The sequence below is a fragment of the Salvelinus sp. IW2-2015 genome, linkage group LG36 (assembly GCF_002910315.2).
Source record: "Salvelinus sp. IW2-2015 linkage group LG36, ASM291031v2, whole genome shotgun sequence".
Lineage (NCBI taxonomy): Eukaryota > Metazoa > Chordata > Actinopteri > Salmoniformes > Salmonidae > Salvelinus > Salvelinus sp. IW2-2015.
This window is the reverse complement of record NC_036875.1, coordinates 7,869,121-7,928,122: the sequence shown is the minus strand read 5'-3', so window position 1 is coordinate 7,928,122 and position 59,002 is coordinate 7,869,121. Positions and strand designations below refer to the sequence as shown.

Genomic DNA, 59,002 nt, shown 5'->3' with positions numbered 1-59,002 from the left:
GGAAGTCTTCGTGGGCTAATTACTCGGCCTTGTCTCAGGATGGTAAGTGGTGGTTGAAGATATCCCTACTTTAGTGTGTTGGGGGCTGTGCTTTGGCAAAGTGGGTGGGGTTATATCCTGCCTGTTTGGCCCTGTCCGGGGTATCGGCAGGAGTGGGTAGGAGCAAGCCACAGTGTCTCCTTGACCCTTCCTGCTCAGCCTCCGGATTTATGCTGCAGTAGTTGTGTCGGGGGCTGGTCGTCTGTATATCTTGGGAGTATTTCTCCTTGTCTTATCCGGTGTCCTGTGTTGATTTAAGTATGCTCTCTCTAATTCTGCTCTTTCAGTGGACCTGAGGCCCAAGACCATGCCTCGGACTACCTGGGCCTGATTGACTCACTTGCTGTCCCCAGGGTTCAACTGTTTCTGCTGCGGCTATTGGACCTGACTGTTCACCGGGATGTGCTACCGTGTGCCCAGACCTGCTGTATTTCAACAAATCGAAGACAGCAGGAAGGGGTAGAGATACTCTGAATGATCAGCTATGAATGCCAACTGACATTTACTACCTTTGGGGAGACAGGAAGCTGACCTGCTTTGCCCTCGACAACCACGGAACCTATTTTTATTATTACCCTGCTGGTCATCTTCATGAACATTTGAACATCTTGGCCATGTTCGTTATTATCTACACCCGGCCACCACTAGAAGAGGATGGCCACCTCTCATAGCCTGTTTCTCGCTAGGTGGTCTTCCTAGATTTGGCCTTTCTAGAGGAGTTTTCTAGCCACCGTGCTGCTTCTACACCTGCCTTGCTTGCTGTTTAGGGTTTTAGGCTGGGTTTTTGTCAGCTGTTGACACTCTGCTGATGTTAAGAAGGGCTTTATAAATCGAACATTTGAATGATTGTTTACAGACAAATGTAAATTGAAAACAACATATTGCCTGAAAACTAGTTATTTCAAACTATATTTTGATATCATGGGTGGCCCCGGTCTATGAATTTGTGAGTGAGTCCATCTCTCCAGCCCCATCTAGAAGCTATATTACATTTGAAAAAAGGCGGGCGAAGTAGGGGCTTTGTTGTTTGTTTCACCTGCAGATTACCTCTAATCTCTCATTAGAAAGTTACAAATTCCGGCACGTTCAACGTTGTAGAGCGGTCTAGCCTGAATTGTACAGGTTGGTTGGGGAGGGCAAGCAGTAAGGCTGCTCGCGCCGAAGGAACTGGCCTCCAGTGGCTTTAAAAGTAATTTCTGCTATTTTGCCTTTAATCAGCTAACTATACTGACCCTATGTACACGTAAGTTGCCAGCCAGAGAGAAGCTATTACATACGGCCGTAGAAAATTGACCGTTAAATACAAATCTACGTTCCTACGTGCCCTCGTGCTGCGTTCGATGAGCTTCCATTCAACCTTCATCCCCTCGCACGAAGGAACAAGCTAGCACAAATCAAGATATCATTAGCTAAGTACATATTTTAGTTACCTATTCTCTCTAGTAACACTTAGCTAGTCAATTGTTTGGATATAAACTAGACGAGAGGATAGCTTACTTACATCTCAAATATTGAAGCGCAGTAGCTAAGTTAGCTAGGAGAAAAAACATTTGCGTGCTTCAAGCAGCCAGCTAACGTTAGGACACAACACTCAGAGAAACACAAAAAATATCCTAAACACAACTAACGCTCAGTTGTTGTTAGGTGACGTATTTGTTATTAATTCTTACCTTGAATCCTTACGTAACTCCGTGTATCTAAATTCCTTGAATTTTGCCGGTAGGCTATGCCTAAAAAAATGTCTTCAAATGTCTGGTCACTTTTCTCTCCAACTATCGAACAAAAAAGGCTTCACTTTATTTACCCGCATTCGAGAATACGGGGGAGACAGACAAAGAACATCCCTAAATCCCAATTTTCTTACCTCCGCCACGCGCGCATGCACCCCACCCCTTCTCCAGGACCTTCTCATGAAATCTGAGACACAAGGATCTACGTCGACACTCTTCATCCTTCAGAACCTGAAGTTATTTTTTTTTTTCATTACAATGCGAACACACAGCTTGTCAGCCACCAAACAGAATTTAATCCGTGTAATTGCAAATGAAGACCGGCAGGTACAATTTCATCAAAAAAGTATGTCCCTCTCTCTCCTGGAGTTCATAAGACAGAACTATGGCTGGGCGTAATGCAATGTTATTTGTTCTCACAATAAATGTTTACGATTATTAATAAGAACATTCAGATAACTATATCATGTCCACAATGTAGTAATGTGACGCACATCGTGTCATAAAGAAATGTCTGTATGCAACCCCTATAATAGAAGATTTAAGAATAATTCAATGTATTTATTTACTTTAAGATTTCAGTTAGCACAACTAGGCAACGGTCGCTAGTTGATGTACCTGCAAATTTGGTGCTCAGCCAGTATTTTCCTGCATGTTTGTGTGGGGGAATTTGAAAATGGTGTACAATCGCTTCATTGTTGGGATGTGCCACCAGCCTGTTATGTGACACTAGCCGCCGCGCCCCCCCCCCTTTCCTGTCGGGAGGCGGCGCGTTCGGAGTTAGTTATTTTTGAAACCTATCCTCACTTCTCGACCTTTCTTTGTGCAAGATGGTAGGGGAATGCCTTCCTCCCAAAACTAGCTTCCCCCCCCCCCTTTTTTTATTCTTTCTTCTTCAAACGGTGTACGATCATAGTTATTATTCAAAGCAATCTGTGGCATGAGGAACCAAATACTGTATAAACTTCACTATGGACCTGGCTACTGACAAATGTGTACCATAACGATGAAAAAAATGAAGGGAGAAAAAAGTTATATATTAAAAAAGTCGTAGTCAAATCAAGTTAGGGCAGTTGACCAATTCAATGATACAAAATAATTTTACCATAAACATTTATGAGTGAGGGGGGAGCACAAATTGCCACAAAACGTCCCAACCGGTGGTGTCACTATACAAAACATAGCTGCCGAGACCTAGTGCGGTGGGGTTGACAGACACACACGATTGAAATGGATGGGGGATATTTAACACGAACACCAAATAGAAAACGCGGATGTAAAGTCTAGCTCTCCATATACAGTACATTTTTATCCCCATTGTCATCAGTGTTGGCACCACGCAGGAAGTACATCAAAGGCAACTCCAGTCTTCTGTGAGGTGAGAGATGTGTGGATCGTGTTCATCCACACAACGATGCAGTCAACTAGACATCATTCCACTAGATTGGGTACATTCTGTATTGTTTCACGTTAAAATTAGTTCAGCCAATCTCAGAGGGTAGCCTTAGCCATTTGGTTGCAGGCCAGATCAGTCAATGATCGTGGTCATTGTCTTCCATGTATTCCAACAGAAATATCAAGCAACATCGCTTATGCAATTGGCAATAAGCAGATGTATTGTGTTCAACAAATTGCTTGCCGAAAAGACTTCGGATTGTGGTATGACGGTATTTATTGTACTGGCAAGCAGCTTTCCCACGCAAAGCACATCATACTGCTCTTCACTTGCAAAACAGGTCAGAGATGGGTAATGTGGCTTCCCCTTCCCTCTCTTGGGGAGAATTCACAAGTCGTGCTTTTCATTCATATTTCAATGTGTTGGTCTCCCCTCGTTAACTAGACTTACAAAGCTTCCTTTTCTCACCACAGAGGTAGAGAAACTTCTAAAACAGCAGGGAACCCAAAACTTGGTGGTTATTCAAGTTGCTTGACAATGTGTGCTGGTTATTGATTTGTTTGTGCCCTGGAGTTGCAGCTTGTTCTTTCCCATAGGTGCGGCGCACAATTGGCTCAGCGTCGCTTCGGCGTTTGGCCGGGGTGAATCATCCCTACGATGGTATGGTTTTGTCTTCCTCAATGCCACGTACTCCCTGCTTATTGAGAAAGGGTGCATAACTTGGCTTTGCCTGAATATGTTTCGTTCTGCGTGAGGTTACCATTAAGGAAGTTATAGACAGCTCTTTTGTGCAGTTGTTAATAGCAGAGGAAGAAGGAAGGGGGAGTGAGTGTGGCACAGAACATTCAGAAATGAGGACCTAGGGTTTCTACCCATACTTTGGAGCACCAGTAAGAAAAAAAAAAGGATATCCACAACGAGAAGAAGGTTAAATCACCCTGGAGAACTGCACCCTTTAAAATCATTGGTATTTCAGCTACATGTGCAAACTGATATTCCCCACCATTCACACCCTGGTCTGTACTTAAACATTTTCAAATACGATTGTCACGAAATTTGACTAAGCTTATTACACTAAGTATTCTGGTCAACAGAAGGAGAAAACCTCACAACCTAACATACAGTATGTGCCAACGAGCAAAATTAACTCAAAACCCCACCCCACCTCCTTCCCCGAGAAAAGGATGCTGGTGCCTGTTGTTATTCACTAGGCAACAAATCTGTGGATGTGGAAGTTTGCAACTTACACTTCCCTCAGCAACTCTATAGTCTTTCTCTGTCCAAGACCCTTAGTCATGCTGATGTGCTTTTGAGCAGTTGAATATGAAGAGCCTGGCTCACTCCCCCACTGGTTGTAATGTGTCCCCTCCATTCTGAGGGGATCTCCATACCATCACACTGGCTTCACAATAGACCATTTGCCATTGCAAGAGTTGATCAATTTGTTGTCTCATGTGTTTGCAAGACTCTTTCCACATTACAGGATTCAGTCGATAATGGGACATAACACGTTGACGCTACTGTGTCCTGTTTGGGAGTGGTGGCATATGCATGGTTCACGTTCGCGTCCAAAAACAAAAATTTATTTGCGGGCGTGAGTTCAGTTTGAAATAATTATAAGGAATATCATCTTAACACTTTTTATTAACACTCTTTTCTGGTTTACCTGCCTATAACTTAATTCTGAAGGTAGGTGGTTACATGCAGAGGCACAAGACAGGGACTGCTTGTTCACGTTTGCAAGATCAATCTACCTCTGCTATCCATGTGATTTTTGATATTGTCTATTTCTGTGTTGTTTTATATGGCTTTTGATGTTTGTAACTTTCGGTTGATGATTGTTTATATAACTGGATGGGGCTATTGAAACAATAAAATGTCATCTGTGGTTCCGTCAGACGGGTTTGCTCTGTCAATAACACAAATTTTTCCATCACATAAGTCATATTGTTTGGGGTCGTGACATACATTCATACATTCACAGCCACCCCAATGCTTCAGCCAAATGCAAAACAACTGTATTCATAAACATGCTCAATCCCACTTAATCCCATTCATGAAATTCGGCTGCATATCGAAGGCGTGTGGATTATTAGTTGGCACCTGTTCGTTTTTGTGCAATTCCATTACTGAGCATACAGTAATTAAGTTCAGCAAGTAAATTTTCTTCTGCTTTTTACTACTTCATTCACAGTTTGGGGAAGTGAAGCAGGTGCCAGCAAGCCTTATGCTTCCATCTGTGTTGTGGCAGTTGTAGCCTAATATAGTACCTTGGAGCTCAGTTTACAACTGATATTAAGGCTAAATTAATTCATAAAACAGTCACACTGGCTGTTGTAAAGCCTCAAGCCTCAAGGTCGCTTATAAGTGGAACATTTACATATTAAAGACAATAATTGCATTGACTGTTGGGAGGAACAGTGGCTAAGGCAGTGCCGGTAGGAATGCAAACGCCATCTTTGCACTGAAATTGTAATTTTGAGAGAGAAGTTATTGAACTTTGTGCATGCTGTACAGTATCTCCTTTTTGTTGACATTGAGGATTTTCTCTTTTTATGATTATATGAGTAAATAGTCTAGTTTGTTTGGTTGGATAGTGTCATTTGTGTTGGTGGATAGTGTAGTTGTTTGGTGGAATAGTGTAATTTGTTTGTGTGATAGTCTAGTTTGGTTGGTGGATAGTGTAGTTTGTTTGGTGGGCTCTTTTTAAGGTGAAACAACTTTAGAACGGCAATAGGATGCAAATGGGGCACTTGCCCTGCAGTCATGCACACCCCACTACTGGAGAGACAAGGCAATCGATTCCACTACTAGTAGCACTCAGCTCAGTGTATTGAGTAAGGGGGTGGGGACACAGGGTTGCCTGGTGAGCTTTTGAAGGTTTAGACATCAGCATGCTTCAGTTCGCTTGCGCTAGCCAACATGGCTAGCCGAACCGAACAAGTGTGCTGCATATTCCTTTAAAAGACCTTCGTTTGAAAAACTAGAAAAGCGGCAATAGTACTGTTTGTCCATTTTGAGACGCCGTAGCCTCAAATAGTAATTTATTTTTTTACGTTTTGCCGAGATCTTAGTCACGCAATTTTACATCTTATTTTCAAATAAAAAATGTGCATGAAAAACTCGTCGTCTCTCATTGAATGCCTACTGTTGACCAATCACCGACAACAGGGGGTAGACTTGACTCCGAACTTCGGCTTGCCTTCAGACATTTTTTTGTGTGCCGAACAGGCCCCAAAAACACACGAAGTCCAAAACGAACAAAACATCACAAAATGTTCGCATGAATTATGCACAAACTCTTTCGGTGGGAAGCATGCGGACACCTTTAGGGGATGGGTGGGCGCCTAGGCGGGCTTTGTGAGGGGGATGGGGGTGTTGGTGGTAGTGCAGGCGGGGGGGGGGGGAGGGGTGTGTTTCTCTATATTCAGTCAGCTCCTTGCATCGTCACCGGTGTGCACGCAGATGGCAAGCCACACCACAGCACACACACACACACACACACCACACACAACACACAAACACACCACACACACACACACCCACACACACACACACACAACCACACACACACACACACACCACACACACACACACGCACACCACACCATATGTTAGGGTTACACTCGGAATAGTGCATGGTGGGGCACACAAAAGAACCCACAACCCATATAGGAAAGAGGGGTACTGGGTTGCCATGGAAACAGACGGCTCTACCCCGGAACAGATGGTAGGAGGTGAGGGGGATCAGGTTGGTTAAAGTGGCGGCAGCTAAAGATGATTATTTTCCCCCTAAACTTGAGCTTCTAAGCTGGAATTTCTTTAAAGTGTGCCTGCCAAAAACATACGGTAGTCATACAGTAGTTCACTGAAATTACAAGAGGATCCTAATTTGCTGTTGTTAATACATGATAATCCTAATTGGCAGTAATATTGTTGATTGACCCAGGCAGCTTTTCAGTGCATATGTCACTCTGACCCAAACTAGACTGAGAATGAATTAAGAACTGGAACAAGAGACTTGAGAATGATTTGTCCTGACCCCAATATGAAAGTATTGCAGGCGACATGGACACTTGGCAATTGTATTTGTTATTTAACCTTTATTTAACTAGGCAAGTCAGTTAAGAACAAATTCTTATTTACAATGACGGCCTACCTCGGCCAAACCTTAACCCGGACGACGCTGTGCCAATTGTGCGCCGCCCTATGGGACTCCCAATCACGGCCGGTTMTGATACAGCKTGGAATCTAACCAGGTTCTGTAGTGACGCCTCTGACACTCATACCCTCTGCTCTGACATYTAGGCCCCCCTAATGAACTGTATGTTATTTATAGATTTAGTAACGGTTACTTGTTTTTTCTTGAACTTATTGTGTCTTTACTTCAGATCACCCTCACACAACACAAACATGGTTGTGAAGAACAAGGACAGCTACGACTGGAATGGAGTAGCCTACGCTTCAAGGATCAGAAAACTTGGGACACCCTCCCCCACTAGARCCCCCTCTAGATCCCATCTGGCCTCAGATGAGCTTTGTAGAATCACTGCTTTGCTTTGCAGACAGCACTACCCCAGTAGCTACTCCTACAGAAGCTAGTTTGTGTACTTTCTAATGTTTGCTAACTCCCTCAACACAGTCATTCCTTCATAGGGTGGAAACATAACTTTAAACCTGTGTTTAACTTATATATACACTTTATATACAAAAGTATGTGGACACCCATTCAAACGACTGGATTTGGCTATATCAACCACACCCGTTGCTGACAGGTACATAAAATCGAGCACACAGCCATGCAATCGCCATAGACAAACATTGGCAGTATAATGGCCTTACTGAAGAGCTCAGTGACTTTCAACGTGGCACCGTCATAGTYTGCCACCTTTCCAACAAGTCAGTTTGTCAAATTTCTGCCKTGCTAGAGCTGCCCCGGTCAACTGTAACTGCTGTTAATGTGAAGTGGAAACMTRTAGGAGCAACAATGGCTCAGCTGCTAAGTGGRAGGCCACACAAGCTCACAGAACGGGACCGCTGAGTGCTGAAGCGCGTGGTACGTAAAAATCGTCTGTCCTTGGTTGCAACACTCTCTACCGACTTCCAAACTGCCTCTGGAAGCAACGTCAGGACAAGAACTGTTAGTCGGGAGCTTCATGAAATGGGTGTCCATGGACAAGCAGCCGCACACAAGCCRATGGTCACCATGAGCAATGCCAAGCGTCGGCTGGAGTGCTGTAAAGCTCACCGCCATTGGTGAGTCTGGAGATGTGGAAACCCGTTCTCTGGAGTGATGAATCACGGCTCACCATCTGGCAGTTCGACGGACCAATCTGGGTTTGGCGCATGCCAGGAGATGAATTGGAATGCCGACTGCGAGCCAGGCCTAATTGCCCAACATCAGTGCCCGACCTCACTAATGCTCTTGTCGCTGAATGGAAGTAAGTCCCCGCAGCAATGTTTCAACATCTAGTGYAAAGCCTTCACAGAAGAGTGAAGGCTGTTATAGCAGCTAAGGGGMGGACCAACTCCATWWTAATGCCCATGARTTTYGAATGAGATGTTTGACGAGCAGGTGTCCACATACTTTTGATCATGTGGTGTATCTCCAATTTCAATTTGAGTAGAGATTAATATCAAAATGAGGTTGCTAATCCAACAWTTTTTTATAACCATGTACTCGGGCAGCTTATTAAATTCATGATTTAACATGTTCAGCAGATGACAAATATATACTTGTTTTTGTGACCTTGTATTCTACCTTTTCAGAGCCTTGCGGTATTTTTTGCTAAATAAATGTTTTGTTTTGCTGAACATGATTGAGGTTGGGTCAGTTTAAATAGTTTTGAAGAAGTGAGTAAAGTTTTGAGAAATGTGCTCGAGTGTTGGAGAAAAACGTCAGCATGACAGAGACATAAAAATAATGTGAGGCTTGGCCTGCCTTGGTGACTGGGACGGATAGTGGTGAATTGTGCCAAAGAGCTACATCAGCCCACGTATGTTGGGATTACATTTCACAATGAACAATGAGATAAAAAACTAAACTAAAAAACACTATTCGGAGAATAAGCGAGAACACATCACATCTGTTCTCAGAATAGTGAATACTGAGGAAACTCACAGATAGGCAATCACTCATTTTTTACATGCTGAGGAGAGGACAGGAGCCAGAAGTGAGAGTGTGAAATTAACTTTAAGCTTTGGTTATTTGGTTATTTATACACTACCAGTCAAAAGTTTTCGAACAACTACTCATTCAAGGGTTTTTCTTAATTTTTACTGTTCTCTACATTGTAGAATAATAGTGAAGACATCAAAACTATGAAAAAACACATGGAATCATGTAGTAACCAAAAAAGTATTAAACAAATAAAAATATATTTTATATTTGAGATTATTCAAATAGCCACCCTTTGCCTTGGTGACAGCTTTGCACACTCTTGGCATTCTCTCAACCAGCTTCATGAGGTAGTCACCTGGAAAGCATTTAAATTAACAGGTGTGTCTTCTTTAAAGTTAATTTGTGCACTTTCTTAATGCATTTGAGCCAATCAGTTGTGTTATGACAAGATAGAGGGGYTATACAGAAGATAGCCCTATTTGGTAAAAGACCAAGTGCATATCATGCATGGCAAGAACAGCTCAAATAAGCAAATAGAAATGACAGTCCATCATTACTTTAAGACATGAAAGTCAGTCAATATGGAACATTTCAAGAACTTTGAAAGTTTCTTCAAGTGCAGTCGCAAAAACTATCAAGCGTTATGATGAAACTGGCTCTCATGAGGACTGCCACAGGAATGGAAGACCCAGAGTTACCTCTGCTGCAGAGGATAAATTCATTTGATTAACATGCACATCTCAAAATCAACTGTTCAGAGGAGACTGTATGAATCAGTCKTTCATGMTCGAATTGCTGCAAAGAAACCACTACCAAAGGACACCAATATTAAGAAGAGACTTGCTTGGGCCAAGAAACACCAGTGGAAATTTGTCCTTTGGTCTGGAGTCCAAATTGGAGATTTTTGGTTCCAACCSGCCGTGTCTTTGTGAGACACGGTGTGGGTGAACGGATGATCTCCGCACGTGTATTTCCCACCGTAAAGGTTGCTTRGACATGTTGTCTCATGGTTGTAATGAAGTAATTAGACGTGCTCAGAGAAAATATGTGGTTGTGATTAGWTATAATAATCATAATATAGTCTGAATGTAATTTCTATTGCCACCTCAGGAATGCAGCGCAATATTCCTTTGTCAGAATGTTCCTGCTTCTGTCRGCTTCTCTGTCAATCATCATTTAGGAGCTTTGCATCMCCTGGCTTGGCAGAGATCTTTTCTCCAGACTCCTGGAGAGAAAACAACCACCACACATTCTAGTTCCTTCAGTAGTTCTTCCTTATGAATGTGACACACTTAGTCTGAGTCAAAAATGGCATCCTATCGCCCTATATGGTCAATACCTTTGGGAATAAGGTGTAATTTGGGATGCATACTTATTATTATTATTAGTGCCCTTTGCCTTGATGACAGCTTTGCATATGCTTGGCATTCTCTCAACCAGCTTCACCTGGAATGCTTTTCCAACAGTCTTGAAGGAGTTCCCACATATGAGGATCACTTGTTGGCTACTTTTCCTTCACTCTGCGATTCAACTCATCCCAAATCATCGCAATTGGGTTGTGGTCGGGTGATTGTGGAGGCCAGGTCATCTGATGCAGCACTCCATCACTCTRCTTCTTGGTCAAATAGCCTGGAGGTTTGTTGGGTCACTGTCCATTTGGCCACTTTGAACAATCTAAAACATAAATCTATTTTGATTTGTTTAACACTTTTTTGGTTACTACATGATTCCATACAGTTGAAGTCGGAAGTTTACATACACTTAGGTTGGAGTCATTAAAACTCGTTTTTCAACCACTCCACAAATTTCTTGTTAACAAACTCTAGTTTTGGCAAGTCGGTTAGGACATCTACTTTGTGCATGGCACAAGCAATTTTTCCAACAATTGTTGGAAAAATCACAATTCCAGTGGGTCAGAAGTTTACATACAATCACAATTCCAGTGGGTCAGAAGTTTACATACAATAAGTTGACGTGCCTTTAAACAGCTTGGAAAATTCCATAAAATGATGTCATGGCTTTAGAAGCTTCTGATAGGCTAATTGATATAATTTGAGTCAATTGGAAGTGTACCTGTGGATGTATTTCAAGGCCTACCTTCAAACTCAGTGCCTCTTTGCTTGACATCATGGGAAAATCAAACGAAAATAGGCCAAAGACTGTTCTGAAAGAAATGTAGACCTCCCACAAGTTCTGTTGCATCCTTGGAGCAATTTCCCAAAATGCCTGAAGGTACCTCGTTTCATTTGTAAACAACAATAGTACGCAATAAAACAGCCAACACCACGCAGCCCCGTCATAACGCTCAGGAAGGAGACGCGTTCTGTCTCCTAGAAGATTTAATGTACTTTGGTTACGAAAAAGTGCAACATCAATCCAGAACAACAGAAAGGACCTTGTTGAGGAATGCTCTAGGAGATTCAGGTTACAGTCTGATCCAACAAGTAAAACGAGTCCCCTATAATCGACAATAACCTGAAGGGCCGCTCAGCAAGCGAAGAAGCCCTGCTCAAACAAACTGCCATAAAGCCAGACCCGCTTTTTTCACGCACATCGGGGACAAAGGATCGTTAATTTTGGAGAAATTTTAATTCTAGGTGCCAAGTAGTTTCTTCCTATGAATTGGGTTTGTGGTCCTGATTGAAACAAATGAACTTGTTTGGCCATAGATGACATCATTATGTTGGAGGAAAGGGTTAGGGGCTTGCAAGCCGAAGAACAAGCAATCCCAACCGTGACGCAAGGGGGTGGCAGCATCAATGTTGTTGGGTTGCTTTGCTTGCAGGAAAGGACTGGTTGCACTTCAAAAAATAGATATGTATCATGAAGGCACGGCCCATTATGTGGATATATTGAAACAACATCTCAAGAACTTCAGTCAGGAAGTTAAGCTTGGTCGCAATCGGTCTTCCAATACACATGACCCAAAGCATACTTTCCAAAGTTGTGGGCAAAAATGGCTAAGGACAACAAGTCAAGTATTGGAAGGTGGCCAATCCACAAAGCCCTGACTCATCCTTAGAAGAGATTGTGGGCAGAAAAGTGGAAAAAAGCGTGTGTGGAGCAAGGAGGCCCTACAAACCTGAACTCAGTTTACACCACTCTGGTTCGGAGGAATGGGGCAAAATTCCACAATTTATTTGTGGGACAGCTTGTGGGGAGGCTTACCCGACGTTGACACAAGTTAAACATAACGCCATTGCTACCAAATACTAATTGAGTTTAATTTAACTTTTCTGACCACTGGGAAATGTTTGATGAAAGAAATAAAAGCTGAATCCTTCTTCTCTTACTATATTCTGGACATTTTCACATTTCTTAAACATAAGTGGTGATACTAACTGAAACCTAAAACAGGGAGTTTACTGTGTAATTTTGTCAGGAAATTGTGATAATCTGAGTTTTAAATGTATTTGGCTAAGGTGTATGTAAACTTCCGACTTCAACTGTATGTGTTATTTCATAGTTTTGATTCCTTCACTATTATTCTACAATGTAGAAAATAGTAAAAATAAAGGAAACCCCCTTGAATGAGTAGGTGTTCTAAAATGTTTGACTTGTAGTTTGTCTCTCTGTGTGTCTAAGTAATTTAGGGAATCATATCTCAACACCCCCCGATACACCTTCGGAGAGGGATGAGACATTTCTGACTGTGACCCTGGAGCAATAAAGGCTAAGTGCCTTGCTCAAGGTCAGATCAGCATATTTTTTACCTTGTCGGCCCAGGGATTTGAACTAGAAACCTTTCGGTTACTGGCCCAAAGCTCCATCCGCTAGGCTACCTGCCACCCCGGTGTGTGTGTTTAGAGGGGATGTTCTCTCCTGCATCTGGCGTGTGTCTATTCCATCCGGCTCTCCCCTCTTGCCTAGGCAGTGGTATCAACAATTTAACTTAGGGGCTCAGAGAAGCTTATAGTTACACCACAGTGCATACAGTAGGTCAGGTAAACCTTTTCCCCAGAAGCTCCAAAAGCACAATACTCATCAAATTAGTTTACAACCGTTTTGTTTGGTGTGAGTCAACTTACAGTGGTAGCAATGTCTTCCCTAACAAATGAGACAGCAGTCTTAGTCATGCGTTGTTGGTATGTAGCTCGGAGTAGCAACTGTCTCAGAATGCTAAAATGCCTTGGAAAGAGAGAGCATGACTAGCTGTGTTTGTGTGGAAACATTGCTGGTTTCTATCTGGCCCATGACAGGGGTGTGTGGGAGGGGGCGTTTGGGCTGGGGTCGAACACTACTAGTGCCATTTTAGAAGAGCAGTTTAGCAGCGTAAATACAAATGACGACGTAGACAGCAATTAGCAAGTGTATCAACTTCTGTTTTATATTTTATAACAAATAAAAACGGTTATATTTGACTTCAAATTATAAGTAAGTAAGAACTTTGACAATGAATCAAAATATACTGTCTATTGCGCATTCTTACAAGTTGCTTGATTTCTCACCTCATCAGCTAACACACCATTGTGGTGCATCAACTATATTTCCTGCYTATTGTTTTGCAATAAAATACGTTGGCCCCAAGTCAATCAATTGTTGATGAAGGTAACCCACACTGGTGTTAAAACCAGCCCTATCTAAACCCGCATGCTGTTTCTTTCACAAATATTGTAATTGGATATTGATGCGAAACCACACCTGTACTTCAAATACAGTGTTCATTAATATTATATGGGAACCTGTAGTGTGGTATAATTTGATCTGCTTGTTGTCACTCATATCATGAAAGATTGAACAAACAGATCTCACGATAGCTGKAAATCATCAACTGGTTTGAAAGTGAAAAGCACTCGTACATTCASAGGTTGCTTGTACACTGCCCTTGCAGAGTATCACTTGTTTATTGTGCTAAAGTTTCTGCCTTTTTCTGCCTTTGGTCACATTGTGCAAGACTCCCTTTTCACAGTGCTTATCTGACAGAAGGCAGCCATTCTGTCCATTCTTAGACCCCAAAGGCGCTCACTGACATTGGTCATGAGAAATCCATAAATAATGTCAGTGCAGTGCTTTTGTGTTCGAGGGTTTCTACTCAGGACCGCTACCCCCTATTCCATGCAGTGATGGAAAAAGTACTGAATTGCCATACTTGAGTAAAAGTAATGACACCGTAATAGAAAATCAAATCAAATGTACAGTATTTATAAAGCACTTTTTACATAAGCAGATGTCACAAAGTGCTTATACAGCAATCCAAAACCCCAAAGCAAGCCTAAAACCCCAAACAGCAAGCATTGCAGATGTAGAAGCACGGTAGCTAGGAAAAACTCCCTAGAAATGCAGGAACCTAGGAAGAAACATGGAGAAGAACCAGGCTCTGAGGCATGGCCATTCCTCTTCTGGCTGTGCCGGGTGGAGATTATAAGAGTACATGGCCATTAAGGCCAGATTTTTCTTCAATATGTTCAAAAGTTCATAGATGACCAGCAGGGTCAAATAATAATCACAGTGGTTGTAGACGGTTCAACAGGTCAGTACCGAAGGWGTAAATGTCAGTTGGCTTTTCATAGCCAAGCATTCAGAGGTTGAAAAAGTAGTTGCGGTAGAGACAGGGAGAGAGAAACAATCAAAACATTCCACTGTAATAGTGAAGGTGTAAACTTGACAGTAGAAAACCGAAACAGTATATTTGACCTCTCAGCTTCCCTATCATACAATAAAATTTGATTTGATTTCAAAAAATCAAACCACTTCTGGGAAAATTGAAAAACACTAAACAAACCACAACACGAAGAGTTATCTATACAAAACRGATATGTATGGGTAAACCACTTCTCCAATATATTTGGCCCTATAACATAGAACAAAAAGCAAAAACATATACATGATCAAATACAAATCTTAGAATCAACTATTAAAGACTACCAGAACCCACTGGATTCTCCAATTACATTGAATGAACTACAGGACAAAATAAAAACCCTCCAACTCAAAAAAAGCCTGTGGTGTTGTGTGAAATGATAAAATATACAGACAACAAATTCCAATTGGCTTAAACTCTTTAACATCATCCTTAGCTCTGGCATCTTCCCCAATATTTGGAASCAAGGACTTGTAAGGGGTGCGTAACTGGTGGCAGGGAAGTCAGACGCAGGAGAGCAGAACTAGGTAATAGCCAGTTTAATTCCAAAACCAACGGCATCAAGAAAATAACAACTTGGGTACAAAACCCGACGCGCACCAGTCAACATGTGCACAAGCACTTACAAACAAACAATACCARACAAAGACATGGGGGGAACAGAGGGTTAAATACACAACACGTAATGAGGGAAATGAAAACCAGGTGTGTGGGAAAACAAGACAAAACAAWTGGAAAATGAAAAATGGATCGGCGATGGCTAGAAGACCGGTGACGTCGACCGCCGAACACCGCCCGAACAAGGAGAGGAACCMACTTCGGGAGAAGTCGTGACAGGACTGATCAACCCAATCCACAAAAGTGAAGACACATTTGACCCCAATAACTACCGTTGGATAGGGCGCCAAAAGCAACCTTGGGAAAATACTCTGCATTATCATTAACAGCAGACTCATACATTTCCTCAGTGAAAACAATGTGCAAATGTCAAATTGGCTTTTTACCAAATTACCGTAAGACAGACCACGTATTCAACCTTGCACACCCGAATTGACAAACAAACAAACCAAAACAAAGGCAAAGTCTTCTCATGCTTTGTTCATTTCAAAAAAGCCTTTGACTCAATTTGGCATGAGGGTCAGCTATACAAATTGATGGAAAGTGGTGTTGGGAGAAAAACATACAACATTATATAAATTCGACATACCAAGTAGGATCTGGCTAAAAGTTATAGAACCCATTGCCCTTTATGGTTGTGAGGTCTGGGTTCCGCTCACCAACCAAGAATTCACAAAATGGGACAAACACCAAATTGAGACTCTGCATGCAGAATTCTGCAAACATATCCTCAGTGTACAACGTAAAACACCAAATAATGCATGCAGAGCAGAATTATGCCGATACCCTCTAATTATCAAAATCCTGAAAAGAGACGTTCAATTCTACAACCACCTAAAAGGAAGCGATTCCCAAACCTTCCATAACAAAGCCATCAACCTGGAGACTGTCTCTTATACACATCTAGATGTGTATAAGAGACAGAGCTTTGACTATGTACAGACTCAGTGAGCATAGCCTTGCTATTGAGAAAGGCCGCCGTCGGCAGACCTGGCTCTCAAGAGAAGACAGGCTATGTGCACACTGACCACAAAATGAGGTGGAAACTGAGCTTCACTTCCTAAGCTCCTGCCAAATGTATGACCATATTAGAGACACATATTTCCCTCAGATTACACAGACCCACAAAGAATTCAAAAACAAACCCAATTTTGATAAACTCCCATATCTACTGTGTGAAATACCACATTGTGCCATGACAGCAGCAATATTTGTGACCTGTTGTCACAAGAAAAGGGCAACCAGTGAAGAACAAACACCATTGTAAATYCAACCCATATTTATGTTTATTTATTTTCCCTTTTGTACTCTAACTATTTGCGCATCGTTACAACACTGTATATCTGTCTCTTATACACATCTAGATGTGTATAAGAGACAGAGAGTACACAGTGGCAGAATACCTGACCACTGTGACTGACCCAAACTTATGGAAAGCTTTGACTATGTACAGACTCAGTGAGCAAGGCCGCCGTCGGCAGACCTGGCTCTCAAGAGAAGACAGGCTKTGTGCACACTGACCACAAAATGAGGTGGAAACTGAGCTTCACTTCCTAAGCTCCTGCCAAATGTATGACCATATTAGAGACACATATTTCCCTCAGATTACACAGACCCACAAAGAATTCAAAAACAAACCCAWTTTTGATAAACTCCCATATCTACTGTGTGAAATACCACATTGTGCCATGACAGCAGCAATATTTGTGACCTGTTGTCACAAGAAAAGGGCAACCAGTGAAGAACAAACACCATTGTAAATACAACCCATATTTATGTTTATTTATTTTCCCTTTTGTACTCTAACTATTTGCGCATCGTTACAACACTGTATATAGAAATAATATGACATTTGAAATGTCTTTATTCTTTTGGAACTTCTGTGAGTGTAATGTTTACTGTTCAATTTGATTGTTTATTTCACATTTGTTTATTATCTAKTTCACTTGCTTTGGCAGTGTTAACATATGTTTCCCATGTCAATAAAGCCCTTAAATTTAATTGAAATTGAGTAGAAAACAACAGGTCRGGGACAAGGTAGCATGTCCGGTGAACAGGTCAGGGTTCCATAGCTGCAGGCAGAACAGTTGAAACTGGASCAACAGCACAACCAGCTGGACTAGGGACAGCCAGGAGTCATCGGGCCAGGTAGTCCTGAGGCATGGTCCTAGGATCCTCCGGGAGGGGAGGGAGGGAGAGAAGGAGAGAGAGAGAGAGAATTAGAGGTAGCATACTTAAATTCACACAGGACACCAGATAAGGTTAGAGCCTGTAAGTAAGCATTTCACTGTACCTGTTGTATTCGGCGTACGTGACAAATAAACTTTGATTTGATCACAGGATAATTACACCAGATATAACAGACTGACCCTAGTCCCCCAGCACAGGCTATTGCAGAAACAGGGGGGGGGGGACACTGTGACCCCGTCCAACGATACCCCCGGACAGGGCCAACCAGGCAGGATATAACCCCACCCACTTTGCCAAAGCACAGCCCCCACCACAAGAGGGATATCAACAGACCACCAACTTACTACCCTGAGACAAGGCTGAGTATAGCCCATGAAGATCTCCTCCACCGCAGGAGGAAAAAATCAGGAAGATCACGTCAGTGACTCAACCCACTCAAGTGACGCACCCCTCSTAGGGAATGCATGAAAGAGCACTAGTAAGCCAGTGACTCAGCCCCCGTAATACGGTCAGAGGCAGAGAATCCCAGTGGAGAGAGGGGAGCTGGCCAGAATCCCAGTGGAGAGAGGGGAGCTGGCCAGACAGAGACGGCAAGGGCGGTTCATCGCTCCAGTGCCTTGCCATTCATCGTCACACCCCTGGACCAGACTACACTTAAAATGACTCAAGTAAAAGGGAAAGTCACCCAGTAAAATACTACTTGAGTAAAAGTCTAAAAGTATTTGGTTTTAAATATACTTAAGTTTCAAAAGTAAATGGAATTGCTAAATATACTTAAGTATCTAAAGTAAAAGTATAAATAATTTCATTTTCCTTATATTAAGCAAACCAGACGTCACAATTTTCAAGTTTTTATTTATTTACGCATAGCCAGGGGCACACTCCAACACTCAGACATCATTTACAAACAAAGCATTTATGTTTAGTGAGTCTGTCAGATCAGAGGTAGTATGGATGACCAGGGATGTTCTCTTGATAAGTGTGCAAATTGGACCATTTTCCTGTCAAAATGTAACGAGTACTTATGGGTTTCRGGGAAAATGTATGGAGTAAGTACATTATTTTCTTTAGGAATGTAGTGAAGTAAAATGAAAAGTTGTCAAAAATATATATAGTAAAGTACAGATACCTCCCAAAACATACTTATGTACTTTACACCACTGATTCCATGTCACCCTATCCTATTAGAGAGGAGCGGGCTTTAACATAACAAGAAAGAGTGTGGTAGGGTTGACAAATAGGACCCAGAGTCCCCAGGGCAGGTCATCAAATCAAATTTGGGCGGTGAGAGGGGGGACTTGACCTAGGGCTGTGGCGGTCATGAAATGTTGTCAGAAGGTAACTGTCATGCAAAGGACTAKCGGTCTCAATGTAATTGACCGTTAATTAACATAAACACTTTAGCATCTCCAGGCCTCCACGCATAGGGCTACAAGCCACTGATGCGCGACTTTGGAACATCTACATTTAAAAAAAAGTATAAATAATGAAATTGAATATACTGTATATGGCCAATATACCACGACTAAGGGCTGTATCCAGGCACTCTGTGTTGCGTTGTGATAWAGAACAGCCCTTAGACGTGGTATATTGGTCATATACCACACCTCCCCTGGCCTTATTGTTTAATTATAGGATTTTACAGTAAGAAGAATATAATTGAACTTAGCTGAAAAAAATAGAAAGGATATTTTTCCCATTCCTAWGCAAGTGCGCATATGAGCTAAGTTGAGCGACCTATCCACTAGATTTAGAGTTATTTGGCAAGTTTAGRTGTGAATCATACAAACCTTAGAATGTCTTAGAAATAAAAACATATATGGGCTGCATGACTTTGCTATATTGATCATTTGGAAAAAGTCACAAAAAAAGCTATCACTCGGTTCCTTGCCTCAGGCTTCACATGCTGTGCTGTTCTCTCAAGTGATAATATTATCGCCCATCAGACTATTCTCAATTGAATCTCGTCTTTACAAATAAGTGAAATMAGTTTAAATTTAGAATGGGCCATTATCAAATGGGCAGGAACAGGGGCAGGGGAAAKAAGACATGTAATTCGTATGCACTTGAATAACAAATGGAGGCTGCGCTTTCCTGCGGTTCCTTTTTCAATCATGCTGGTAATCTACTCCGGTTTTACAGCAGAGCAATGTGCTGAATATTAGCAGCTGAGAAATAAATATAGTAGCAGTAGAAAGCTGYGATCATCCTCTTTTTAGTGGAAACCAGGTAATTGCCTATTAATTATGAAAATATTAAAAAAGCTATTCAAAATCAAATCAAAATACACCATAATTGTAGGCTAACTATACTCTGTAAGCCGCCCTGCACAATCAATGAACCAACAGCATCGCCTAGGCCTATACCAGGGTTCCCCAACTGCRGGCCTGCATGCTGAATTTTGCCCACGGGAGTTTTTATTTGGCCCCCCAAGTTTTCTGAGAACAAAACCAAAACATTTTGTTGGAAATAAAAAAGTGATTTTAATTTTGGAAATCTGTTCCTAAGTGTTCCCATGCATAATAGATAGACGTGATCATATACAAATGTAAGCCAGGTTTGAAATGATTCCGTTTAAGTCAAATATTATATCTGTTTGGCCTTTCTGTGGTCAATATGCAGTTTACAAATTATTTGTAATTTTGATCTACGGCTGAATCTAGTTAATGATCCCTGGCCTATACGTTCTCTCCCAGACTAATGTATATAAAGTTTGGAGCATAAGGTAACCAGTCCATCCAGTATGCATAATAATACAGTCCACCCTCAAAGGTGATTACTAGAGTTTGTTTAATTTTGGAGAAGCCTATAGGCTAGACCAATTAAATATGTTTTTAGTTTATTTTACCGTGCGGTAGGCTATTAGGCTACAGTATGTATTGTATAACAGCACAATAATTATTTTAATTCAGGCTTTTTTTCGGGCTTGAGATCATATATAGGCCTATGCATAAGCTCTAATATGCGTATGAGTCTTCCACTGTACATGCAACATCCRAAAGGCTTTGAATTAATCATCACCTTAATCTATTTCGTTGTGTTTGCCTTTGAAACAAGATGCACAACAACCATGTTTTCCACTCAGTTTCAACCTGTTGTTGAACTTCTTTCCTCAAATTGATCGACCGCAGTGAGGTCAAACATTGTAGCCTGATGGTGAGTTTTAAAAGCACAATACTGTTTTGATGATAAGTGTTTGATGTGATTTTCAATTGCATTGATGTCAGAGTGATTAGAGGGACAYTYGAGCGAGTTGGGTAGGCCTACTATCAACGCATCAGCTCCATGTACAGAGCGAATATAGGAGGAGATTACGGTGACTCAACTGTCACATGGAATTTGACTGTGGTCATGACTGCCGGAGTGGCGGTAATATGGTCACTGCAACAGCCCTAACTTTACACCCAACAAAGCCTTCCATGGAGGTCAACCTCTCCAAACAGCCCCAAACCCCTATCATAGCGGGCGACTTCACAGCACCATCTACAACAGCACAATGAGATCAGTGGCGGGATGCATGCCAGCAAAGCCACTACACAACACTAAACAATACATGAATTGCACTATAACAGTGACAAACGGTGCCCACAAACTGCGATTTCCAGTTGTTTTTAGCGCGGCAGAAGTCATGCTGGATTGACAGCATGGCCAATGTTGAATGTTTATCCTTTTAAGCTTGGAAAAGAAACCCTTAAACCCAGACTTGGACCACACACCCACTCCACTGAATAGCAGGCTTGTGATTGCTTTGAAATGCTTGCAGTTAGCCACTAATTCCTTCCAAACCACTCATTGTTGAATTTGTGATTTCCTTCTTGTTGTGTAATGTTTATAAGTTTTATCAAAAATGTATCTTATTTATTTATCTTCATATTACAAGGATTGAAAAGGATTTCCCAGTAGATTGTTGACTTGATTCATGATGATGACTGCTAGCTTGCTAGCTAAGATTGTGAAAGTATGATGTCCAATCAAAGCTACTGTAGATATAACGTGATTTGACGTAATTTTATCTCTGGCAAATTACCTWTTTAATTTTTTTATTTAACAAGGCAAGTCAGTTAAGAACAAATTCTTATTTCACAATGATGGCCTACCCGAACTTTAGCCTTCTTGGATAGGCACTTCTAATGTAATTGTATGGCAGCACACAAGGGGCTTGAATTTTTTAGCTCTACCCGTAGATTTTGTAGCGACGTAGTGTCCCCATGAGTGACAAAACACTGAGCCTGTCACGATCGTGTGGAGGAGAGACGGACCAAAACGCAGCATGTGGAAAATAAGCCATCTTCTTTTATTTTTACTACGAAGATGAACATGAAACGAAACACTATTACAAACTATACAAAAACAACAAACGACCGTGAAGCTATAAACGTAGTGCACACACACAMGCTACAAACGTTCAACATAGACAATTCCCCACAACCAGCTAAAGCCTATGGTTGCCTTAAATATGGCTCCCAATCAGAGACAACAATAACCAGCTGTCTCTAATTGAGACCCAATTCAGGCAACCATAGACTTTCCTAGATACCCACACTCAACCATAGACACAGCTAGACTACTATACTAAACATAAACCCAACTACTCTAATAAACCCCCTAAACCTTACAACCACCCTAGACACTACAAAAACCACATACATTCCCCATGTCACACCCTGACCTAACCAAAATAATTAAGAAAACAAAGAATACTAAGGCCAGGGCGTGACAGAGCCAATCACAGCACAACTAGAGAACATTACCAACCCCTACGCTCCGAATTTTGCGCTGGCTGCCCCACCACCACAGAATTGTTTAAAAAACTAGGCAAGTAAGTTAAGAACAAATTCTTATTTACAATGATGGCCTACCCTGGACAATGCTGGGCCAATTGTGTGCCGCCCTATGGGACTCCCAATCACGGCCGGATGTGACGCAGCCTGGATCACTGAGCTAGGCTGAAACACTTGCATTTAGGAGCTGCCTTACTCTGGAAAGCAAAAAAAGTTAATATGCAGCTTTATTAACTCAATGATTTATTTATTTGTTTTACCGCCCCAATAGATCCACAGGCGATGCCATTGCTCTGCACACTGGCCTATCCCATCTGGACAAGAGAAATACCTACGTAAAAATGCTGTTCATTGACTATAGCGCAGGCTTCAACAACATAGTAATCTCCAAGCTCATCATTAAGCTCAGGGCCCTGGGTCTGAACCCCGCCCTGTGCAACTTGGTCCTGGACTTCCTGACGGGCTGCCCCCAGGTGGTGGAGGTAAGAAACAACACCTCRACTTCACTGATCCTCAACACAGGGGCTCCACAAGGGTGTCTGCTCAGCCCCTTCCTGTGCTCCCTGTTCACCCATGACTGCGCGGCCACGCATGCCTCCAACTCGATCAACAAGTTTGCAGACGACACAACAGTGGTAGGCCTGATTACCAACAATGACGAGCCAGCCTATAGGGAGGAGGTYAGGGCCCTGGCGGTGTGGTGCCAGGAAAATAACCTCTCCATCAACGTCAACAAAACGAAGGAGCTGATCGTGGACTTCAGGAAACAGCAGAGGGATCACGGCCCCATCCACATCGACGGGACCGCAGTGGAGAAGGTGGAAATCTTCAAGTTCCTCGGCATACACATCACTGACAATCTGAAATGGTCCACCCACACAGGTAGTGTGGTGAAGAAGGCGCAACAGCAACTCTTCAACCTCAGGAGGCTGAAGAAATTCGGCTTGGCCCATAAGACCCTCACAAACTTTTACAGATGCACAATTGAGAGCATCCTGTCGGGCTATATCACGCCCTGGTACAGCAACTGCACTGCCCGCAACCGCAGAGCTCTCCAGCGGGTGGTGCGGACTGCACAACGCATCACCGGGGGAACACTGCCTCTAGGACACCTACAGCACCCGATGTCACAGGGAGGCCAAAAAGATCATCAAGGACATCAACTACCCGAGCCAACGCCTGTTCACCCCGCTATCATCCAGAAGGCGAGGTCAGTACAGGTGCATCAAAGCTGGGACTGAGAGACTGAAAAACAGCTTCTATCTAAGGCCATCAGACTGTTAAAAAGCCATCACTAGCTGGCTACCACCCAGTACTCAACCTTGCACCTTAGAGGCTGCTGCCCTATACACATAGACATGGAATATATCAATCAAAACAGGTGGGGCTTTGGCCCGCCTTCCCTCAATGAGGGGTTGCTACTTAAAGAGATACACCATTAGGTTGTCATGCAACCGGTCAAAGATTTGAAATGGTTAACTTTACAGTAGTTTTAACCTTCATTTAACAAGTCAGTTAAGAACAAATTCTTATTTACAATGACGGCCTACACCGGCCAAACCCGGACGATGCTGGGCCAATTGTGCGCCGCCCTATGGAACTCCCAATCACGGCCGGTTGTGATACAGCCTGGATCAGCCTGGATCTACAGTATCTTATCTCTTCCACTACGAGTCTGCCCCACTCACCTACCTGATAGGGTTCTTAACACTGTCTTAAATCACGTTAATGTGTGGTCACGTCAGGAGTGTGACACACAATGTAAGCAGATGTGTAAAGTGTCTACTGCCTTGTTTAGATGGCGGCTGCCATGGGTTTCAACTCATTGTCCCATATTGACATGGGAACCCCTCTAAYAACTACAGAGTGAATACATTCCTTCAGACCTACCTCATTATAAAGTTGTATTACTCAATCTGGGGACAACTGACTGGAACAGATGGATTGTGCTGATGGAGCTGAATGTCTGTGCCCTTATGGTTGTTCTCTATTGGCTGCCTCTGCAGAACTGGTGCAGCAACTGCAGAATTGTCTACGCCACCTGTTATAAAAACTGTCACAAAAGGAAGAGGAACTTTACTCTTCAGCTCTTTGTGGAACAGCTGATTACTTGAATTAGCCAAGAACATGATTTCACTTGGTGTTTGCACTTTCAGGACAAATGTACTGGTTGCAATGTGTCACCCCATATAAAAGTATTGTGGGGCGGCAGGTAGCCTAGTGGTTAGAGCGTTGGACTAGTAACTGAAAGGTTGCAAGATCAAATCCCAGAGCTCACAAGGCAAAAATCTGTCGTTCTGTCTCTGAACAAGGTAGTTAACCCACTGTTCCAAGGCCGTCGTTGAAAATAAGAATTTGTTCTTAACTGACTTGCCTGGTTAAATAAAGGTTAAAAAAATACAGTTATGTATTTGACCTGGTATAGTGTTGTACAATGACACCTGGTAAAAGGTTTTACTTGTAATACCACATTCCAARGCTTCCTTATATGAATTTCTCAGTGTTCAAATTACACAATGTTCTTCAATCTTTTGGGTTGACATGAACTGAACTTAAGTGGTGTCGCAATGGCTTAAGGTAGGTCCATGCATGTCTTTGCCAGTATGAGAGAATTACGACATGAAACAAAATCTGTGATTGTGACAGACTGGGCCTGAATGTATGTTCTTTTGAGATACAGTATCCACTTTAGCATGCATTTTGGGAAAGCCTTGTATGGCAGATACTGACAGGCTGAGCTTACATCTCATGATTGGGCTGGCAGCTGCATGGTGGAGAGTGAGCACTATCAGAAATATTATAAATGTTATGTTTCCTGCCCAACGGCATCCCTCGTGGTACTGTAATCTGAACTAACCAGACCGTTGGCAACCAACAGTAGTAGGTCTATTATGACGTCACCCTTATCGGTCCCACTTTAAACAAACTACAATTTATAAAGGCTTTACATCGCATAGTCTTCAAAAGCACTCCCCGATAAACATGTTATTTAAGCTTTTCCACTCACAGCAACATAGTGTTATTTAAAAAATGTTCTCTTCCAGCAAATACTCAGTCAATAGAAACTCATTCTGACTTGCAAGTAATTATGTTGTAGGTATAATGTTAAACATGTATGCCACAGGCCGGGGCCGTGCACAGACCTTTCAGAGGGCACGTGCTCCAACTGAAAAAAGGGCACCCCAGCCCACTTGAAAAAAATTGTTACAATGGTGATGGTTTTAAAATAAAGTCTTCAAGAAGTGTTAAATCAAATGTTATGTTGCTGTGACAGTACTGTTGATATTAAAACTAGGTAGCTAGCCACACTCACACACTTGACCAGTGACTGCATCTCAAGCCATGCATGTTTGGATAAAGGGCATGCYCAATTTCAGTACAGGGCATGCTGGGAAACAGTGGCAACCGGCGCGTACAACCTCCGTACAGGGCAGACCAACATATGCAACCAACGAATGGGGTGGGGGGTAGCAAACTTAACTTCAAGATGACTTGCGGGCAATGGGTTCAGCAGACCAAAAAATGATATACACTGAACAAAAATATAAACGCAACATGTAAAGTGTTTCATGAGCTGAAATAAAATATCCCAAAGTTTTACATACGCACAAAAAGGTTATTTCTCAAACATTTTTGAGGGAGCACACAATTGGCATGCTGACTGTAGGAATGTCCACCAGAGCTGTTGCCAGATTATGTTTATTTATCGACCATAAGCCGACTCCAATGTAATTTTAGACAATTTGGCAGTACGTCCAACCGGCCTCACAGCCGCGGACCACGTGTARGGCGTCCTGCGGTGAGGGGTTTGCTGTCAACGTTTTGAACAGATTGCCCCATGGTGGCGGTGGAGTTATGGTATGGGCAGGCATAAGCTACGAACAACGAACATAATTGCATTTTATCGATGGCAATTTGAATGCACAGAGATACCGTGACGAGATCCTGAGGCCCATTGTCGTGCCGTTCATCRGCCACCATCACCTCATGTTTCAGRATGATAATGCAKGGCCCKAMGTTGCAAGGATCTGTACACAATTCCTGGAAGCTGAAAATGTTCCAGTTCTGCCATGGTCTGCATACTCACCAGACCACCTCACCAGACTCATGTCACCCATTGAGCATGCTTCGGATGCTCTGAATCGACATGTACGACAGCGTGTTTCAGTTCCCACCAATATCCAGCAACTTCYRACAGCCATTGAAGAGGAGTGGGACAACATTCCACAGGCCACAATCAACAGCCTGATCAACTCTATGTGAAGGAGATGGGTCGCACAGCATGAGGCAAATGGTGGTCACACCAGATACTGACTGTATCTGTTTATTTTTTAAATTTGTGACCAACAGATGCATATCTGTATTCCCAGTAATACGAAATCCATAGATTAGGGCCTATGCAGCTCATGAAACATGGGACCAACACTTCACATGTTGTGTTRATATTTTTCTGAATCAAAATATAAACTGAACATGCAAGAATTTCGAAGATTTTACTGAGTTACAGTTCATATAAGGAAATCAGTCAATWTAAATAAATAAATACACTACATGACCAAAATTATGTGGACACCTGCTRGTCGAACATCTCATTCCAAAATCATGGGKATTAATATGGAGTTGATGCCCCCTTAGCTGCTATAACAGCCTCCACTTTCTGGGAAGGCTTTCCACTAGATGTTGGAACATTGCTGCAGGYACTTGCTTCCATTCAGCCACAAGAGCATTAGTGAGGTCGGGCACTGATGTTGGGCGATTAGGCCTGGCTCACAGTCGGCGTTCCAATTCATCCCAAAGGTGTTCGATGGGGTTGAGGTCAGAACTCTGTGTTGGCCAGTCAAGTTCTAAGACACCGATCTTGACAAACAATTTCTGTATGGACCTCGATTTGTGCACAGGGGCATTGTCATACTTAAACAGGAAAGGGTCTTACCCCAACTTGTGCCACAAAGTTGGAAGCACAGAATCGTCTAGAATGTCATTGTATGCTGTGGCATTAAGATTCCCTTCACTGGAACTAAGGGGCCTAGCCCGAACCACGAAAAACAGCCCCAGACCATTATTCCTCCTCCACCAAACTTTACAGTTGGCACTATGCATTCGGGCAGGTAGCGTTCTCCTGGCATCCGCCAAACCCATATTCTTCCGTCTGACTGCTAGATAGTGAAGTGCGATTAATCACTCCAGAGAATGCATTTCTACTGCTCCAGATTCCAGCTTTACACCACACCACTCCAGCCAATGCTTGGCATTGTGCATGGTGCTCGGCCACGGAATCCCATTTCATGAAGCTCCCAACGAACAGTTCTTGTGCTGATGTTGCTTCCAGAGGCAGTTTGGAACTCGGTAGTGAGTGTTGCAACCAAGGACTAACGATTTTTACGCGCTACGTGCTTTAGCGGTCCCGTTCTGTGAGCTTGTGTGGCCTACCACTTCCTCCTAGAAGTATCCATTTCACAATAACAGCACCTACAGTTGACCAGGGCAGAAATTTGACTGACTTGTTGAAAAAGGTGGCATACTATGACYGTGTCACGTTGAAAGTCACTGAGCTCTTCAGTAAAATGTGCATGTGTCTGCTCAAATGGTCAGAAACAGACTCCATGAGGGTGGTATGAGGGCCTGACGTCCACAGGTGGGGGTTGTGCTTACAGCCCAACACCGTGCAGGACGTTTGGCATTTGCCAGAGAACACCAAGATTGGCAAATTCGCCACTGGCGCCCTGTGCTCTTCACAGATGAAAGCCAAGAGTTCTCCACACTGAGCACATGAGCCATGTGACAGCGTGACAGAGTCTGGAGACGCCGTGGAGAACCTTCTGCTGCCTGCACATCCTCCAGCATGACCGTTTGGCGTGGGTCGATCATGGTGTGGTGTGGCATTTCTTTGTGGGGCCTGCACAGCCCCCATGTGCTCACCAGAGGTAGCCTGACTCCATTAGGTACCGAGATGAGATCCTCAGACCCCTTGTGAGACCATATGCTGACACATGCACATTTGTGGCCTGCTGGAGGTCATTTTGCAGGGCTCTGGCAGTGCTCCTCCTTGCACAAAGGCGGAGGTAGCGGTCCTGCTGCTGGGTTGTTGCCCTCCTACGGCCTCCTCCACGTCTCCTGATGTACTGGCCTGTCTCCTGGTAGCGCCTCCATGCTCTGGACACTACGCTGACAGACACAGCAAACCTCTTGCCACAGCTCGCATTGATGTGCCATCCTGGATGAGCTGCACTACCTGAGCCACTTGTGTTTTGTAGACTCCGTCTCATGCTACCACTAGAGTGAAAGCCCGCCAGCATTCAAAAGTGACCAAAACATCAGCCAGGAAGCATAGGAACTGAGAAAGTGGTCTGTGGTCACCACCTGCAGAACCACTCCTTTATTGGGGGTGTCTTGCTAATTGCCTTAATTTCCACCTTTTGTCTATTCCATTTGCACAACAGCATGTGAAATTTATTGTCAATCAGTGTTGCTTCCTAAGTGGACACGTTTGATTTCACAGAAGTGTGATTGACTTGGAGTTACATTGTTGTTGTTTAAGTGTTCCCTTTATTTTTTTGAGCAGTGTACTTGCGTACTATTGTTTGTACAGATGAACGTGGTACCTTCATGCGTTTGGAAATTGCTTCCAAGGATGAACCAGACTTGTGAGGTCTACAATTTTTTTCTGAGGCCTTCGCGTGATTTCTTTTGATTTTCCCATGATGTCAAGCAAAGATCACTGACTTTAAAGGTAGGCCTTGAAATACATCAACGGGTACACCTCCAATTGACTCAAATTATGTCAATTAGCCTATCAGAAGCTTCTAAAGCCATGACATAGTTTTCTGGAATTTTCCAAGATGTTTAAAGGCACAGTCAACTTAGTGTATGTAAACTTCTGATCAACTGGAATTGTGATACAGTGAATTATAAGTGAAATAATCTGTCTGTAAACAATTGRTGGAAAAATGACTTGTGTCYTGCACAAAGTAGATGTCCTAACCGACTTGCCAAAACTATAGTTTGTTAACAAGACATTTGTGGAGTGGTTGAAAAACGAGMTTCAATGACTCCAACCTAAGTGTATTTAAACCTCCGACTTCAACTGTACATATATACACACATATATATATATGTACATATACACACCACCCAAAACGGGGACTTGGCAAGTGAGAGGGCAAAGGGACATGTGCTGGCCACAGGTTTACTCCTATCTGTGCACGTGCATGCCACAGGCTCACTGTAACAAAGATGTGACAATTACTGATGTTCCATCAAACACGAATGATTTGACGGGTTATGACAAGTTCATGGCATTGATGAASATTGAGCTGCCCCGTGACAAGAGTACACTGTAGAGGGGGATGGGAGTGTAACCACCAGGGGAAAAGTCAGACCTAATGAAATGAAACTTCTGCCAAGAAACAGGAACAACCAGTTAGAGGCGAGGGCATCATAACATCTTCTATTACTCAGACACAGACMAAGCTTTGTCCTGGACTAGCAGGCTTGCACATTGGAAAATCTTCTTTGAATGTTTTTCAGACATTACCATGAATAGTGTAATATAACTTGTTGGTGGATATGACGTGTGGCACTGGCACCCCCATAAAAACTTGTTAGAGATCACGGCTCTGCTTGCTATTATGCTAGCATATACTATAATTATTTACCTATATCATGACCAGGTAATATTGTTTTAACACTTTGACACCCTGTGTCATAACCTGTCATAATATGGTCATAACACGGTCACAACCCATACATTTACACCTGTGTACATTTTATGMCTGGTTTTGACACCTACAGAAGTATCAAAACCCACATTTAGTCAAAAAAAAAATMTCCCTGGAAAGAAGTTCCCTTTTGTTWGAAAGMTTGTTTCTTTAATCCTTTGTTGTAAATAATTATTTATTCATGTTTTTTCCCCCATCACATTTGAAATAACTTGTAGAAAAAAACACTCCATGACACTGCCATGAAGCATTATTACCATCCTGTATCACTTTACTTGGATTAAGATAATACACTATGAAATGGTCAAACTTTATGACCATCATAATCATGTAAGTCAGATAGGTCTATCACGTACATGCCATTATATCAGTAAAAAAAAAGGGTGTCTTGTCCCGCACCTGAAATCTGCTCCCGTGCTCATGCCAGTATCAGCAACAGCATTTGGGTAGGTGCATGTCTGACATCAATGTGTGCACAATTACAATGATCATTTACAGTTGAAGTCAGAGGTTTACATACACCATAGCCAAATACATTTAAACTCAGTTTTTCACAATTCATGACATTTAATCATAGTAAAAATTCCCTGTCTTAGGTCAGTTAGGATCACCACTTTATTTTAAGAATGTGAAATGTCAGAATAATAAGAGAGAGAATTATTTATTTCAGCTTTTTTGTCTTTCATCACATTCCCAGTGGGTCAGAAGTTTACATACACTCAATTAGTATTTGGTAGCATTGCCTTTAAATTGTTTAACTTGGGTTAAACGTTACGCGTAGCTTCCACAATAAGTTTGGCCCATTCTCCTGACAGAGCTGGTGTAACTGAGTCAGGTTTGTAGCTCCGCTCACGCACGCTTTTTTAGTTCTGCCCACAAATTTTCTATGGGATTGAGGTCAGGGCTTTGTAATGGCCACTCCAATACCTTGACTTGTTGTCCTTAAGCCATTTTGCCACAACTTTGGAAGTATGCTTGGGGTCATTGTCCATTTGGAAGACTTATTTGCGACCAAGCTTTAACTTCTGACTGATGTCTTGAGATGTTGCTTCAATATATCCACATCATCTATTTTGTGAATTGCATAGTCCTCCTGTTAGCAAAGCACACTCACACATGATGCTCCCCCCCGTGCTTCACAGTTGGGATGGTGTTCTTCGGCTGCAAGCACCCCTTTTTTCCTCCAAACATAATGATGGTCATTATGGCCAAACATTTTATATTTTGGTTTCATCAGACCAGAGGACATTTCTCCAAAATTACAATCTTTGTTCCCTATGTGCAGTTGCAAACGGTAGTCTGGCTTTTATGGCGGTTAAGAGCAGTGGCTTCTTCCTTGCTGAGCTACCTTTCAGGTTATGTCGATATAGGACTAGTTTTACTGTGGATATAGATACTTTTGTACACTGTTTCCTCCAGCATCTTCACAGGGTCCTTTGCTGTTGTTCTGGGATTGATTTGCACTTTTCGCATCAGAGTACGTTCATCTCTTGTAGGAGACAGAACGCGTCTCCTTCCTGAGCGATATGATGGCTGCGTGGTCCCTGGTGTTTATAATTGCGTACTATTGTTTGTACAGATGAACGTGGTACCTTCAGGCGTTGGAAATTGCTCCCAAGGATGAACCAAACTCGTGTGAGGTCGACAATTGTTTCAGAGGTCTTGGCTGATTTCTTTTGATTTTCCCAGATACCAAGCAGAGGCACTGAGTTTGAAGGTAGGCCTTGAAATACATCCACAGGAACACCTCCAATTAACTCAAATTATGGAAGTTAGCCTATCAGAAGCTTCTAACGCCATGACATCATTTTCTGGAATTTTCCAAGATGTTTWAAGGCACAGTCAATTTAGTGTATGTAATCTTCTGACCCACTGGAATTGTGACAGTGAATTATGAGTGAAATAATCTGTCTGTAAATAATTATTGGAAAATGTATTTGTGTCATGCTCGAAGTAGATGTCCTAACAGACTTGCCAAAACTATAGTTTGTTATTAATAAATTTGTGGAGTGGTTGAAAAACAAGTTTTAATGACTCCAACCTAAGTGTATGTAAACTTCCGACATCAACTGTAACATGGCCAACTAAAAAACATTGTTGAATTTTAGGCTATGGTGTAATGCAATGTTTTACCTTGTGTGGTAGGTTTTGTGGATTGACACCTATGTAGGTGTCATAACCAACCATAACATGTAATACGTGTCATAACACGTCTAAATACATGCTTCATGACAGTATTACGACTATATAACAGGTTGACAAGTTTCTGTATGTCAGCAGTTATGAAATGTTATAACCATGTCATAACYTGTTGAGACGCTGGGTGTCAAGTGTTCGCAATATTATTTTGCACAACTGGACTACTGTCTTCAGACTGGTTCAGACCCATATCTTCACTACACCACCTATATTAAACCTGTGCTTGAATACACCGCCCCCATGTGGAACTTATGTCACTACATCCACTTGCTCAGGATCTCTTCAATGGTGCTCAGTTCCTCAAATTACACAAATGTTTTTTTGTTCTGGAAATTGGTTGCAATACCCTACCTATAATTATGAAGGACGCAAGTGCACTAACTCTTAGGCACAAAATGTATCAACAACTGAAAAGGCTTGTTTAAAYAAATATATAAATAAAAGTATACTATAAAATACGATGGTTGCAACGCTCTGAAATGCTGTGTGRCAACAACAGTGTGGGTGTATATAAACGTTTTAATTAGCCAGTAAAGTAGAAGGATGAAAATAATGGAAATACATTTATCAATGTACAGTTCTACATAAGTAAATCAAAGACAGTCCATGGTAAAATCCACATCTGCTGTGAGTAAAGGACTGCAGGGGCTGTCTCAACAGTTATTAGCCCACAGAGTCCTGTCACTACAGATACAAAGTACCTGTCCAGAAAGACAGGTGGAGGCATTGAAGCAGAAATTGGGCCTCCTACAGGTAGCAAGAGACTGTTCTAACACATACAAATAGGGAGCGAGACACGATGCCCATTACAMGGTCTCTAGATAAGATAGAGAGCGAGAGGGGAGTGCGTCCAGGTCAGGAAGCCATTTTGTAGTGGCCCCCCAAGGACCGCAGGTCAGCGTGAGAACTGCCTCTTGTCCCCATTTCCTCTGTTGACATGCTTGAAGATTTTAGCTTTGTGAGCGGGCTTGCCCTTCTGGTAGCCGAAGCCGCCGCCTCCACCCCTCTTCGTCATCTTCAGTCCTCCTTTGCTGTGAACGTCTGGAGAGGAGTGCTGGGTTAAGGGAAACACTGTACTGCACTGAATTGACCAATTGATATGACTTTTATCGTTACGACCTGGGGGGGGGGGGTCAGAGGGATGGAATAAAGGATGTTTGACAACAGACATTGACAAACAAAGTATGCAACCCTTCAGAAACGACATTGGTGAAAATATGCCCAGGCACTTGGACGTAGAAAAGGATACTGAGGTCGACGTAGGGAGGCACATTAAAGCCGAAAGACTGTGCCACCATGGGGAGGTTGAGCGTGTTGACACTGTAGATCGCTTTGAGGGAATGAGAGTCGTACGCCCGCACGTAGGACTTGTAGGCCTCCTGGGCTGACTTGTGCAGGTAGTAGTTCTTCTCAATCAGCTTATTCAGCTGCAAAAAAACAAATTGAGAAAACAGATTAAGGCTTGTCAGATAATTGCATACACTCCACTGCGTATTTATTTGGACAGTGAAGCTAAAACTTWATATTTGGTTCTATACCACAGCATTTTGGAATAGAGATCAAATGTTTATGTGAGGCGACAGTATAGAATGGCAACTTTTATTCGAGGGCATTTTCAAATAGTGCTTTCAGAAAGTATTCATACCCCTGAACTTATTCAACATTGTTGTGTTACAGTGCGGGTTCAAAATGGATTCAATATAAAAACAATTGTCCCCATCTACACACAAACTTTGAAAACTCTGCACACCTGGATTGTAAAATACTTGCTTTTTTTTTTTATTCTTCAAGCTCTGTGAAGTTGATTGTTGATAATTGCTAGACAGCCATTTTCAAGTCTTGCCATAGATTTAAACTGATTTAAGTCAACTGTAAAAATTCTATGTAGTCTTTGTAAGCAATTCCAGTGTAGATTTTGCCTTGTGTTCAAGGTTATTGTCTGCTGAAATGTGAATTTGTCTCGCAGTSGCTGTTGGAAAGCAGACTGAACATGGTTTTCCTCTAGGATTTTGCTTGTGCTTATAGCTGCATTCCGTTTATTTTTATCCTCACAAACTCCCTAGTACTTGCCGATTACGAGCATACCCATAACATGACGCAGCCACRACCATGCTTGAAAATATGAAGAGTGGTACTCAGTGATGTGCGGGATTCACCCCAAACATAACACTTTGTATTCAGGACAAAACGTGAATTTCTTTGCCACAGATTTTTGCAGTACTGTTTAAGTGCCTTGTTGCAAACAGGATGCATGTTTTGTAATAWTTTTTTTRTGTACAGGCTTCCRTTTCACTCTGTAATTTAGGTTAGTATTGTGGAGTAACTACAATATTGTTGATCCACCATCAGTTCTCATATCACAACCACTAAAACTCTGTTTTAAAATCACTATTGGCCCTGAGCAGTTTCCTTCCTCTCTGGCAACAGAGCTAAAGACACCTGTATCTTTGTAGTGACTGGCTGTATTGATACACCATCCAAAGTGTAATTAATAACTTCACCATGCTCAAAGGGATATTAAGTGCCTGTGCATTTATTTTATTTTTTTACACTACCAATTGGTGCCCTTGGTTTCTCKCCCCCCTGGTTTTTGTGATTGATTCTGTGCTTGACAATAACAACTCGATTGAGGGACCTTACAGATAATTCTGTGTGTGGGGTGCAGAGATGGGTAGTCATTCAAAAATCATGTTAACCACTCTTATTGAACACGGAATGAGTCCATGCAACTTGCAACAAATGAGATGTGTTAAGCACATTTTTAGTCCTGGAATTATTTTGCTTGCTATACCAAAGGGGTTGAATACTTATTGACTCAAGACATTTCAGCGGTAAATGTATTAATAAAAAAAATGTTCTACAAACAAATTTCCACTGACATTATGGGGTATTGRGAGTAGATCTGTGATAAAATCTAAATCATTTAAAATTCAGGCTGTAACAAAATYTGGAAAAAGTAAAGGGGTGTGAATAATATCTGAAGGCACTGTATATGTTCAACTGTTTAGAAATGAAAGCACAATGTATCTACCGTAATTTCCGGACTATAAGCCGCTACTTTTCCCCACGCTTTGAACCTCGCGGCTTATACAATGACGCGGCTAATTTATGGATTTTTTCCCGCTTTCACAAATTCATGCCGCCAAAAAACTGTGTGACGTAAATCGAGCGCGCTCAAACTTCCCATCATTCTGATTACGGTAGTCATTTTGTCACCCTCATCATGGCAAAGACACGGAGAAATGCATATMATGCAGCTTTCAAGTTGAAGGCGATCGTTCTGGCTGTTGGAAAAGGAAATAGAGCTGCTGCACGGGAGCTTGGCCTTAATGAGTCGATGATAAGATGTTGGAAACAGCAGTGTGAGGAACTGACTCGGTGCAGAAAGACAACAAAAGCTTTCAGAGGGAAGAAAAGCAGATGGCCCGACCTAGAAAATGAGCTTGAAGACTGGCTCAACACAGAGAGCAGACGGCCGAGGTGTTTCAACTGTGCAGATCCGACTGAAAGCCAAAACAATCGCCACCGCAATGAAGTTTGAGGATTTTAGAGGTGGACCATCGTGGTGTCTAAGATTTATGAGACGTAAAGGCCTGTCCATCAGGGTACGGACGAGTCTGTGTCAGCAGCTCCCTCCCGACTACGAGGAAAAKGTTTCAAACTTCCGCAAATTCACTGATGCAAAGATAGCGGAGCATTCCATCGGCCCGCACGACATCATAAATATGGATGAGGTTCCTCTGACGTTTGACCTGCCTCTCACTCGGACTGTCAACAGGAAAGGCGAATCATCCATCACGCTGAAAACAACTGGGCATGAAAAAACGCACTTCACCTGTGTTCTGAGCTGCACGGCATCGGGAGAAAAGCTTCCACCGATGTTGATTTTCAAACGCATGACGATGCCAAAAGAAAAATTCCCGAGAGGAATTGTTGTGAAAGTCAACAAGAAAGGATGGATGACGGAAAGCCTAATGCATGAATGGCATACAGAGTGTTACGGCAAGCGACCGGGAGGATTCTTTCACAAGAACAAGGCATTGCTCGTGTTGGACAGCATGAGGGCCCACATAACAGATTCTGTGAAAGAAGCCATCAAGAGGACAAACTCAATTCCAGCTGTGATTCCTGGGGGCACAACAAAGTATTTGCAGCCACTCGACATCAGTGTAAATCGTGCATTTAAGGTGGCGCTCCGTGTTCAGTGGGAGGCTTGGATGACAAGTGGGGAGAAATCCTTCACTAAAACGGGCCGCATGCGAAGAGCAACTTATGGTCAAGTCTGCCAGTGGGTCCTGACAGCGTGGAGCATTGTCAAAAGATCCACTATCATCAACGGGTTTCGAAAGGCTGGACTGCTGCGTGTTGAAGAGGGCAGCATGAGCTCAGCGGGGAATTTGCCTCCGGATGAAAGTGACGAGAGCGACAATGAAAACGATCCAACATCGGATGAAGCAATTCTGAGGCTATTCAACTCCGACACCGAAGGAGATGACTTCAGTGGTTTCAGTGCACAGGAGGAGGAAGATAGTGACCAATGACTTTCTTGGTAGGCTACTGTTTACTGCTATTAAAAAAATAAAAAATAAATTGTTACAAGCCGTGTTTCGTTAAAGCCTATTTATTTTTGTTACAAGCCGTGTTTCATTTAAAGGCTGTGTAAAGTTCATTTGTTTCAATGTACCGGTAAGCACCTGCGGCTTATAGACATGTACTCCCGCCCCCCTCCCGCTCAGCCCAGTCAAAACTGTTCGCTGCTCTGGCACCCCAATGGTGGAACAAACTCCCCCACGACGCCAGGTCAGCGGAATCAATCACCACCTTCCGGAGACACCTGAAACCCCACCTCTTTAAGGAATACCTAGGATAGGATAAAGTAATCCTTCTAACCCCCCCCCCCCTTAGAGTTAGATGCACTATTGTAAAGTGGTTGTTCCACTGGACATCATAAGGTGAATGCACCAACTTGTAAGTCGCTCTGGATAAGAGCGTCTGCTAAATGACTTAAATGTAATGTAAATGTAATGTGCGGCTTATTAATGTACAAAATACATATTTTTCTTTTTTAATTCAGTGGGTGCGGCTTATATTCAGGTGCGCTTAATAGTCCAGAAATTACGGTAGTCCCCTCATTTGTGTATAAAAAATTATATTCTTTACTGTCGCCTCAAAACATTTTATCTCCAATCCAAAATGCTTGAGTATAGAGCCAAATTAAAAGTTTTAGCTTCCTTGTCCAAATAAATACGTTGGGGAGTGTATYTAACAGAAGTTAACTCTGTTAACAGATCAATGAATTWGCCGTTGCAGTCCACGTGACAYATGTAATGTCAATTAGCTCTGATTCACATGCAGAAATAAAATGTGGATGAATATCTCACCTGACCCTGGATATCAGAGATCTTTGCCCAAGAGAATTCAAACTCACTCAAAGGAACCTGAGGCGAGATGAAAACACAATCTAAAATTTCAGTTTATAACATATCACTGCTGAAAGAATTAATCTTTTGCATGTTTTTCTTGGTTTTGCTGGGTTGAGGTAAGGTCAGAGATGGTTGGGTTAGGGTCCTACCTTGGCTTGTTTGAGGAAGCGCAGGAAGCCCAGCTCCTCTGGCCTGAGGATTAGGAGGGCGTGGCCTATGCCGTTGATCCCGCGAGCCGTTCTGCCCACCCTGTGGATGTATTCCTAGGAAAAGAGGGAAGAAATAAGGAAGAGGGAAAACAACGTGAATGCTTCGGCTAGAGATGCCTATAGGCTAGGCGTTATTTCTGGCTGCATGAAACAGTGTCTCGAACGTCACTAGGTACCTTGGGGTCATCTGGGGGGTCATATTGGACAATCCAGTCCACCTCAGGGATGTCCAGGCCTCTGGCCGCCACGTCTGTACACAGCAGGATGCCTGAGTCGGCGTTACAGAACTGGAAGAAGGTGGTGGTACGCTTGGTCTGCTTTTGCTTCCCCTGAGAGATCAAAGCAAAAGGAGATTAGACGTCAGCCACAGACAGCATTGACCACAGAGGATGCATGCTTCGGTTCGGTTGGCGAACTGAACGTGCATGCTAGCATACTCCCTTAAAAAGACCATCGCAATGCTAGCCGTGCCACTAGAGATTCTGGGTTCGAGTCCAGGCTTTGTCGCAGCCGGCCGCGACCGGGAGACCCATGGGACAATTGACCTAGTATCGTTAGGGGAGGGTTTGGCTGGCAGGGATGCCTTGCGCCATCACGCACTAGCGACTCCTGCGGCAGGCCGGGCGCACGCATGCTGACACAGTCACCAAGTGTACGGCGTTTCCTCCGACACATTTGTGCGGCTGGCTTCCAGGTTAAGTGGGCATTGCGTCAAGAAGCAGTGCAGCTTGGCTAGGTTGTGTTTCGGAAAATACATGGCTATCGACCTTTGCCTCTCCCGAGTCCGTACGGGAGTTGCAGCGATGAGACAAGACTAACTACCAATTGAATACCACGAAATCGGGGAGGAAAAAGGGTAAAAAAATAAAAGACCATCGCTTGAAAAATTAGATAAAGCAAAAATAGTAATGTTTGTCCATGAGACACCGTAGCCAAAACAGTCCGAATTAATCTAACTCAAGAAATCTGTCATCGATTGACATTTTTGCCAAGCATATTACAGCATATTACAGTACATGTTAATGTTTAATGCCACAGCACAATATTGTCATCGATTGACATTTTTGCCAAGCATATTACAGCATATTACAGTACATGTTAATGTTTAATGCCACAGCACAATATTTGGTCATATAATATTATAGCACATATCATTGTGCTAGAATGGTTTAAGGCCTTTAGACCCAATTGTGGAAATACCAGTCATCTCTGCAGCAGACAAATGAGAGAGAATGCCTTGTGGAGTCAGACTGGGGTTCACTGTAGCAAAGCTCAAATTGAGTCAGATAATAGCCCGAAAACTGCTGACAGAGTGTAGCCTGCAATATGTTGCTAGTCTTGGAACTAGCTTGCTGTTACTCAAGACACAGATTAATTACATTTTAGTTTGGTCGTAATTATCACCTGTGGTGTATATGGCTTGAGTGTCTTTTAGACTCAAAGGGCTCAGAATAACTTCCTGAGACAAGTGAATAAAGTGAGTTGGGTCATGTTCAGCAGGCACTAAACCGTCAGAAACGGGAAGGTACTATCTAAACTTGTCCTATAGAACACACATTTTTGGTTTCTTTTGCAAAACGCTTTGCTATGGTGTGCCCTAATGTTTACAACCCCGAGGGGTATACTACAAAGCAGGATTAAGGAGTTAGCCAGGTAACTTACCTAAATGTTATAAAATACATGTATATATATATTTTTTTAAAATATAAAGATAAGCATGAAATGAGCATGGTCTAATTGACTCAAGAACCCAACACACATAATAGTTGAGCTTTCTTAATGACAGAGGTGACAACTCACGTGGATGGCCATGACAGGCAGGTCAATGTAGTTGAGCAGCTCGTAGTGGAACTTGACCGACATGCAGGATGAGAAGAACACCATCAGCTTCTTGTTGCGGTTCTTCTTCAGGAAGGTGAAGAGCAGCATGAAGCGCTTCTCTGAGGGACACACCACATAGCCCTGAAAACCAAGACAACGTTTACATATCAGACCACGCATCCCTGAAGCACCAGAGACAACCGGAGAACCACATCCCTGTCTGATTCTAACTGATGTGAGGTTTACCTATAACCTTGCCGTGGATGAGACACGGTAAGGTCTCAAACGACCCAATACTCTAACCAAAAACATTAAAGCTTTGCTACTTTCAGATACTTTGAGTCTTGGGACAAGTGACGACTATCCGCTTAACTTAACTAGCTACAACAAGCGGACCCCCTGGCACGTCATGCACGAGTATCGTCACTCTGCAGCAGTGAGTCGTTTTGTTTACCTGCTCCAGGCCGTCCACGGTTGCATTGTCCTTGTTGTCGTCCACACCCACGTAGAGGGGCTCCTTCTTCAGGGAGATACGGGCCAGGTCCTCCACCTTACGGGTCTGGGTGGCCGAGAACAGCATGGTCTGCCTCCGCTCTGAGGAACAATGCACGTTGAACATGTTAAACACTGGGAGATACACAGAGACAAATAGCATCAAACTCCATGGTACAGTATGTGCAAAGACGTTTAAAGCCATGAGGTGGGTACATACTTGGCAGGAGTTTGATGATCTGCTTCAGCTCCTCCTCGAAGCCGACCTCCAGGATACGGTCAGCTTCGTCAATAATCAGACACTGGAGGTTCTTATACATGAAGCCGGCAGTATTCTACAGAGAGCAAGGGGGTGGAGAGAAAACAATGAAAAAAGTCCAGGACTGAACGTGTGCAAAAATCTAGGTCCGACCCCATTTCGTCGAGTGGTCCATTATTTGGTCGACAGATTTGTTTTGTCGAGTGGTCGCAAATTAATTGTATTTATTTTATGGCAGACACACTTGTCTGATTCACACCTCTCTCAGCGGACTGATCCATTGTGGAGGCTGCAGGGATGGCACAGTCTAGCACAGGCATCGCAAGCAATTTGATAACATTTTGGAAATAAGTGAAATTGCATTGGTTTCAAAATTGCATTGGTTTTCCATAAATGGCTACTGCTTTGGACCTGACACCGTTTGAGAGTATTCCTTTGGTCTACAGTATGTGAAGATGTGTCTTTGGTATATTAAAAAAATGTTGAGTCAAGGAGGGGCTGTGAGGCTAAGATGCACAAGGCGTGTCTCTCCCCAGAATGTGCTCTCCTGACAGTTTTTGCACATTCATTGTTTCATAACTTCATTGAATGAATTGTTTGAGTGTTAGTGTCTATCAATTCCCCATTACTTATATATCACCAGTCGTACATTTACTGTTAATCCCCATCATTTTGAATCTACAATGTTTGTTGGTTATGGTAACTACTGTTAATGCATTCAATATACTATTACAGTCGTTTACCGTTCTCATTGTCGGAGTGGACACGTTATTTGCTCAAAACTTGTTTAATTTCGGAGTCTTGTCAATTTATTAAATCGTCTTTTGTTTGGAGCGCTCCTGTCAATGTTGAGTAAGAACGCACKACTGACTACGCGTCGGAGTAGGCGACCTGGCCTGTGAGCAAACYTAGAAATGTGCCCATTTGGGGACGTCTGATAGTATTTCTGATTGTCGTCACTCACCACCAAAGTGGAGCTTCTCAAAAAGCAAGTTAGCAAAGTCTGTTTTTACTTGCATTGAATGACAATTAGGGCTGCCCGACAATTTGTGTGTGTGTTGTGGACCGAGTGTGATTTGTTCTTTCGACCAATCGATTGGTCAACATTTTAAAATGTGTATTTTTCCATATATAGACACACCCTATGTTTGAATAAAATAAACGATATGTAGGCGACTGAACTTGACTGAAAACTTTTAATCGCAGTGCTTAAAGTAAGAAATCATTGAAGAGGGAGCAGAGATCAATACAGCCTAATCAGAAAGGAAAAAAATAAAAATAAATAACTGTTCCGGACCATCCTCCTCCCGCTGCTGGCCTTCGCAGATTCTGCCATTACGCTCCTGAAGTTTCCGTCAACCTTTTCCAATTGGAGTGCAAGTTATCGTACCATTKCTACTAATCTGCGTGCCAGTTACGATTTTCATGGAACAGTTTGATTTATAATAAAGCCTTCATATCTCAAAATCAATGTCACGTGGTTCATCAAAATTCCATCTTAAAGTAACTTATATTGCTATTGCCAACTCTATGCGCTGCATGAGGCAAATGGTCACACCAGATACTGACTGGTTTGCTGATCCACGCCCTACCTTTTTTTTTGGGGGGGGGGGGATCTGATCAACAGATGCATATCTGTATTCCCAGTCATGCGAAATCCATAGATTATGGCCCAATTTATTTATTTAAATTGATCGATTTCCTTATATGAACTGACACAGTAAAACCTTGAAAGGGTTGCGTTTATATCTTTTCCCCCCAGTGTACAATCTGATCCTTAGTCAACATTGCGGTGCTCAGAGGTTACCTGGTCCCAACTTTGATATATATGAATACAGTTACTGTTCTTATCACCATGGTTACCTGGAGGTGGTCAAGCAGTCTGCCGGGCGTGGCCACCAGGATGTTGACGCCATTGGCCAGCCTCTGGGCCTCGGCCGTACGGTTGCTGCCGCCCATGATCAGGCCGAAGGTGTGCACGTGGTGGGTCATCAGCTCCTTCATCACGCCGTACGTCTGCATGGCCAACTCGCGCGTTGGGGACAAGATTACCACGCCTGTACCTTAGGATAGTGGGGAGCAGGGCTGCGTCTCAGGCACATTTCAGTTCAGTTCCAAGGCCCTTTCTTTAGAGTCTAGACCCTACACCATTGATGTTAACAGAGCTAGTAAGACTGGATGGGTGAAAGGTAATGAGGGAAATTGTGCCTAGTCTACTGGAGAGTTGAGTCAAAAACATTGCCATATTTCTTACTCCTACCCAGTCCTTTCATATCTGAACACCTAAAAAAGGTGTCTACACACTCCACGGAGACAATAGATACAGCGCAGTGCTGAAATTTTGTTTTTAGTCACAAAAGGGGCGGCTCCTTGCAATATGCGTCGCCATTCAACATACTTTTGTGCTACCTGAAAATTAAAAAGTGCCTTATTCCTTGCGGAGCCGTCGCTCGGTTCCTTGATCTGATCAACAGGCTACGCATGAAAGTAGCATTGATAACCAAATAAAACCCCAGCAACTGTTCAAACAATAAACCAAACATTGTTGCCTTATTAGAATCCACCCCAAAAGGTATTTTGTTGTGAAGTAATAACTACTACTACACGGTAAAAACAGCTGGTAGCCAAGTGCCTTCTCTATTTTTAGCTGATATGGAAGCAAATACATTGAAGATGCATATTAAATTGGGATAATGTTTTAAGTTACACAGGCGAGTAGGCGAAAAAAATATCRGCCAGGACTAATTATTTCACATGGGTGACATGTGGGATGCTAAGTAACCTACACCTTACTGGCAGGCACAAAACATGGTCATGGAAATCAAACATTAACTTTCATTACATGTAGGCCTAGCTATTATTTAAATATGCACTTAGTTCTTTTTGATTTAGCTTACAGCAGTGATGATGTTTTCAACAGAAAAATCTCTGCCATCACCCCCTTGTGAACTTTGCTATTTGGGAGAAACGCATGGACCGGCGAGGTATCATGTTACCAAAATGTGTCCACTGCTCCAAAAATCCATAGATATATGCACGTGAAGCTTGTAGCATTATGATGCAGAATGTTTATAACATTGAACCAATATAGACGGTTGAAGCAATCTACTAATCTTACCATTTCTGGGCATGAACTTAAGTTTGTAGATGAGCTCYATGGAGGGGATGAGGAAGGCCAGAGTTTTACCACTGCCAGTCTTAGCAGCAGCCAGGATATCTCTAGAAGAGTCAAAATATATATAAAAGGGAGTCATSTATCAAGTCAAAACAATATTAGCCTACTCAGTCCTTTATCAGTCCTGTAGGGCTGATTCTAGGATGCAAGTCACCAACTTTTGGTGGTCCTGCATGGATTTTTACAGAGCTCTGCTTTAGACATGCAGTGATACATGAACAGGTGGTGATTCCGCCTAACATGAAACTTGGGAGATAAACTGTAGGCGTACCTTCCCTCCAGTAGGGGCTGTATGCTTTTGTGTTGGATCTCAGTCATGTGCTCAAAGCCCATCTCCTTCACACCCTTCAGAGTGTTCTCACTCACCAGAGGCGCCAGAGAGGCAAACAGCGTGTCCTCAAACGCACCTGAAACACAGAAACCACAGTTAACAGTTCCCACCTCTGTGGGTTTTGGCATGGAAGGGCTCTAGTCTAGCACTAACCCATAGGGATGGGCACGGTTATTCTAATATCCAAACTGACATTTGTATTCGAATAGGCCTACTTGCGAGAGTAGGTCGATTCATAAAATAAAAATCACAGACCTAGCTTAACAATGAGAAGGCTTTGTCTCAATTAAATAAAATGATCGATGTGACARTGCTACACACAATGACATTTGAAATGCTCAATAAAAAGCGCCCAATAAAAAGACATAGGCTTCCGTATAGCCTACACAAGTTCCATGCGTTGCGTGTAGCTTGTTGGCAATACAGTCAGAGGCACCACGTGAAGTGGGAGATCACTAATCAATGACAAATGGAAGCAAAATTACATAATTAAGTTAGATAAATGAGAAGGCGTAGGCGACAATGAACAACTGACAGGTAGGCTGTGGTTTATTCTGAATGGAATGTTGTAGACAAGGAACGGGGAGCGCAGTCAAATAGCCTAAACTATTCTAGTTGGCTAGCTTCTTTACATAGTTTTGATGCAGTAGAGACAGGCACTGCCAGATGGGATGATAGATAACCTATGCCATTTACAAACCTTTTCACCCCTCTCCCTCTGGTGTCTCACACCGCTGGCCCCTGCCCAACTTGCTTAAAGTTACAAAAAAAACTAACCTTTATTCTAAATAGTGAAATGATTTTAAATGCCCATCCCTACTAACACAGAACACGGCAAGTAGACTGACTGGGGATTACCTACAGTAAAGGACCATGGTTACCAGGAAGATAAAACACAGACTATTATACATATTTGTATGCTGGCAGAGGCTCAATTGTAAATAGTTCCTGGCCCATATCTAAGACTGAGAAATGATTGCTACACAACATGCACAACTGACAAGGCTAACATTTGGTTGTGTAAAGGCCTCTGATTGACCAATGTCTATGTCATTGAACATGGAATACCTGTCAAGCCAGATGGGAGCTCTGGTTCATCTTCCTCCTCATTTTCCTCAAGCTTCTCTCCTTCCCCATCCTCACTTCCCTCTTCATCATCCTCCCCCTCATCTCCCTGTTCAAGAGGCTGTGTGGGTTTTTCTGTGGTCTGATCAGCATCCTCCTCCTTCTTCGCTTTTTTCACACCTACATTAGGAACATTAAATATTCTTTGACATGGACAAGATTCACTAACTTGGGAAACGGACACTTTAAGCCATTTACCCCTTGAATGGTTCAACAACCATTCTAATAAACGACTGAGTGGTACACAACATTACCTGGCTGTTCAGTGGTGTTGAGCTTTCTTTTATTTTTCTTCTTGACAAAATGTTCTGTGTCCACCTTCGCCGACACATTCTTCTCTTTTTGCTGCTTATTCGTGGGTTTGGCATTCTGTGGCTTTGATATTGCTGTGGCCACCTGACTCCTTTCATCACAACACTCATCTGGAAGTCCGTTTGCGTCGTCTGTGAATAACGTAAGTCACACAGAATAATATATATATTTTTTTAATCACATCAACTAGGCTATCATTCAACGAACTAGCTACGTGGCAGCTAACTGACTAACTGGCAACTTCATTCAAATATGGCAGATATCAATAACGGGAAGAGAATTCAACGTCTCAAAACCAACAATGTACAACAATGTTTCGCTTGTGTCTAAGATTAGAAACACATTAAAACAATTAAAAGCAGTACTGTAGTAACTAGCTATAAAAACACCACAAGTTAACTGAAAGGAGATCATGTTCATTAACTCGTTACAATCGTTGGTTTAGCTACGTGTATTAACTAAAATACTGTCTTTTAAAGCGTGATTTCCGATATAGACAACTCTGCAGAGACATACTAGCTAGTTAAGGTAGCTAACATAGGCAAAGGCTACTTGGCCTTGCTTCGAGGTGGGCTAGCGCGATAAAGTGWCAATACAACTTGTCGACAATGATTTCAGTACTGGAAAAACAGTTACCATTATCTTCCTCCTTTTTCCGTTTCTGAAGTAGRTTTCGCTCTTTGTTCTTTTCGCTTCTTTTCTGGATTTTCTGCCGAAGAAGCCTCATCTGAAGATCTGCCATGATTGCAGCTGAGCACGCACACACGTGGAACTCTTCTTCTTCGGTGGCGTTTATCGGTGATTGGCATCCAACGTTATGGTGCATTACCGCCCCCTACTGTACTGGAGTCTGGGCCAGGGATAAACTCAATTTTACCTGGCAGCCCCGTTGCTCTTAATTAAAAAAGAGAACGAAAGTTACCCCTTGACTTATTCCAAAAAAATGTGTGCTACAGCCTGAATTCAAAATCGAATTAATATGTTTTTCTCAGCCATCAATGCACAATACCCCATAATGACAGTGAAAATGTTTTTAGAAATGTTTGCAAATTTATTGAAAATGAAATACAGAAACATCTCATTTACATAAGTAATCACACAATATTTTGTAGAAGCACCTGGGTAAGCCTCTAAGAGCTTTCAATACCAGGATTGTGCAATATTTTCCCATTCATATTTTAACAATTCTTKAAGGTCTGTCAAAATTGATTGTTGATWATTGCTAGACAACCATTTTCAGGTCTTGCCCACCACCAACAGGTGCCCTTCTTTGCAAGGCAATGTAAAACCTCCCTGGTCTTTGTGGTTGAATCTGTGTTTGAAATTCACTGCTCAACTGAGGGACCTTACAGATAACTATATGTGTGGGTTACAGAGATGAGGTAGTCATTCAAAAATCATGTTAAACACTATTATTGAACACGGAGTGAGTCCATGAAACTTATGTGACCTGTTAAGCAAATTGTTACTCCTGAACTTAAGGGGTTTAATACTTACTGACTCAAGACATTTCAGCTTTTCATTTTTTATTAATTCCTAAAAAATTAGACAAACATAATTCCACTTTGACATTATGGGGTACTGTGTGTAGGTCAGTGACAAAAAAATCTGAATTTAATACAAAATCAAAATCTATCTTTCAGCGAAAGGAGGTTACAATAACAATGTCGAAGGTGAAGTATCACCGCATTGAAAACTGCAAAGGACTACACCGAAATCCCAGAACTTCTGGAGAGCAGTGTTTACAAGACTGGGTTCTCAAATCGGACTACCAAAGAGATTGATCCTGACATCAGATGTCCCAAGCCTTCCTGAAGTGACACCACCAACAACGGCTGAGCAGCTACAACTTCGAGGAGATGTCGCCACGCAACACAGTGTGCAGTAAGCACACCTTTGAGCTGGGAAGGACCTGAGCTTTCCTTGTTGTCAGACTTGGTCATTCCCGGGAAGTGAGAAAACCTACAGAGTACTCAGAATTATTGATGAAAGAGGTGGCCTACAGCCAAGCATATAAATCATAGAAATAAGGGAAGTTTGTGTGGGCAACAATACTTGTGAATTTTTTWAATCATTATTGTACTTTTGGAATGGTTTTTAAATGATTTACTAAACTGTTCTCCCGTCAGACAAAATGAAATGGATCTATTTATATAATGAATAAATTCGGAGGGCAGAAATGATTAAATATTAAAGCATTAGACCTCTCACTAAAGGCTTCAGTCATACAAAAGTTATACTGAAATCCAAACTGGTTCTCTAGCAAATTAGTAAGAATGTCTCACCCTGTGTTCAAGAAAGGTCTTTTTCCCCTTTATTCAGATTACAACCTCTCACTTTCAGTTATTTGAAAAGGAAATAATCTCCCAAATATCGCTATTTTTAAAACAAGCCATAGAAAGTTGGTTGCAATTTCAGTTTAATCCACCAAAAAAGACAGAACAAATAATACAACAAATATTGTGGTTAAACTCAAATATACTAATTGATAAATAAAACATTATTTTATTTATTTTTTAACAAAGGTATAATCTTCGTAAATGATATCATAAATACGACTGGTGGAGTTATGTCACACATGTAGTTAACAAAAATAAATGGGAATGTCTGCTCTACTCAAAATTACAACCAACCAATTACGGCWTTACCACAAAAATGGAAGAGGAAAATGGAAGGGGGAGTAAGTAAGGAGCTTGTCTGTCGGGCCTGAATTAAAGACCATAACTGGTTAAAGAAAATTCTGATAAATAAAAAAATAAAAAGTATAGCAGTTTCATTTAAGGACCAAAAAATGTACAGCCGTGCCATATAGATTGTAAAATAGTTGGGAAGAGATTTTTGAAGTACCGATTCCATGGCACATGGTTAATGAACTGATATGCAAAACCGGTGTCCGGTGTTGTGCCGAAAATCTCCCCCCTGCCAGAATCTCCCCCTTCGCGTGAACGCGCACATACTCAATTCTTAATTGCTGCGACTTGCTTGCTAGTTGAGATTTACATACACTCAATTAGTATTTGGTAGCATTGCCTTTAAAATGTTTAATTTGGGTCAAACGTTTTGGCTAGTCTTCCACAAGCTTCCCACAATAAGTTGGGTGAATTTTGGCCCATTCCTTCTGACAGAGCTGGTGTAACCGAGTCTGGTTTTTAGGCATCCTTGCTCGCACACACTGTTTCAGTACTGCCCACAAATGTTCTATAGGATTGAGGTCAGGGCTTTGTGATGGCCACTCCAATACCTTGAACCATTTTGCCACACCTTTGGAAGTATGCTTGGGGTCATTGTCCATTTGGAAGACGCATTTGAGACCAAGTTTTAACTTCCTGACTGATGTCTTGATGTCTCAATATATCCACATCATTTCCCCTCCTCATGATGCCATCTATTTTGTGAAGTGCACAAGTCCCTCCTGCAGCAAAGCAACCCCACAACATGATGCTGCCACCCTTGTTCTTCACGGTTGGGATGGTGTTCTTCGGGTTGCAAGCCTCCCCCTTTTTCCTCCAAACAGTTGAAAACCGTAGTCTGGCTTTTTTTATGGTGGATTTGGAGCAGTGGCTTCTTCCTTGCTGAGCGGACTTTCAGGTTATGCCAATATAGGACTCGTTTTACTGTGGATATAGATACTTTTGTACCTGTTTCCTCCAGCATCTTCACAAGGTCCTTTGGAAGGTCCTTCAGGCGTTTGGAAATTGCTCCCAAGGATGAACCAGACTTGTGGAGGTCTACAAATGTTTTGCTGAGGTCTTGACTTATTTATTTTGATTTTCCCATGATGTCAAGCAAAGAGGCACCGAGTTTGAAGGTAGGCCTTGAAATACATCCACAGGTACACCTCCAATTGACTCAAATGATGTCAATTAGCCTATCAGAAGCTTCTAAAGCCATGACATCATTTTCTGGAATTTTCCAAGCTGTTTAAAGGCACAGTCAACTTAGTGTATGTAAACTTCTGACACACTGGAATTGTGATACCGTGGAATTTATAAGTGAAATAATGCTGTTAGTAAACAATTGTTGGGAAATTACTTGTGTCATGCACAAAGTAGATGTCCTAACCGACTTGCCAAAACTAGTTTGTTAACAAGAAATTTGTGGAGTGATTGAAAAACGAGTTTTAATGACTCCAACCTAAGTGTATGTAATCTTCCGACTTCAACTGTATGTATGTATGTATGTATGTATGTATGTATGTATGTATGTATGTATGTATGTATGTATGTATGTATGTATGTATTTTAACAAAGGTATAATCTTCGTAAATGATATCATAAATACGACTGGTGGAGATATGTCATACATGCAGCTAACTAAAACATATGGAAATGTCTGCTCTACCCAAAATTACAACCAATTGRGGCATTACCACAAAAAATATATATGGGGGATGGAAGTAATGCAGACAATTACATTGATGGAAGCTACAATCTATATTCAATATTAAAGCTGATCTACCCCCTAAAAAAATGATTAAAATCTTCTTCCTAGATAACAATGCTCCTGACGGTTTACACTTCAAATTAGCAGACCAACAGGTGGGTAGAGATACCAGAAAGACGGATGGACTACCCTGGTGTAATTACAGTACAAAACAAGTCCCTCCGATTACACAGATCAYGTCAAATAGATTTATTAGGGAGATAAACAAGAATACAAGGTAGTCTCTGTAACCTACCTCAAAATAACAAAAGCACAGTGTAAGGGAAACATTCTGATTAAGTACCGAACTAATATCATCCAGACCAAGGAAAAATGAACAGAAAATGAAACAAAGTTATCACCAAATTGAGTATTTTTCTTAATTGGGATCCAAATTAAAAATAAAGTACAGTGTAGTCGTGGAAAGTGTTTAACTGTTATGTAAACATACTTGGCGACTTACAGTAGTGAGTGCATACATTTTCATATTATTGTTTTTTGTACTGGGGAATGCTGGCATTGCAAGCGCCATGCCCTACCAACTGAGCCACTGAGTGTGTTGTAAAGTTCAGGAATCTCGCTGCAATTCATGCAGGTGCACCAGCAAGTTTATCCAGAGACCCTGGGATAGCTCTTTGGTACTCCATGATGTAAAAAATAACTCCAGTAGATGGGAAGCGGCCAGCTCCAGCACCTCTCTGTCACATGGAATGATGCTGGAGAGACGAAGCAGGTACGGGGAGTAAAACATTTAATAAATAGCGGACATGGAATGAGACAGGAACAGCGTCAGCAAACAGGTAACACAAACAAAAGACACTCAAGGCAGAAGCGGGGAACAGAGCTGAGGAACTGACAAATATAGGGGAGGCAATAACAGGTGAAGAGTGAGTCCAGGTGAGTCCAATATCGCTGATGCGCATGACGAGGGAAGGCAGGTGTGCTTAATGGATGATAGGAGTGTGTGATGCAGGGCAGCCTGGCGCCCTCAAACTCCAGCGCCCTCAACTAATGTACAAAAGCTATCATCATATTGCTATCTTGTACCAAGCAGGGAAATTCACAAAATATATTATCAACCACGTAGCTAGCTAGCTAATTTGACATTGCTAGTGTTAGCTACCTTTCTGGCTGACAACGTGAATATTATATGTAAACTCAGCAAAAAAAGAAACGTCCTCTCACTGTCAACTGCGTTTATTTTATGTGTAAATATTTGTATGAACATAACAAGATTCAACAACTGAGACATAAACTGAACAAGTTCCACAGACATGTGACTAACAGAAATTGAATAATATGTCCCTGAACAAAGGGGAGGTCAAAATCAAAAGTAACAGTCAGTATCTGGTGTGGCCACTACCTGCATTAACTACTGCAGTGTATCTCCTCCTCGTGGACTGCACCAGATTTGCCAGTTCTTGCTGTGAGATGTTAGCCCACTCTTCCACCAAAGCACCTGCAAGTTCCCGGACATTTCTGGGGGGAATGGCCCTAGCCCTCACCCTCCAATCCAACAGGTCCCAGACGTGGGCATTTTTCTGGGCATTTTTCTTTCGGTGTTTTTCAGTCAGTAGAGAGGCCTCTTTAGTGTCCTAAGTTTTCATAACTGTGACCTTAATTGCCTACTGTCTGTAAGCTGTTAGTGTCTTAACGACCGTTCCACAGGTGCATGTTCATTAATTGTTTATGGTTCATTGAACAAGCATGGGAAACAGTGTTTAAACCCTTTACAATGAAGATCTGTGAAGTMATTTGGATTTTTACGAATTATCTTTGAAAGACAGGGTCCTGAAAAAGGGCCGATTCATTTTTTGCTGAGTTTTGATATTTTTTTGTATATGTATATGCAGTGTTACTTTAATCAGTTGTAAAATATGATATAAAACACAGGGAAAAAAATAATTTTGACTGCACTTGGCCTTTAAACATAATCTGTGATGTATGTTTAGTGTTTAACCATTGATATGTTCGACTCCATTGTTTTTCAAACCTCTCCTTGGGGACCCCCAGATGTTTCACAATGTTGTTGTGGTCCCCGAGGAGACTTTTGAAAAAGGCTGTTCTACTTCAGCTAATGCTGAAATGTTTATCGTCTACCAACGGTATGTCCATCTTTTTTGAAAAATTCCACTGTTCAAAATATACATAATGTATAAAGTACTGTATAAATAGTCCTCAATTTAGATTAGACCCTGCAAAAAATACTTTACTAATGATTAGTAAATGGTTTATGCGGATATATATTAAACATTTTCTGAATCATTATTACATACTTTAAAAGTGGTTATACATTTGTGAATAACTATCTTACTAACATTTACACATGTGGGAATAATGATTAATACATTATGAATAAACTATTTACTAATGCATTATAATGCTTTATTACYAGGTGATATTTTTATTTGTGTTACCATAACTTTTAGTTTTTCAGAAAGATAAGCTTAAAATGGGCATGGTTTAATTCACTCAACAACCAAAAACATCAACAGTTATTTCTGGTTGTTTATTGAAGTTAGCTGAATGTTTTTGCGATTTTTTTTCTCTGGTTTGAGGGGGTCTTGTGTGAAGCCTGGTCTTGGGGAACATCAGGAGGAGGCCAGAGTCAGAGGAGCGTAGGGAGCAGCCAGGTCAGCCAGGTCAGTGGTAGCTGTGGGAGGTAGGAGGGGGGCAGAGTCATGTAGGGTCTTGAAAGTGTGAAGTTGAACTTTGAAGTTTATCCTCTCCTTCATTGGGAGCCAATGAATGTCCTGGAGGATTTAATTACAGTACACTACTGGGAAATATCCGTTTTTTGTTTTCATACAATGAAATGTTCTTAGTTACTATTTATTAACAGCTTTAGTAATATTACCACTACATTGCAAACATTTTGTACAAGCCCAATGCCTATCTACTTCAGTTCAACAAACACATGGGGGCAGCAAACCTTTATTGTCGGGGAGCTGGCCAGTGAAATGCATTCTCCTTACCATTGAACCTCATATTGAAAGGATCACTGATTTGGCAATGATTTGGGAGGGAGAATTCACATTTTCCACCATTCTACTTTGCACCTATCCAATTACATGTTATCTTGTGGAAGAAAGGAAGGAATAATACAAGAAAAATACAATGACAATGGAATAATTCTCAATTATTTGAACAAATACCTGCTATTACAAAATACTGGAGGCTGTAAACAGATGTGCTAAGCAATTTCTGAGGCAAGATTTCTGATCTTAATGTGTTACTTTATTTATAAATGTCCCTGTTCGTGATAATACTCAGAAAATTATTTAGGGGTAAATTAAGCAATAAGGCACGGGGGGTGTGGTATATGGCCAATATATCACGGCTAAGGGCTGTTCTTAGGCACGAGGTTCCTTATTGCTTAATTATACCCCAAATGTTTATAATACTATACACATACATAAATAATGTACTGTACAGTGTCTTCAGAAAGTATTCATTCCCATTGACGTATTACACATTTTGTTGTGTTACAGCCTAAATTCAATATTGATTAAATAGATTATTTTCTCACACCCGTCTACACAAAATACCCCATGAAGACAAAGTGAAAACAGGTTTTTAGAAGATTTAGCTAATTTATTAAAAATGAAATACAGAAATGCCTAATTTACATAAGTATTCACACAGCGATTACAGCTGTGAGTCTTTCTGGGTAAGACGAAGAGCTTACCACACCTGGATTGTACAATATTATTCTTTAAAAAATTCTTCAAGCTCTGTCAAGTCGGTTGATGAGCATTGCTAAACAGTCATTTTCAAGTCTTGCCACAGATTTTCTAGACGATTTAAGTCAAAACTGTAACCAAGCCAACATTCAATGTTTTCTTAGTAAGCAACTCCAGTGTTTATTTGGCCTTGTGTTTTAGGTTATTGTCCTGCTGAAAGGGGGAATTTTCTCCCAGTGTCTGGTGGAAAGCAGACTGAACCAAGTGTTCCTCTAGGTTTTTGCCTGTGCTAAGCTCAATTTATTTTATTTTTATCTTAAAAAACTCCATAGTCCTTGCCAATGACAAGCAAGCTCATAACATGATGCAGCCACCAACCATGCTTGAAAATATGCTTGAAAATATGAAGAATGGTACTACTGATGTGTTGTGTAGGATTTGGCCCAAACATAACACTTTGTATTCAGGATATAAAGTTAACTTCTTTGCCACATTTTTATTTGATGTTTTATTTTATTGTCTTACCGCAAATAGGATACATGTTTTGGAATATTTGTATTCTGTATAGGCTTTCTTCTTTTCACTACTTCATCCATTGTTGATCCATCCTCAGTTTTTTCCTATCACAGCCATTAAACTCTGTAACTGTTTTAAAGTCACCATTGATCTCATGGTGAAATCCCTTAGCAGTTTCCTTCCTCTCCGGCAACTGTGTTAGGAAGGACGCCTGTATATTTGTAGTGACTGGGTGTATTTATACACTATCCAAAGTTTAATGAATAACTATGTTCAAAGGGATATTCCTTGTCTGCTTTTTTTACCCATCTACCAATAGGTGCCCTTCTTTGCAAGGCATTGGAAAGCCTCCCTGGTCTTTTGTGGTTGAATCTGTGTTTGAAATTCACTGCTCGCCTAAGGGATCTTACATACAATTGTATTTGTGGAGAACAGAGATGAGGTAGTCATTCAAAAATCATGTTAATCTTAAACACTCTTATTGCACACAGTGAGTACATGCAAATTATTATGTGACTTGTTAAGCAATTTTTTTAGTTAGCCATGACATAACAAAGGGTTTGAATACTTGACTGAAGACATTTAATCTTTTCATTGTTTATTCATTAATTTGTAAATCCATAACTCTACTTTGACATTATGGGGTATTGTGTCTAGGCCAGTGACACTAAATCAAAATGTAAATTTCAGGCTGTAATGCAAAAAAATGTGGAAAAATTCAAGGGGTGTGAATACTGTACACAACACAATGAAAACAAATATATCTGTTTGGATTCTTCTGAGAAATGCTCCATTCTCAGATAAAATAGACAAATAGAGTGTTGCGTTTACGCACTGAAGGTAGGTGAGGAGTCAAACGCAGGAGAGCAGAGATGTCAGTGTAGCGTATATTTTAATAAGGGCAAGTCCAAAAACACAATACCCCAAAACAACTCCCAAGACAATGGGAACTAACAGTACTCCCGTAAGGCGCAAAAACACAACGCACCTTTCTATAATAACCATAAGCGAAATACACTGAGGAAAGCCTCCACAAGCAACAWGAAAAATAATCCCGCACKAACCTAAGCGGGGAAACAGGGGTAAATATACACACAGAAATGGAAGCAAATTAAAACCAGGTGTGAATGAACCAAAGACAAAACAAACGGAAAAGGAAACATGGATCGGTGATGGCTAGTAGGCCGGCGACGCCGACCGCCGAGCACCGCCCGAACAGGGAGAGGAACAACCTTCGGTGGAAGTCGTGAAATAGAGTCCATCACTTTATGACTACAGTACAGTAATACCAGCTGAATTGCAGCGGAGGAAGATAAATAAAGAAATAAAACCTCTATGGTAAATAAGAAATGAGAGGTATCTCTAATGTACTTGCAGTTTTTTTTTCAATCGCTTTGGCGCAATTTTCACAAGTATGTGGTACATTTTCACAACTCAAAACAAATCACCAAAAAGGCAGTTTTTTCAAAACTCTGAGGACATTTGCAATGGACTAAGTACAACACACAAAATCACACAGTCACTTTTTCACCAAACTTAATTTAGAAATACAGGTGTCACATTACAATACATGTTTACATAAAGTAATTGCCTTTCACAATTAGTTTTTACATGATTTTTTTCTGATTTTTAAAATACATTTTACTATTACTTAATCTGACTGCTCTTAATTTTTAAACACTTAACCATTTGGTAAACCTAAAGATTTTATACTGGTTTGTCCACTACAGATTTTGAGAATGACATAATAAAAATGTATGTTTGTAAAGTCTAATTATATAAAGTGTAGTGTACTATGCCTATTATAAAAAGTGTAGTGTACTATGCCTGCATACTGTAGTGTACTATGCCTATTATGATTTTACTTCACAGTAAGTAAAACTGAGCAACACAGGACCACTACAATACTGTAAAAAACAATCCATGATAAGAATACAGTGTCATGACTCTCTCTCCTTGGTGAGAATCAAAGGTGCCAGATCAGGGAGTTGGGCCAGTTTGATGACTTAACAGCCGGTCATAAATAGTTTGCAGAAACTCTCCCTCTGGCTCTCTAGTATGGGAAGGTAAAAATCCCTTTGTTACAGAGAGACTTTTGCTGCCAAAAACTCTAACATCCAAAAGTGGATAATGGAACAATATTTCTAACATAAAGAATGTGGAAAATGATCAGTGGGGACTTAAAGAATAATCCTGTCACATTGTTTTTTATTTTGTGATGTCATTAAGGATGGTATATCAAAGTAACTCTGAAAGTGTACGCGTCCTARGTATCAGGTTTACATCTAAATGTTGTGAAAAAGTGGTCCTAGATCTTTGACTAAAAACACGAGGGGGGAAGGAAGACAATCCCCTCTGATACAACTGTTGGTARGTCTGAAGTATCTATTCTAACGAAGCTCTACTACTAAGAAGGACATTGTGACCTCTGGTGGACAACCAGAGCCTTACATCGAGCCACTACCCATAGACGGATCAATTGGTTTCAAGAGAGACGACAGAGAAAGACATCTACGCGTAAAAATATATATTCCATTTCTAATCCGAATTAGCGGTGGTTAGGGTGCTAAGTATTCTGGTTACTGTGAGCGTAGTTTCCAAATGTATGTACGATAAGTTGACTCTTGTTTGTCTCTCCCTCTCTTTATCTTTCCCCACCCCTTTCCATTGTGTATCCGCCATATCATGTCAGTCCACTAGGGACTTTTATCTCATGTAAGTGTGTATGGGTATTCTGTGTTATTATTTAGTTAGTTAGTAAATACATAATTAAGACATCAATCTAAATCTATGTGAGGCTTGGATTTGCAAACAAAAAGGTTTTTCCCCAGGTGCATGAACAATGAGGACATTTACTGCGATGTCGATGAGAACCTATGGCAAAATGCTCTAGACCGGCTTGATGCAAACTAGTGCCTGCAAATTGTTATGTTTCTTTCATTTCTTTCATTTTCTGCATTTGATTACAGTGACCTACAGTACCAGTCAAAAGTRTGGACACACCTACTCATTCAAGGGTTTTCTTTATTTTCACTATTTTCTATTACCTAGAATACGAGTGAAGTCATCACAACTATGAAGTAACACATATGGAATCATGCAGAAACAAAGAAAGTGTTAAACAAATCAAAATATATTTTATATTTGACATTCTTCAAAGTAMCCATCCTTTGCCTTGATGACAGCTTTGCACACTCTTTGAATTCTCTCAACCAGCTTCATGCGGTAGTCACCTGGAATGCATTTCCATTAACAGGTGTGCCGTGTTAAAAGTTAATTCTTAATGCGTTTGAGCCAGTCAGTTGTATTGTAACAAGGTAGGGGTGATATACAGAAGATAGCCRTATTTGGTAAGAGARCAAGTCCATCTTATGGCAAGAACAGCTCAAATAAGCAAGGTCTTAAAGAACTCTGAAAGTTTCTTCAAGTGCAGTCTCAAAAACCATCAAGATCTATGATGAAACTGGRTCTCATGAGGACCACCACAGGAAAAGAAGACCCAGAATTACCTCTGGTGCAGAGGATAAGTTCATTAGAGTTACCAGCCTCAGAAATTACAGCCCAAATAAATGCTTCACAAAGTTTAAGTAACAGACACATCTCAACATCAACAGTTCAGAGGAGACTGCATGAATCAGTCCTTCATGGTCGAATTGCTTCAAAGAAACTACTACTAAAGGACACTAATAATAAAAAYAGACTTGCTTTGGCCAAGAAACACGAGCAATGGACACTTGACCGGTGGAAATCTGTCCTTTGGTCTGAAATTTGAGGTTTTTGGCTCCAACCGCCGTGTCTTTGTGAGACGCAGATAGGTGAACCGATGATCTCTGCATGTGTGGTTGCCACRGTGAAGCATGGAGGAGGTGTGATGGTGTGGGGATGCTTTGCTGGTGACACTGTCTGTGATTTATTTAGAATTTAAGGCACACTTAACCAGCATGGCTACCACAGCATTCTTCAGCGATACGCCATCCCATCTGGTTTGCACTTAGTGAGACTATCATTTGTTTTTCAACAGGACAATGACCCAAAACACACCTCCAGGCTGTGCAAGGGCTATTTGACCAAMAAGGAGAGTGATGGTGCTGCATCAGATGACCTGGCCTCCACAATAACCAAACCTCAACCCAATTGAGATGGTTTGGGATGAGTTGGACCGCAAAGTAAAGGAAAAAAAGACAACAAGTGCTCAGCATATGTGGGAARTCCTTCAAGACTGTTGGAAATGCATTCCTCATGAAGCTGTTTGAGAGAATGCCAAGTGTGTGCAAAGCTGTCATCAAGGCAAAGGCTTTGAAGAATCTCAAATKTKAAATATATATKTTTTGGTTACTACATGATTCCATATGTATTATTTCATAGTGTTGATGTCTTCACAATTATTCTACAATGTAGAAAATAGTAAAATATAAAGAAAAACCTTTGAATGAGTAGGTTTGTACAAACTTTTGACTGGTACTGTATGTTGTAATTATATCTGCACAATATATTTTTTGCATCAATGATTGTGAAAGATATCCTCAATGATCACACCTTTGATCACACGTTGGTTAGAGATTGACATTTTATTTGACATTTTTGTCAATTCTGATAAGTAATGGAAGTGTATTGCCTAATGTAAAAAACAGGGTAATGTACTGTAATTTACAGTACTGTAACATATTGCATTCAAAGGGCAATTTTGAAACATGTATCTTGCATTTCTCTGCTATCGGATTGACTGGTTGTTAAAACAATTCCATTGATAAAATATAATGATGTTGTGTTTTGGTGATTAAATCAATGTTCTCATGGTATTTCACAGTTTTGGATCAATGAAAGATGTTTCCACACAAATTGAACGCACAATAAAAGCTTT

General features: G+C 41.6%; 1 protein-coding gene across 1 annotated transcript; it reads right to left on the bottom strand.

Moving 5' to 3' along the window:
* Positions 1–32,874: 32,874 nt before the first annotated feature.
* LOC111959622 (ATP-dependent RNA helicase DDX18) lies at positions 32,875–46,354 on the bottom strand. Its single transcript, XM_023981329.2, has 14 exons — positions 46,157–46,354; positions 45,463–45,651; positions 45,152–45,328; positions 44,024–44,159; positions 43,696–43,796; positions 42,441–42,640; positions 40,539–40,653; positions 40,281–40,420; positions 39,806–39,967; positions 38,182–38,334; positions 37,946–38,059; positions 37,755–37,811; positions 33,623–33,800; positions 32,875–33,414 (listed from the first exon to the last, which is right to left on the bottom strand). The coding sequence occupies exons 1-14, from the start codon at positions 46,344–46,346 to the stop codon at positions 33,269–33,271; spliced, it is 2,058 nt and encodes a 685-aa protein (XP_023837097.2). The 5' UTR covers positions 46,347–46,354; the 3' UTR covers positions 32,875–33,268.
* Between the last annotated feature and the right edge of the window lie 12,648 nt (positions 46,355–59,002).